The sequence below is a fragment of the Solanum stenotomum genome, chromosome 5 (genome assembly GCF_019186545.1).
Source record: "Solanum stenotomum isolate F172 chromosome 5, ASM1918654v1, whole genome shotgun sequence".
Lineage (NCBI taxonomy): Eukaryota > Viridiplantae > Streptophyta > Magnoliopsida > Solanales > Solanaceae > Solanum > Solanum stenotomum.
This window is the reverse complement of record NC_064286.1, coordinates 56225944-56298032: the sequence shown is the minus strand read 5'-3', so window position 1 is coordinate 56298032 and position 72089 is coordinate 56225944. Positions and strand designations below refer to the sequence as shown.

At 33.1% G+C, this 72089-nt stretch overlaps 4 protein-coding genes across 5 annotated transcripts in view; 3 read left to right on the top strand and 1 right to left on the bottom strand.

Moving 5' to 3' along the window:
- Positions 1-18423: 18423 nt before the first annotated feature.
- On the bottom strand, positions 18424-34282 carry LOC125866383 (uncharacterized). Its single transcript, XM_049546781.1, has 15 exons — positions 33886-34282; positions 32566-32693; positions 32190-32322; positions 29121-29277; positions 28957-29035; positions 28656-28696; positions 28405-28521; positions 28187-28267; positions 24638-24700; positions 24461-24512; positions 21368-21442; positions 19431-19478; positions 19196-19231; positions 19043-19117; positions 18424-18733 (listed from the first exon to the last, which is right to left on the bottom strand). The coding sequence occupies exons 1-15, from the start codon at positions 34043-34045 to the stop codon at positions 18659-18661; spliced, it is 1320 nt and encodes a 439-aa protein (XP_049402738.1). The 5' UTR covers positions 34046-34282; the 3' UTR covers positions 18424-18658.
- Positions 34283-42851: 8569 nt separating this feature from the next.
- On the top strand, positions 42852-61133 carry LOC125866386 (ethanolamine-phosphate cytidylyltransferase). Of its 2 annotated transcripts, XM_049546784.1 has the most exons (10): positions 42900-43519; positions 44323-44558; positions 44847-45028; positions 47341-47412; positions 48192-48259; positions 50245-50365; positions 57933-57998; positions 58085-58207; positions 60295-60385; positions 60716-61133. In XM_049546784.1, the coding sequence occupies exons 1-9, from the start codon at positions 43209-43211 to the stop codon at positions 60364-60366; spliced, it is 1251 nt and encodes a 416-aa protein (XP_049402741.1). In that variant the 5' UTR covers positions 42900-43208; the 3' UTR covers positions 60367-60385; positions 60716-61133. The 2 variants fall into 2 exon arrangements, with proteins under 2 accessions (XP_049402742.1, XP_049402741.1); XM_049546785.1 differs by lacking the exon at positions 60716-61133 and having other exon boundaries at positions 42852-43519; positions 60295-60659.
- Positions 61134-64940: 3807 nt separating this feature from the next.
- On the top strand, positions 64941-68479 carry LOC125866384 (probable serine/threonine-protein kinase PBL8). The gene is made up of 5 exons (XM_049546782.1): positions 64941-65248; positions 65559-66038; positions 67092-67228; positions 67344-67467; positions 67753-68479. Exons 1-5 carry the CDS (start codon positions 65191-65193, stop codon positions 68232-68234), a joined length of 1281 nt encoding a protein of 426 aa, XP_049402739.1. The 5' UTR covers positions 64941-65190; the 3' UTR covers positions 68235-68479.
- Positions 68480-70780: 2301 nt separating this feature from the next.
- LOC125866392 (cell division control protein 2 homolog C) overlaps positions 70781-72089 on the top strand; it is a 3755-nt gene continuing 2446 nt past the window's right edge. The window contains exons 1-4 of the mRNA XM_049546791.1: positions 70781-71242; positions 71324-71385; positions 71471-71582; positions 71693-71786. Coding sequence (XP_049402748.1) covers positions 70901-71242; positions 71324-71385; positions 71471-71582; positions 71693-71786 — 610 coding nt within the window. The 5' untranslated portion in view covers positions 70781-70900. The remainder of the gene's footprint in view (positions 71243-71323; positions 71386-71470; positions 71583-71692; positions 71787-72089) is intronic.

Genomic DNA, 72089 nt, shown 5'->3' with positions numbered 1-72089 from the left:
GATTATGACACGTGTATATCCGTTAGTATAAAGGGTATATATGCTCTAGTTTTTGGACGGTAGAGGCACCAATGTCTCAAAAGTATGACGGAGGGTATTTGCATAGCATTTACGATAGTTCGAAGATATATTTGTCCTTTTTTCCTAAAATATAAGATTATTTTATCGTACATTTGATTGAAAGTTTAAGTAATCTTTAGATTATTTATATTGTAGTGATGAAATAATTTAGTCCATATGTATAATAAAATAACTTGTATTGAAATAATTTATTTCGGGATAACTTCTTCACAATCAAACGATCCCTTAGATTTGATTTAAAATAAGTATGCGTTTCGACATAAAAAAAATGTAAAATTTGAAGAAAATAATTAAAAATATATTATTATTTTTGCAATATCGAAGTTGTGTTTAAATATAAATATAATTTTAAAAAATGTGAAAAAACCTAAGGAATTGTTTGGTTTGAATTCAAGCTATGATTGAATTAGTTTTGTTGAGTGTTTGATCTGTTGTATTCAAAATAATATGCAATGCATAATTTTTTGTTTACAAAAACTCCCTTCATGAATATGAAAAGTGATGTATAAAAAGGATTTAAAGGGATATTTTTATCATTTACTTAATTTTTGAGATAAATTATCCCGAGATTACTATACGAGGAATGATAACTTTTATTCCGATACTAATTATTCACACCAACACCAAACGACTAGATTTTTTGCGAGTAGGTGTAAATATGGTGGTTCCTATGATAGCTCACAGCTCGAGATAAGATAGCCAAAAAGGTCGTTGGGGATCGGATACTCTCAGCATTGCTTTCAATGGAATTGTCGACGGGACGATAAAACCAGTGGGTGAAGCTGTCTTATAATCTTTATACTAAAAATATATAGAATAATTTTGTTATATTAAATTTATCAGAAAAAATCAAAATAAAGGAGGTACACTCACTGTTTATTACATGTGACAGTTTCAATTTAAAAAGGAAAAAACCTATCTTATTTATTCATTTAATAACAAAATAAAAATAATATTCTCAAAAATAAAACTTAATTTACACCCAATTAGGACAAAAATATCGTAACTTGTGAAAAATAAAAACAAATCTTGAAAGAAGAAGCAAATACTATTTTTAAAATATATATAATAAACAAATTACAATAACATTCTCAAAAAGAAAGGAAAAAGACTAAACCTGAAATTTAAAGAATTCGCAGCTTCTGAAAAAATAAAAACAAAAAACCTGGAAATATTTTGAGGGGAAAACTACATATAATTAGGAATCCAGAGTCAAAAGATAATTAAATTGAGAAAAACTTTCAAAAGAGAGACAAAATTGAGTCAACGCTGACTTAAAAAAAATAATTCCTTCTTCATTATTTATTTAATCGTTGTTGTGTTTCTTATTTATTTATTTATTCTATTTTCACTATCTTTACATGTAAATAAAAATATAAAAGATACGATCAAGGTTAATAGTTTTTTTTTTTGTATAATTTGATAATATTAAGAACAAAATATATGAATATAAAAAAATAAAGAGGACATTTTTAATATATTTTTTATGTTAACAAAAAGAACACGCATTTATTATTAAAAAAAAGCAATCATTATAGAGGCATGCTATTGTCAACAAAGTAATTTTTATATTTTGCACGTTGTTGTCTACAAAATAGTTTACATTACACTTTAAATTATTTTTGTATGATAATAAATTATCATGTAATAGTTAAATTTAAATAATGAAAATAGGAAAAAAAATACGAAAACACAATAATAAAATGATTAAATAAATAATAAAAAAGGAATATTAATTTTTTTTAAAGTCAGTCCCCTTTTGTTTTAAAGAGAAGACTCATGTGTAAGGCTCATGTCAGAATGAACCTTTCAAGACTCTATACTCGATAAGTAGTAAGGCTCTAAACTCAATAAGTAGTAGATTAGTATGTAGTTCAACATTGTTGAATATATTCTCCTATATTAATAGTTGTAATATTACTTTTATCATTTTTCTTATCCTTTAATTTGTGTTATTATCCTTGTTTCTTATATTTGAATTATTATTTTGTGATAGTTCCATTTTTGTTAATGTTTCAATATACTACTAGTATTTTGTTAAAGCTTTTCAGTTTTCACTTCTATTATATGTTTTTCCAATTATTTAAAATTCAGGATCTATCAAAAATTAACTTTTCTGTTTTTTCAAATGAAAAAAATAATAAGAAAACTCGTCTAAAGGAAAATGTGGACTTGTAGGGAAAAAATTGAAAAACAAAGTACCATTAAAGAATGTGGATTGTGGTGCACTGAATTGGCTATTCCAAAAATCTGTAATAAAAAGCATTTTTTCGTCGAACGAATACTACATAACATAAATCCAAATAACCAAAAGTGTTTGTAGTGGAGTAATTAATACTCCTTCATTTTTAATTAAGAGGTCTCGAAATTGAATCTGTTGAATACAAAATCATTTTTATTAAAGAGCGTTTACCTTCAATGTGAAATTTTCTAACGCAAATCTAAATTTAATCAAATTTCAATATAAATATCAGATACTGAATAAGAAATCAAAAAAAATATAAATTTAAATATAATCAAAATCTCATAAAAATACCGAACTTCAAATAAAATAAATAAAAAAAATGAAGGTGTGTGAATAGAAGGATGAGATAGGTTCAAAGAGGGCAGGTAAGTGAGAGGACGTGTCAAAAGAGTTGCTAAGGTCGAGGCGGAGGGTGTCAGTCCCCAAAAGGCAAGCTAGTGTTTGACATTTTGCTTTCAACGGCATCATCATCTCTATGCTTTTTCCCCTCTTTGGATCTTCCTTTGCTTTTCTTCTTGTTTGACTCTTTGCCCCACTACTCTACCTATTGCAAAACTCATTTAATAATACATATATTATACATATACATACTAGTAATAAAGTACTACAACTACTACTCCTACTATATCTTTGAACATAATAATAGTAGTAGAAAAGAATTCATAAGTATGAATAAGGGGCCGTTTGATTGAAAACTAGTTATTTTAGGATTAATTATTTTGAGATTAGTTATTCTGGAATAACTTATCTCACCCTATATGTGAGATAACTTATTTTATCACTATGATATAAATGGTGGGATAAGTTATTCCAAATATATCAACCAAACAAGACATCAAACTTTTATCTCAATACTAATTTTTTATCTCAGGACTATATATTTTTATCTCTCACACCAAACAACCCCTAAGAGTTGTAATAGAGTGATAAGTACTTTTTAATCTTTAATCAAAAGATATTCGACATTGAACCTTGTTTTTTTGGTACATATACTTAGTTGTTTTTTTATTGATGATAAATATGTACCGAAATAAAGTTCATTAACAAATAACATTTCATTTTTCAATTTGATATTTTGGTAAGAGAAGCTAATTGCACAAATATAATGTTAGAAAAAGAAAAGAGCAAGAAAAATAAGTTCATAAATTTGTTACATTTAGATTTACCATACAAGTAAATAAACTTATATTTATTTAATAATACAACTTATTGTGTTTGATGCATTCACATGAATTATATAAATATTTTATCTCTTTTGTTCATTACTTTCATTCCTTTATAAATAATGTAATTGATAAAATTAATCACAATTTTATTTTTATTTTATGTATAATTCTTTTGTTTGGTACGTGGACTCAATTGGTGTACACTGTACACCAACAGGCAAATGCGAGAGCAACCCTATGAAGTTTTGATTTTAGAAAAAATCTTTTATTTAGTTCTAATAAATTATTTATATGCATTAAATGAATTTTTTAACACTAATATAAAGTATAAATTAAAACCAAAGAAAGTTATTGAATTGTAAGTAGAGTTATAACACCAAACAAATGTGCGTAACAAATTTTAACGGGAGATAGCGCTGTAAAAATGAGAATTAATATATAATACAATATATATTTTGATATTTGTTACCTCATACCGATAACAGGACCATATGACTCTATTCACAAGGCTAAAAGATTAGGGAAAAATAACAGATCTCATGATTTTCAATCCACTTTATTTGATCACTAGGTCACATCCTTAAATATTTTATTAATATATATTTTGATAATTGTGGTGTCCAAGTCAGTTTTATGTGTATCTTGATTAATTTCACGGAATATATGTTCCTTTATACAATAATAAGTACTAGATAACTCTATTCACAAGGCTAGAAGATGGGGAAAAATCATAAATAACGTGATTTTCAACCACTTTATTGATGATTAAGTCACACCCTTAAATATTATATATAAAATATTATAACTAAATAAAAATAAAATAACTTGTATGCTTTAATTAAGTGCGAGAAAGTTACTAATAATAATTGAAACATCCTATTAAGTAATTTGTATTATTAATAATTTTACTCGTATCTTTCACTAATATATTTAGTCATGGCTATAACTCATAGAGAATATAAATGTATGATATTTTCATAATATAAATGGTGTAAGTGTTTATATTTTAAAATATAAGAAATGTATTTAGAAATTAGATTATATTAGAGGAATATTTAATTTAATAAATCTTTAATCTCATGGGATACCTTTGTTGGAAAACTATATGAACAGCGGAAGTATACTAGAATCTTACTGCTTACATGAATAATAGATAATCAATACCGTTTATGCTAGAACACATAAACATACTGAAATTTAATTCGATAAATACCTCTTGAAGCATGAACAGATACCTTCAAGCGAATCCCCAAGTTAGACAGTCCTCCAAGTGAATCTACAAGATAGCCATGATCTTCTACAGTGATCCCAAGTTCACATCTGAACTCTCTCAATACTTGGGTGGGCAAGTATCGAATAGAAAACTAATCAATCTAGGGCTAGAATAATCTCTAATTATAGAGATTTCTTCAAAGTCCAAAGAGGAGAACCAAACATACGTTATTTTTCTTCAACCGAAAAATACACGCTAGTTTTCTTTTTATAAGAAAACTAACGCCTCTCCCCTTTTCCCTTTAGAATTAGGATTCCGAGTTCTAATTAAATATGGACACTGGAGGGACCACAGAATTAATTACTGAGGCTTCCTATTATGGAAATAATTCCAAATAATTGATTTGAATTATTCTCACCATAATAAATTACAAATCATTCCACTAGAAATTCGTAATTGCACTCCTCTATTTATATTTCGTAATTCCCCATTAAACACTTATGTAATTCCCCATGTTAAGATTTCAGATATTAATCAATAAATTAAATTACTGACGAATTTAACTTAATGATTAATTTCCTTTAGAGCACTACTTAACTTATTTCATGTGTCAGATTCATAAATCCACTTGCAAGGTTTGACACGATGAAAACTTATAAGTTTCTCAAAAAGGCATATCAATCAATCTCTATAACGAGACATGGATTTCATCAACTAACTTATTATTTCACCAATATATATTATTATCATCCAACTTACCAGGCATATTGACCCATCTCAGAATCTCACCTTTTAATAAATCAAAACGATAATTAATATATACAGATCATAATAGTTATATCAGGATTAAGAATATAAGTACATTTAATAGTTTAGAGAATATGTTTTGTCAGTCAGTCTAAAACAACTATCTCTACTCGGTCCCGTTCAATACATACAAAATGCACTAGCACAAGAAGTTGGAACTATACCGTTCCCATAATCAAGATAAATTACCTATAATCTTGTGCTACAATCGTACCGATGGCATGTCCAATTTCCATCCTAGATTGTGAACAAAAAAACTTTATACTTATAAGAACTGATGATTTAATCATCTGTATATAAGCTAAAACTCTACACACTAAATCATCTACTATATAAGTAAATAGACACCATAAACAAATATATGATCTATTAAAATTGAGCAAATATTTATTCTACAATAAATATTATTTCTTAACACATGGTTAATAGTATATATCCCAACAATCTCCCACTTAGACTTTTAACCATCACAATTGTTATAATGTACTATATCTAAATGCATGGTTAATAGTATATACCCTAACAATTTCCCACTTAGATATTTAATCTTGAAAATTGTTACACTACTATGTCTAAACACATGATTAAATAGTATATACCCTAACAATCTTTAATCAAAGATAAGTTGAGACTTTGATTTGGTTGCTATAAATAATGTTTGAAGGTTTTGATATTTTAACTAATGTTTCTTCCAATTACATTTTCATTTGCTAATCATAACCTAGTAATCCAAAAGTAAGAAGATTATATTTGGAAAAAATTTAGAAAAAAATTGGTAACTAGTGTTTGTCATATAATTGGTTATTCCAAGTTCCCAAGTTCTAGAAAAACATAGAATTTGAGCCAAATTTTAGTATTCGAGAATTTTTTTAATTTTTTTTTTTTATCCTAAACTTTTATATTTTATAAAACACCCAACATTTATAACTTAGACTAAATTTCATTCCTAGTTTGTTGTACAAAATTTATAGCGTTACATACATATTTTATATAATTTTTATCCGAGCTTACTCTCCAAAGTCACTTCCAATTATAAGTAGTAATAGTAGTTTTTCGTATACAAATACATGGTTTTTTCGTTTTGTTTTCTTCCCTTTTTTTTCGAATTCATATTAATTATGTTCGTTGTCATTGCTTTTCACGAAATATTTTCATTTTAAAATGACAATACAAACTTATGAGTATTTTTAATAAATTCTTAAAACTTATAGGTATAAATCATATATTTTTTTTAATAAAAGTCAAATATATCTCCCCAAAAAATCTATGACCAAACGCATGACAAAACTTCACCCAATAATGACTTGCCAAAAATATTTGTAAATTTGTAGCCAAACACAGGGCAAAACTTCACCCATAAATGACTTGCCAAAAAGATTTAGAAGTTTGTGGTCAAACACATGGCAAAATTTTACCCCCAAAATATTTGGAAATATATGGTCAATAATATTTTACCTATTTAAATTTAAAGTGCATATCTCATTACAAATATCATATCAATTTCATTTTGCTTCTATAATTTTTTCCATGAAAAAGAATTGATTTAACTACAGTATTAGATTAGAAAGTTAATGCTTCGTCGTAAAAAAAAATTGTGATACTTACAAATAATCGTGATATTTCATTTCTTATAAACATCTTAATATTGATCAATACTTTATATAAATGAAGGTGTTAATATGTCACATTTCAAAACTTGTTCATGCTTATACAAAAGGCTAGTGAATTTGATGTTTATGATGGAATAATGTTATTTTCATCAAATGGTATTATTTATAAGTAGTTATTGATCAATTTTTTGAATCTTGATATTATAGTAAGTGAAAGTACTCATTTTACTATCGCTTATTTCAAAATTCTTAAGGTTGTTGTTGATCTTGCTCACTTTGTTTCAAGTCAACAAGATGAGCACTTTTATTTAGCATTATATTACGTTTTGAAAATCAATCAATAATTTCAAATTGTTTGATGAAAATAATATTATTCAGATATTAACATTACATTCTAATTTACTAGCTTTTTTGTATAAGCCTGAATGATGTTTTGAAAATGTGACGTATTGATCATCTTCTATCAACGGGGTTGTTCGCGTCCTTTCATTTATATCCAGGTATGAATTTACTTCTTGTTAACAATAAAATTTCTTGAAATTTTGATAATACCCAATTAGTTTGATATGAGAACTTTCACTTTGTTGGTGAGGTATCTAGCTATTCTCCACCTTGTAATTATCCCCTCCCCAATTTCATCTTCCCCTATCCCCTATGTAATAAAAAAATTGATTGGGACAAAATAAATCATTAAAAAAAAGTATCTCATTAGTCACATGAATTAATCACCAAATTAGAACACCAATTGGGTGAGTTTAAGAGTGCGTATCTATGATTAGTTTAATTTGTTCAAGAAATTTCAAACGTTTAGTAATTTTTACAACAAACAACGAAATTAGCTCTTAGTATTGCATGAAAAACACAGACACACGCACGTACGCACCCACGCACCCCCTCCCCCCACACACACAATTTGTCCTAAAAAGGATAAGAGGCTGATGACAAGTCAATATTCAACAAAAATAGTTTTTGATGATTGACAAAGTAAATCAGATTCTAAAAATGAGCAGCAAAGTAAAGTTGCGTGAGAATAAATTAGAATTCGCGTAAGATTCTATAAAAGGAGTAGCTGACTTATTGAAAAACCACTTTCGGACTCAATTAGAGATTTCAGAACTCACAAAATAGGATGACTATAAAAGAAGAACGTTGCATAATGAGACTTTAGATTTGGCACACAATGAATATCGTTGTTTTCAACAGAAGGCAAGAAGCGGCAGAAGGAGCATACAACGACAAAAGAAAGAGGACTAGTTAGATTTTCTTTCTAAAGTATGTATTTTGTTAAAGTAACTTGGAATTATTATTATTATGTTGTAATAATTTTAAGTTTGAAAGCAAGTCTGTGAGAGTTGTAATAAGAATTTGTTGTGACTTCTTGGAGAGTAAAGATAATGGTTATAGTTAATCGTTTGAGTTAATGTTTTAGAGTTAGTCCCTTAAATTATAGAGTTGTAATCTAAAGTCACTCTTTGAAGTTAGTGAGACGTTTCTTAAAATCCTACACGATGTAGGCAGTGGCAGAGCCAGAATTTTTATGAAGGGGTGTCAAAATATAAAGTAAAAATGTATAAGTGTTGCTATCAAGGGTAGAACACACAATCTCAAGCAATTTTTGCACCCTTGATCACTACACTAAACCTTCAACTTGTGTCAAGAGGTGTAACACTTGTATATATATTTATTAAATTAAATTTTGACCTATATATACAATGTAATTTTCCGACGAAGGGGTGTCACACCCCTTACCCTAGGGTAGCTCCGCCCCTGGATGTAGGTCGTGATTTTTCTTCCCTTGAGCAAGGAGACTTTCCTCGATAAAACTTTGTGTTATTTTGTGTTACGAAGTTATGTTAAAGTACTACAAGGACCAGGTTCTTGTATCAAATAGGTGATGCATGTTTCTTCACTTTCATATCACCGAGAACATCAATTTAATCAACTTTTTTGAGTTATAGTATTTTTGTTTTGTAACTTAGATAATCAAATAATAAATAAATGGAGTAATAAAGTTATCACTTAAATAATATGAGGTTTTTTCAATAATAAAAGTTATAGGACAATGATTGCTTATTTATCCGAACAAATTCCTAATGTGTTAATTATAATCTTGTTAAGTTCTTTTCTATTGATCGTGAGTCTTAACTTACTAAAATTATCTCTCTATCAGTTGTTTTAATTTTCTAGAATTATCGCCTCGAACTTACCAAAGTTAGCAACTCAAACTACTCACAAGATCACATCAAAGCTTCATTATATCTAGTACAACTTTTAAATTTAAGTAGTTAATCTCTTAGTAACTTCTTTTTTTCTTATAAATGGGGGCAGGGAAAGGAAAAATGGAGAGGGGATTACAGTGTGGGGAATCAAATCCTCACCAATAAGGTAGGAGTTTAGGTTACCAATCAATTAAAGTACCCACGATCAAATGTATCTACATTCTCTTTAACTAATTTTTATTTTTCATTTTGAAGCTCTACTTTAGTCATGTTCTATTTTAATTTTTAAATATTTTTTGTACCAGTTAAACATAAAATACTAATTTTATGATTTTTAATTTTTTTTTTATATATGCTTTGATTATAATTTTGCATTTTAAAATTGTCTGTTAGTTTTTATAAAATAAAAAACAAAAAACAAAGATTATCAGACGAATAATAATTATTTTAAAATTTCGTCGATTACTTTTCACACAAAAATATGGAGAACCTCTCAAAAAAGAAATTGTTATTTAAAGAAATCAATATTCATTTATCAATTTTTTTTACGAAAACGAACGGGCGAACATCAATTTTTAAAATGTAAAATTGTAGTTGAAGAGTATATCTATAAAAATAAAGAAGTCATACAATAAGCATTTTGTATTTAAATAATACATAAAAAATAGAGTTAAAGAGTTAAAATGAAATTAGACTAAGATAGAGAACAAAATAAAAATATGAAGGCAAGTTAAAATGGGCTATGTATTTGGCTTTGGCGCATAAAATAGTGAGTCCTATTTGTATTATTTCCTAAATAAAAGTAATAAATAAGAAAGATAAAATATTCAAATAGTTCATGTGGATTCATAAAATACAATAAATTATATTAATAAATATAAATTTATTTATTAATATATTAAATTTATGAACTTATTTTTATAATCTTTTTTCTCATTCATTGTATTTGTGTAATTATCTTCTCTTGCAATAATTATATTCTCTTGCAAAGTATAAAATTGGAAACTAAAAGTCATAAAGCTTATTTTTGTACATATACTAGATAATGTTGCCCGTGCTATGCACGGGCCCAATAATATAAATGGTATATTTTGGGGCTAATAACCGAGTTTTTGAAGCGATTGTTTGCGTGGATAAAGGAATAAGTTTTTTTATCACAAATTTGTACTTTCTTTGACGCTATTTAAGGCATAATAAGACTACCCACATACAACATTTTTGAAATATTTTATGTTGTCAATTGTCATGATTTATAGTATTTTTACGATAGATTCACTTCAAGAATCAGTGGAATTTTTTGTATTTTTTTTCAAAACATATTTTATATTGTCAATTATCATGATTTATAGTATTTTTACGCAATTTTTAAAAATAAAAAAAAGAAGACAAATAAATTAAAATGGACCCAATATATGTTATTTTTGTTGTCTCAATTTATGTGACACAGATGAAATTTGGAGAGTCATCCAAATTTTCATATTTTTTTAAAAATGTTTGAAGTTATTAATTATTGTGATTTATAATATTTTTATGTAACTTTGAAATAATGTACATTACTGGTCACTTTGTCCTAATTTATGTGATATGGATAAAATTACAAAATTAACCCTTTTAAAATGTCTTTCAGATATTTTAAGTTGTTAATTATTATTATTTATAATACTTTTTTGGTAATATTAAAATGATATGTGTTATTTTTTCTATCCCAATATATGTGAGCCTGATAGAATTCTGAGAGTCAACCTATGTTATTATATAGCTTTTAAATTGGTAATTATTGTAATTTTTAATGTTTTTTAAGTCATTTGTAAATGATATATGTTGCTTCCTTGATTGGGACTTTTCCATTTGTGATATATATATATACACATATCGTGCTATTCACGGGCCCAATAATATAAATGGTATGTTTTGGGGCTAATAATCGAGTTTTTGAAGCGATTGTTTGCGTGGATAAAGGAATAAGTTTTTTTATCACAAACATGTACTTTCTTTGACGCTATTTAAGGCATAATAAGACTACCCACATACAACATTTTTGAAATATTTTATGTTGTCAATTATCATGATTTATAGTATTTTTACGATAGATTCACTTCAAGAATCAGTGGAATTTTTTGTATTTTTTTCAAAATATATTTTATGCTGTCAATTATCATGATTTATAGTATTTTTACGCAATTTTTAAATATAAAAAAAATAAGACAAATAAATTAAAATGGACCCAATAGATGTTATTTTTATTGTCTCAATTTATGTGACACAAATGAAATTTGGAGAGTCAGCCAAATTTTCATTTTTTTTAAAAAAAAATGTTTGAAGTTATTAATTATTGTGATTTATAATATTTATATGTAACTTTGAAATAATGTACATTACTGGTCACTTTGTCCTAATTTATGTGATATGGATAAAATTACAAAATTAACCCTTTTAAAATGTCTTTTAGATATTTTAAGTTGTTAATTATTATTATTTATAATAATTTTTTGGTAATATTAAAATGATATGTGTTATTTTTTCTGTCCCAATATATGTGAGCCTGATAGAATTCTGAGAGTCAACCTATTTTATTATATAGCTTTTAAATATTTTAAAGTTTTTTAAGTCATTTGTAAATGATAGATGTTGCTTCCTTGATTGGGATTTTTCCATTTGTGAGATATATATACATATATTATTTTAAAAGGGAGTTTATGCCCAAGTTCTACTATATAATAAATATAATATATAATATTCAAGAAAGTCCCAATCTTAAATATTATATATTATACTTGGGCCTAAACTCCCTTTTATAATATAGTAGAACATAGTTGTTTTTTAATTGTGATATATATATGTACCAAAATAAAGTTCATTAACAAATAACTTTTATTTTTCAATTTGAAATTTTGGGAAGATAATATAATTGTACGAATATCTATCTATATATAATAGGAGTGGAAAAAATGTCACATGTCAGTACCACAATTATTCTTGAATTTTTAGTTTTAAAAATGATATACTTAGTTAATTTAAATAATAAATTCAATTTTAAAAACAAGCAACAATATAAAACAGTTTTAGAAGAAAAACAGTTTTGAAACATAACGTTTAAATTCAATTTTGAAAACAAATAACAATATAAAACAGCTCTTTAAAAAGTAGTTTTGGAACTTAATTTTTAAATTCTGTTTTAAAAATAATAACAATATAGAACAATTTAAAAAAAAAATATTTTGAAACTTAACGTTTAAATAACTTTAAAGCATATTTAAGCAATATAAATAATAGTAATGAAAATATTATTATATAAACAGAAAAATATAAGAAATTATTATATCAAAACTGTCCAATACACATCTATTGCTACACAATTTTTAACGCTATCTAATTATTTATTGTTTTTAAAAAACATATTTTGTTTTTGAAAAATAAAAAGAAACTTCCAACTACAAATAATTATCCCTAAAATTCCTCACCCACTTGACTTCTTAACTTCCTACCCCAAAAAAACTCAATCGTATTAATTTAGTAAATTTAAATAGGACAGTCTTTTCTTTAGTTTTTCTGGGGGAAAAAGTGCATTTCAATAAAGAAAATTCAAAGCAATAATAATGCTTACCATTCATGAAAAGGTAATTTTTTATCATATTTCCTCTCTTATTCTTCTGTTTTATGTGGTATACATTATCAATAACTGTACTTTATTTTGGAAGTTCTAGATGTTGAAGATGATCAGTTGATGAAGTTAGGATCAAGCCAGTTCTGTGATGAATATATGTAGTTAAAGAAGGAGAAACACTTTTAAGACTATATCCGATAACTATGCCAAACATATAATATATTTTAATTATTTTCATCTTATGTTTTGTTTCAAAATCAAACTGTGTTGAACTTATTTACATATAATTTATGATTCTTTGTTTACTGCATATTTCATATTTATAATTTTTTAATCTTATTTTTTTAATTTGCAAATGAATGATGAAACTATGATGGAAATTTTGAATTAAAAGATTAGAAGTATTTAAATTTGAAGATATTATATTTTTAAATTATTAACTTAATTAAAACTAGAAACTCATGATTATGGAATTCTGAATAAACTCTTACTATTTCACAAATTTATCTTTTTCAGATGTTATAAATATATTTAACTACATTGAATTTACATATAAAGGAAGATAATAATACTATCTCTCTATGTAATATAAATGGAAATTGACCTATATCTGCTCGCAATTTATTTATTTATCCTTACTAACATTTATTAAAAAATAGTTTTTTTTTCAATTTAACAAACAAATAAAAGAGAATTAAAGAAAGAAACAAGGAAAAGAAGATAAAACGAATAAAAGGGACGAAATATAGGTAAAGGGTAAAATAGAAAGGATAAGGATAAGAATAACAAATTGATCATCTTTTATTAATTATTGTTAATTACAATTTTTTTTGTATTGATCTTCTTCATTTATTATTTTTCTCTCAACTCAAACATATATAAATTATAAGAAAAATAATGCATTGTATTTAAGAAAATTCAAGGGTAAAATATAACAACAAACTAATCTTCTTTAAACAAACTAATTCATATTAAATGACTTGAATTATACTTTTGTTCAAATTAACAGAGTAGAGTGATTCTAACTCATGTATTATTTTGATATTGTTTGTAATTGATTGATGACTTGCAATAAAATCTAATAACCTATAGGTGGACTTCTTAGAACAAAGGAGTATCAATCATATTTTAAATGCAATAAACAAGGAAATTATTTGCGAATAAAATGATTTGAGACAAGTTTTACATTTTCATAAGATTCTCTAAATAAAATTATAGTTGTGATATTAAATAGATACCCATTCGAGTACTTCTTTTGATAAAGTAGAGTTAATGGGTAATATTATAAAAAAAATAACTATAAATTGTAAAACATATACTTTATTAGATTAGTTTGTATTATATGTAAAGTGAGATTAATTTGTATTATATTAACTTATGTTGTACTTAAGTGGATTTTATCATAATTGAATATTACATTTAAAAAGTTCTATGCATATTTTCATCTATTATATACACTATTATTTTATGCATATTAAAAAAATGCTAAAATTATTATTAACAAATTCAAATTATGAAAGAATTTAATTAATAGAATGAAAGAGCATAAATAAATAAAATTTTAAAACAAAGAAAAATGTTGAAGAGCAACACGTGAAGCAACTAAAAAAACTCTAAAAACAAGCAAAAATTTTGCTGACATGAATCTATTGTCATTAATGGGATCAAACTATGTTATACATATTTATATATAAAAGTTGATTTACGTGTTAATAGTTAATACGTGTTAATAGTTAATACACTAATTTAAATGATTTTTTTCATGTATACAAGTGTATACTATATATTCAAGCATAAATATAACGTTATTATTTTTTTAATATTATCCGCGCATCGCGCGGGCAAGCATACTAGTAATGAATAAAAGGAGTAATAAAGTTATCAGGTAAAAAAAATAAAATTCTTTCGATAATAAAAGTTATAGGATAATGATTTGCTCATTTTTCAGATCAAATTCCTAATGTGTTAACTATAATCTTGTTGAGTTATTTTCTATCGACCGTGACTCTTAACTTATTACTAAAATTATCTCTCGATCAATTATTTTAATTTTCTAGAATTATCCTCTTGAACTAACCAAAGTTAGCTACTTAAATTACTCACAAGATTACATCAAAGCTTCATCATCTATAATACAACTTTCAAATTTAAGTAATTAAGCTCTTAATAACTTATAAGTGATTTTGTTCAAATAAAATTTAATCCTATAATGCTTCTCAAACAATACAAGGTATACTAACAATGTTAGTTGAGGACTTTCAATTAACAATAATAAATGCATAGTTGAACAAATAGAGAAGAAAAGCAGATCAGCTATAATTAACCACTATTAAAAACTAGGAAACGTATCTGCATTAATCAATTTAGAAAAGATTCTTAAAATACAAATTTTGTCAAACAAATTTGATAAAACTTTTCATGTTTATGCATAAAAAACAATTATAAATATTCATGAAATTCTTATCATATAATTTTGTTGTAAAACTTACAGTTAGATGAATATTATTCTTTTTATTATTATATCTTCTTTAAAAATTAAAATATATAAAAAGATTTTCATTTTTAAATATGAATTTGTGTATAGGATTTTAATAGTGGTAGGTTTCTTTCTTTCATTAGATAGTACAGAATATTTGTTTTCCAAAAAAATGTTCATTAAGAATAAAATCATAAAAAGAAACGAAACTAAACATATAAGGGAAAAAGTAATATAAGTAGTAGAAACATTATAATTCAATGGGATTGCTCCTCTTCAACTAGACAGTTAAAAGGTATCGACTACATATTCTTTTAATTATAAGATTAAAAACTTGAAAGGCTATTTTTTTCTAAAAAAATTAATCATAAGTATTTATAACCCTTTTCTTAGTTATTATCCTATGGCTAAAATTAAGCTAACTAACAATGTCTTTCTCTAAGCTTATTTATTATGGAGCAGAGATAAATTCTATAATATATTTGTTTTTTTCTTTACATGTGTGTCTCGTGAGGTGAGGACCTAGTCGTCCTTCATTTTGCGTTCCTTTGCTTCAAAAGAAGCCAAAATCACCTCTTTTTCGATCTTGTGCATTCGATACATTTTCTCCGCACAAAAAATTCATAATAAGCTCAAAACACTAAAAAAAAGTTGATGTAACAATATAATTATGTATAGAATATAAAGTAATAACTTAATATAAATATATACTTTCAAGTGAATATCACTCCACAATTTTGACATATATAATTAGAGTAAAAAAAAATTTAAAAAGGAAGAGAAATCACAGAGAGTAGGAAAGTTATTAATGATATAAAGAATGATTATGTAATTTCCAAGTCTTAAGGAATAACCTCTAGTTTTTCAAAGTAACAATAAGTAGAAGGAATTTAATTAGTTGTAGGGAAAATGTGCTTAGGAAAATATTAAGGATCAACAGAGTTTAAATAGCTATTAGAAATTAAATATAATTATCAATGTTGCAATTATAAAATAAAAAAATTGAACTGTCGCAATTAATGCTAACGTTAGTGTTACTGGTAATTTAATTTTAAATATATACTTGAATCCATTTATTTTGTAATATAATAGCAAATTAACGTTACTGTCATTTGTATGGAGTTAATGAATCAATGTCTTAATTCCAATACTATTCAACAATGATTTAATTGGAGAAATTATGTGTTATTAATAAGGAAATAGAGTAATTTTACTTAGTTGTTACATTTGGAAGGAAAAGTTATTTTAAATAAATGCAATAAATTCTATAATAAGGAAAGAGAGTATTTTTTTTGTAGGAATTTTTTAACAAAAAATGAAGGAAAATAAAATAAAATTTGAGAAAATAGATGAATAGTAATACTCCAATGAGCTATGCCACATCAGCGTGCTTATTTTCAGCTTTATATTGATTGATTAATTCATCCTATAAATGATTAGGAAAAAACACTTAAACCCAAAAAGGTAAACTATTTATAAATGGCTACCCTTTTACTTACATACACCCTACTTTTAACTACTTGATTCCATTAAAATATATATATACTCTGGTGGTATCAAAGAGGAAGAAATAGTGCTTTAGTGAAAACACTACTTAGATACTCCTTGATACCACTAGAGTATATATACTTTGATGGCATCAAGGAGAAAGAGACACAGACAGTGTTTCAGTGAAAAAATTGTTCAATTACTACTTGATACTATAAGAGTATATAGATATCATCAGATTATATAGATTCCATTAGAGTATATATACTCCGATGATATGAACATTGGTTTTGTGAATAGAACAAACTGCCCATCTTACCTTCTCTACATTTTTGATAGTGATCTTTGTCTCAATAGAGTTTTTTGGTGGCATTTGGTCCTCTTCCCTATTACTTAGAAAAAGTAGTCACGAACAAGACCTCCAACCCACTCTGTTTTGTGATCTGGAACTTCTTGCAAGTCATATTTACAATTTGGGACTTGTTTGAGGGATTCAAGTGAGATTTGGACTCAAAAATCCGTTAAGCGATATCAAATTTTATTTCTTTCTAGTATTAGAGCACGTTTGAATTGGCTTAAAAACAATAGCTTTTAAAATTACTTTTAAGCTAATATCTTTGGTCAAACTTAAATGATTTTTAAGTAGAAAAAAAGTAGAGAGAATCATACTTTTGACTTTTAACTTATTTTAAAATTTGTCAAACACTTCCAAAAGCTAAAAATAACTTGCTAGTTACAAGTGAGTTTGACCAACTTTTAAGTCAATCCAAACAGACTCTTAGTGCACCCTTTGTGTTAAGGCGGACAAGGGTCACATTTGTCCTTACTCAACTTCTCATTATGACCTTATTGTGGTCACTAACCTCTCATCTGGCACAACACTTTGACCAATTATGCTTGCTCATTAGTCTGTCATAGCCCATAGGTCAATCAACAATACTTCACTAAGGTGACATCTCTATTATTGTTCTATGTAAAGGACCACAAGAGCTTTTCTCTTCCTTTCTGAATGGTTTATTTATGTCTCTCCAAGTCCTAGACGTGGTACTTGGGCCTGTAAAGTTTAGTAAAATGGCTCTTATGCCATTCATGGAGTTCATCTTTTAGGCACATCAAGAACTGCAGTCAAAATCCCCTCAATTGGTAGTTACAACGATGCTCTACGATTCTGAACTGCAACATCTACAGCAACTCTCATCCGAAAAAATGAGTGATAAGCCACACATCTTTCTGTGATAGACTATCTACGACACCTATTGTGAGGAAGAGATCAAGTATATAGCTTTCCAGTTCAGGTCACTCTTCAATACACTCGAAGTTATCTAGGAACGTCGTTAGGAATCTTCTAGATTTTCTTCAAAATACAATCTATTTTCATGTAGTCAGGCATCAGATCTCTAGCTTTCAGGCTTTGATAAAGTTCCTCTGAACTGCAAATCCTTTTTCTTTCGAAATGCAACCAAACGATTAGAAAATCTTACTCGCTTAATCAGGAGGATAGCCTATTCATGGATCTCAATCTAAGATCAACATTAGAGGTCTGATGAGGATAAATAATGCTGAGATTTCATCAAAATCCGGGTACCAATCAATACAACAGGCGGTTACAGCATGACATCGGGACTAAGAGGCATAGGATGGATTTTTACAATTCAAACAAACAAAAAACTGCCGTGAATACAAACAAATGAGACGATGTATCTAAATAGACAATTAGCAGCAGTCACAAATCTGAACAAATACGTCTGTTCATTCATCTATTTGATCAGATGAAAGCTCTGGTTCTACAACTGGAGGTATACAGTCCACCTTGTATCGCAAGACCTGTTGCCAATCAAAGCAAAATAATGACCCTAAGATAGTTATGTTCCTTTTTCGATTAGACAAAACAGTAAAGCAATCAATTGTTCATGACAATGTAGATTAACAGGCACCTATTTCGTGAGCAAGGAAGAATACAACAGAATAGTTATATGAACTACTAATTTCACAAGACCAAGTTCTACTGAAACAAGAAAACCTATAGGCAGCGTAAAGCAACCATTGTTGGATATACCAACAGGAAATGGTGTAATACCTCAAAGGAGACAATTATAACCTCAATAAAATAAGGTTCGACAATGTATTACTCACCTTCTTGAAAAATGTAGAATAAGAATTATCCCATATGAGTTTGTAGTTTCCAGACAGGCACGTACAGAAGTTCCCCTGGAAGAAATGAGCATTAAGGAGGTGAGGTTGCAAATTTACTTACTAGAATAGTAAGGGAGCAAAGTAGTTACTCACTTGGTCAGCTCCATATCGTCGATAAGGTAAGATTTGCTGCGAGTCAGGCGTTTGATGGACAAGTCAAAAAAATTAAACCAGAGCAATGTGAGTGAGAGAAGAGAAGAGAAGAGGAGAAGTTATATCATAAGAGAAAGAAGATTAAATAAAGCATGTGGCGCTATCTTAAACCAAAAATTGCAGCAGACACTTTTATGAGAACATGACAAGAAGTCGACATGGCACACTTTCATACCGTCTTCTGTCCGGAAGGATCTGTATACTCCATGCTAAAGCCAATGTCCTGTCACAACAAAAGAAGCCCAGATGACTTGGTTACAGAAATCTACTAGTGTTATCTGACAGTTTACTGAAATAAAAAATGATTTTTTGATTAAGTGAAATGAAAAATGATTCATTCAGATTTTACCTCATATTTGATGACCTACCCATTAAAAGATCCAAAAAATGAACAAGAAAAGGAACGACAAAAAGAGGAATAAAAGAAGACAGGTGCTTCATGTAGTCTCTTGGGAAATTTGAGAGTTATTTTCTATCATTTTTTCCTGCCACCGGATAATTGCTTCACAGGTCATACGGATAGGTGCAAGTACAAACTAGATAATATGAAAGATGTTGACAGAAGATGACAAAATATATGTTAATATGCAAGGATTTATCAGCACATTCTCCAAATGTAAATGACAGAATAATTAGCATTATTCTCTCAACTGGTCCCACCCTTTCCAGGACCCGCGCATAGCAGGAGCTTAGTACACCGGGATGTCCTTTTTTCCTCTTAACTGGTGCCGCTTTTGTGCAGCTAAAGTTGCTAGGAACAAAGAGAAAAGAAATAACAAGACATAAAGGTAGTGAAGTGGAAAAGGAAATAGTTTCTTCATGCTCCACAAGAGAGAAATTTAACTATGCAGTTTTGCATTGGGAAAATCTGCAAGTCAATCGAGAAACAGTCTACTTTATACTTGAAAGAAGTTTGATGCTTCTTTTAATGCAATGGAAGTCAAAGATTTTAGGCCTATAAGTTTGGTAGGCATTGCTCATTGCCAAACAGCTGCCAGGGAGGTTGAAAAATGTTCTGCAAGTTGATTCCTGAATCCTAGAATACTTCGATAAAGAAGAGACAAATTACAAATGCAGTAGTCGCTGCCAAATAAATATCTAGTATGAGATGGAAGCAAGGTGGAGCAGGCGGTATGTGTAAGCCTGATGTGGAGAAAGAATACACATGATCATGTCTGCTGGAATTTTCACTCCTCTGACTAGAGAAACTACTGATATGTCTGAGTCGCATATTAGTTGGGTAAGAAGACCACCATAGAAAATCCTTTGGAAAAATTCAATACATGAATCCAGCCTGAATTATGTGGACTTTATAGAGGGGAGTGAAACATACAAAGATTATGGAGAGAGAGATCAGAGGTGCTTCAATGGAGTTTGTGAGTGTGCCCACAACTTGAGTTCAAGTGTTTATAGAATCTTGCCTTCTGGTGTAATTTGGAAAAGATAGGGAGTCTAATCGTTTTGATAGACTTTATTTGTGTATTGACTAAAAAAAATTGGGATTTTTGTTCTGCGTAAACAAGCATCTCTTTGCCTGTTTTGTTAATAATGAAAAACTACTTAATCAAAAAAATAGGCACTTTTTGTGTGTTTCCTCCAACAACATAAATAGGGAGGAGATCAATTTTTCGTTTTGGAAAAATAGAATATGTTTCTTGGATAGAAAGAAAGCCAATAGCCCATACACCACGAAGACATAGCCAAAAGAAGACCCTTCGGGGTGGCTCAGTGGTTTTGGCTTGGGACTTTCATATTGGTCTCAAGTTCGGAACTCCTTGCCAGCAAAAGCAAGGGGTTTGCCTTCTGGGTCGAGCTCGTCGCACTGGGCTTGCCTAGTGCGGATTACCTCTCTTTTGTGGTTTGCGAGCTATTGCAGCGGGTAAAGCACCCAAAGGGTAGCGGCTGCGGGTTTCTCTTGTCAAAAAAAAAAGACATAAGCCAATAGAAGCAGGACATAAGTTGGACATCAACTTCTGACAAATGGACACGAATCTAAAGCTGACAGTATAAAGCAAAAAAAATCAATCAAAACAAGAAGGGAAGCTGTTTCAAGAGAACATGCAAACCATATACCCAAATAGGCACATCTATAGGAAGATAAAAGGATATTACCATATCCACTCTGCCTTGAACCAAAGAGAAATCCCACGCAATGTATGAATTTATGGCATCGACTGTCAGTGATACCTAAAATAACATTGACATAACAGATATATCAATCAACTGTACACAGTTTTAACTACCCCAAATGAAGCTCTAAAGTACAAACTTTCAGGAACCAGGTCTTTCAGAGACGAATAGACAATGTATTTTGCTATGCAATTCCCCCATCCCCATCTCTAACCAAAACCTACGGGGAACAGGCATTGCAACATAAAATCTAAACATTGTTGAATTGAAACACCAACACCAATATATAGATCTTGTACTTGATTTATGAGAAGAAACAATCACTAAGATTTGGATACCAAGAGCTCCAAACACCCTTGAATTGTCATAGGTAGCTAGCTAATTTGCCAAAAAGAAGATCAAAAGGAGTTCCAATTGAAGTTTAGGAGTATGAATATTTAAAATATGATTACAGAGTGAAGAACTCCAACCCAAAATTTAGGAGGGAAGGAGTCTTGAAATAGTAGAGAACAAATAATATTAACAACACTATGAAGCAATCATATTGATGCATGTGTGGACACAAAATGCAAATAATCATTTAGAAAATCACAAAACCAAGCTTAACAAATTCAGCAGTTCCATGACAAAAGAATCCAAACTATTCATGGAAAAAAAAGAATACTAGCCATTGTTTACGAGATTTAGTCATTGATAATAATCTCAACTTCGGAAATGGGATAACAAAACTTTTGGTCCCTCAATTATTGGTAAATTCTTATTTTCGTTTTTTGATACATGATATTAAGCACATTTAACCTTCAATTAATTCAAATGTCTGTTTTTGTCCCTTTATAGTATTTTTCTCAAATCTAGAGCTAGAATTCATCATCACATAGGATTTAAAATTCGGGTACATCTTGCATTTTTGGAGGATACGACATCGGTGCAGCAGCATTTTTGGAGGATCCAAACTGCATAGCCTAAATGGAGTAAATATGTTATATTTAGACTATTTTAAAAGGGGAAAATACATAAGTTATGCCTCAATCTTGACCAAAAAAGTCATTTGCGCACCAAAACTTTGTGGGCAGAATCTTATCCCCTATTCTTATTCGCAGTGGAACTAATTACCTTTCAAGTGATGATTTGGCAGAGATCACTTTGTTGGAAGCACGTGAGAGGAAAAATTAACCTAAAAACTAAATTATTCAGGTGTCACTATCCAATTGGACATTATATAATTAATTACATTTAACATTAAAAATCTCTTTCTTTTTTTATGTTTTCTTTGCTTATTCCCTTTTCCTTTTTTATTTTTCTTCTTTCTCTTTCTCTTTCTCTTTCTCTTTCTCTCTCTTCATTTTCACCAAGCCCGCCCTCCACCACCCCACCTCCCCGTTCTCCTCCATCCCACCACTCTCTTTTCCATCATTTCCTCTGCCTTACTTATATTCTTTATTGATTTCCATTCCCGACATCTCCTTCAGCTTTCACTCATATATAATTCCTTTTTTAGCTTAAGTGTGCCAATTAACATTCAATTACTAGACCCCATAGCATCCCAAGACCTACAGATCCATTCACTAGCACTATGTAATTCCATGAATCTGCCTCCAATTTCCATTTTTGTCCTTGGTTAATCATCCAACTCTTTCCTACTACCTACACATGAAAATTTCACTTTCAGAACTGGAAGTCTATTTTTGAAAAGCAAATGCCGCCCCCTCCAATTCATCAAATTGAAGAATAAAGAGAAAAAAGGAAGAAGAAGAAAAGAAGGAAAACATTTGTTCTTAGTTACAGAACTTATTAACAGTCTTAGACAAACAAAGTAGTCCTTCAAGTTCCATCGTTTTTTCCAACCCACAACCATTTTTCTACGTAGCTTTCTAAACTAGCTCTTGGTTCTTGAAAAATCAAATGTTTGTGGAGAACCTCGTATTTCATGTGAGATATATAGATAAAGGAGGAGAAATGACGAAGCTAGTAATAGAGAAGAAAAGAAGGAAGAAGGTTCTAACAAGTTCAAAATAAATTAAAATAATTGGGTATTATATATGTGTCAGGTGCGTGTAAAATACCACCAAAGATAGCTATGGGACTCCTTCAACGAGGTGGTATTATTTCCAGTTCAGGCAAAAAATAAGGGAGTAAGGGGTCTTTCAAAGTTTAGGTGTGTAAATGACTTTTCACAAGTTTAGGTGCAACTTATGTAAATTCCCTTTTAAATGTTATATTACCCTTAGATTTAACATGACAAAAGGGTAATTAAATGATATGGCTGTTAATAATTCAGTAAATTGTGAAGATTCACAAGAAAACAAATCAGAAGTGTAAATTTCAATTAATTGAAGATTGAATGTGTTTAGGCAAATATCACAAGAACCATAGTCGGAAATTTCCGATATTTGAGGAACTACAAGTGCAAATTCCCTTTGAAAATTGACCAAGTCAACATCATTTTCAAAATTTTAGACAAGATTTGGAGTTCTGACCATATGACTACATAAACCAAAAAGGAAATATCCAAGAACAACATCACAAAGAATTATTAGGTGAGATACAAATACATACTCCCTCTATCCCAATTACTTTCCTTTTTAGTCCGTCCCAAAAAGAATCACAGTTCTATATTAAGTAACAATTTAACTTTAAAATATCCACCTTAATGAAATGATTTACAGCCACACAAACATCCATCGCTTATTTTAGATCACAAGTTTCAAAAGTCTTTCTTAAACTCTGTATCAAGTCAAACTTAACTCATATAAAATGGGATGGAGTGAGTACCATTTTTATACCTCATGAAACAGAAGTAACTAATTACAAAAATTATCTCACAAACTAATTTAGTCCCATTACAACTCAAAGTAAGTTATTTGAATATGTATTCAGTTAAATTTTTATCAGATTTGGTACAAAAATATCAACATAAAATACACGTGGAACAGATGTACTAAGCGACTATATAAATATATAAATATGCACACACCTACAGATACACGACTTGCTTAAGTGTTACAAAACTAGCAACACCAATATAAGAAGACACATGATATAAGAGAAAGCAATCCTCCCAAAGTAAAAACAAACCTCATGAGTTTTTCCTGCTGGAACACTCACTTCCTTGTACTCATCACTTTTTCTGCATTTGGAAACCAAAAGAAAGCTCTAGATCAAGTTGTGAAAATCATATCAATTATTGTCTTACATTTAGTCCAACAATAACAAAATGTACGTGAAGCCACCATAGAGAGGAATTCTGGATACCTGGCTTCTAATGTACCAGCTTCTTCTGCAGTAATAAAGAAAGGGGAATTTGCAAATACGTCTCTGCAAGAGTTTGGTAAATCCAGTTAAACAAGTACCAAATTATGTTACTTACTACACCCTCAAATTCAATAACAAATGGTCCTCTTGTGATGTGAGTCAATATCTACACATTTTGGCATACAAGTTTACCCTTGTTGCCTTTCCACACATAAAAAAAACCTTCCGAGTCTGTCAAGCTTCTTTGCCACACTGGAAGGCATAGAGAACAAGGACATCACATAGGTGGGCAGTGAGTCAAAGACAGTTGATTAGAGTAACTCTTCCCCCTAATGATAGATATTGTGTTTTCCACTGGGATAACCTCTTCATTGTCTTCTCTATAATACTGTTCCAGATCTCCACATCTTTGTGCCTGTTTCCTAGGGGCATACCTAAGTAGACAGTAGGTAATTTGTCCACCCTACACCCTAACATGCCAGCCAAGGTCTGAATACTACTCACTTCTTTTATGGGAGATATGTTACTCTTTCTCCAATTTACTTTCAAGCCAGAAACAGCTTCAAAGACCACTAGCATCACTCTGATGTACTGGAGGTCTGTCACCAGCTCCTCCCCATCATTCAACTTGAAACTCCTCAACCAGTTGTTTTGGAAAATTGTTCTCACCATGCTGCTCAGGCCTTCCATTGCAATAATGAATAGGAAGGGGGATAGTGGATCTCCTTGTATACTGCCCCTTTCAGAGGGAAAAACCAAACAGGTAGAATGGAAAACTTCGACACTGTTTCTGAGGTCGGGCAGTCGGGGGATGAATTACCTCGGGAATTGAGATTGTGTCTGCTGTGGGATGGATGATGTCGAATTGCATGGGAATTTTGACCGTCTCCCTGTGCTGATTTCGTTGATCAAAGCTTCGTGATCAGTGATTTCGACATAATTTATTGAGATCGCGTCTGTTGGGATTACTTTCCAGTTTTATTGCATTACAAGGGGGGGAACAGATCAGTGATTATAGCAGATTCATAGACATTTGAAATGGGGTTTTAAAGAAATGTGAAAAGAAACTTACCGGATGGAAGAGCCAGTATCTTTCTTTAGGTGGCAGGCTAATTCTCATAAACAGTGTCCTAGATGCTCTACCTACCTACATGATGTCCCTTTTCCCTTTTCCCCTTTAAGGTTGAAAAGAATGGATATGTTGAGAAGCAATTTTTTGTGGCAAGGAAACAAGGATAAAAGAGGAATCCATCTTGTCAAATGGAAAATGCTGGCACTCAACAAACAACAAGGGCGGCTTGGTATAAAGAATCTAAGGAAGCAGAATCAAAGTTTGCTCATGGAGTGGTTATGGAGATATTCAAATGAAAACAAATCACTCTCGAAGAGGGTGATTAAAGAGAAGTATGGAGAAGATCATGCATGGAAGATCAAAACAGTTAACACTGTATTTGGCGTCAGTGTCTGGAAAACTATTAGAAACCTATGGCAGATTTTCAGTAACAATATTGGATGGTCACAAAATTTCTCTTTGGGAAGACAACTGGTAAGGATCTGGCCCCCTCAGACTTCTATACCCAGATGTTTTCTTACTGAATCAACAACAAAGAGCTAATATTACTGAAGTCTGGAATAATCAAGGTTGGGACCTCAGTTTCAGAAGGCTCTTAAATAATTGGGAGATGGACAGATTCATACGACTCCTCAACACTCTCAATCTATTCAATGGAGTCTCACTAGAGCAAGATAGATAATGGCAATTGAGAGACAGTTCAGGAGCTTTTTTAGTCAAGACAACATATCATACGTGGAACCAAAATAATAATCTTAGTGTGCAATGGCCCTGGAAGCAATTATGGAAGGCCAAGATACCATACAAAGTGGCATGTTTTGTTTGGTTGGTAGTTAAGAAGGCTCGCTTGACGCAAGACAAGATTGAAGAGAAGGGGAATACACCTTTCCTCTAGCAGCCATCTATGTGGAAGAAATGCAGAAACAAATAGTCATCTTTTTTTGCGTTGTAAGGTGACTTCTCAACAGTGGGATACATTTCTAGCAATGATTGGTTTGAGCTGGACAATGCCAATGAATACACTAGATATGCTATCTAACTGGAGTAGGTAACAAGGAACAAAAGCTCAAAAAAGCAGTTGGAGTATGATCCCAGGCTGCAGATGGTGGACTATCCAAAAGGAAAGAAATTCAAGATGTTTTGAGATGAAAGGAATCCTATCCAGAAGATAAAGCTCAATTGTATTCTGCTTTTGCATTTGTGGTGTAAACAAGAGTATATAATTGGCAGAGACTCTCGTACAGTTCAAAGAGTCTATAGTTATCTAACAAATTTTTGTGTTGTAACTTTGGCCTGGTTTCATTACAAATATGTTATAATTTCAAAAGAAAAAAGTTCCTCTCTTAGACTAAATCAGTGTTATGAAAGGTGTGCGTGCTTAAGCCCTGAAGCAAGGCTCAAAACGTGTTGAGCGCTTCACCTCACTTAATGCCCGCTTCAGTGTCATCATCAAGGTTCTAAGACATACTTTTCCTTGCCAATGAACCTCTTTTGAAGATTGGACGCTAAACAATTGATATTTTACTTTATCGTAATTATTTTTCTATTTCTTTGTTCATATATTAGCCGTTCATGCTTATAAATTATCAAGTCTTGGACTAAACATATATATTTGTATTTTTTTCTCCCTTTGCGCCTTTTTTCACAAAACCCATGCTTTATTTGTGCTTAAAGCCCCAACAGACCTTAGAGTTTTTTTGTGCTTTTTGAGATAAGGGTAACTGTGTATTCACAAAAGTCTCATCATCAGAAAATGATGAGCATAGGTCACTTACAATCTCATCAAAGCATATCAACTACCCCTAGAGAGATTACAAATTGCATATGAAATCAACAAAAAGTCCCATATCCCCCCTCATAGCCTTTTTTTCTTATGAAGTAATTAGTTCTATTGCTGGCATCAAGTAGATGCATAATAGTTACAAAAGCTTAGTAGCAAAAGGTCAGCTTTCCTTTACATTGTTAATTAAGAGTCAGGGAGCTACCAAAAATACAAAAGGCTAAGGCTATTCATTCTGATCTTCTCCAGGTTGTTGCTCTTATCCTCAAAACATCTAGTATTTCTTTCTTTCCATAAGGCTAAGGCAATTCAAGCTAAGAGCTTTTGTGCGCTTTTTGCTTTTAATAACACTGGACTAAATTGTAAAACACAAAGGTAAGAAAGATTTCCCTCTTATATTTTCCTTCCACCACTTTAAAACAAAACAAAGAAAGAGGAGAACATTGTAAAAGATTCCCTTCATTTTTCTTCTGTCATAGCTTCAACACATGGTCTAAGTTGCCTACAATGACATGAATGCCATCCATGAAGCGACTTGAATGTTTTATCTTATTGACCGTGAGATAAAAATATCATATTATGAAATACATAATAGAGCAATAACTAAACACAGAGGAAATTAGGCTAATCTATATTGAATGACATGAGTAGGGACAAGAGAAAGATTAGAAATGACAGTTACAGAAGCATAAAGTACCGAATGAATGTGATGAATCTTTGGAACTCAGATGTGTAGATATCTACTGCTTCTTCCAAGACCGTAATTTGACTCCTTGACCTGCCCAAATTGAAACAACTAGAAGGTTCAGGTGAAAAAAATGCTATTACTGTGGAGCAAGGATGCAGACATTAAAAGAAATAACCAAATGCTTCTCAATTCAATCATTTGAAAGTACAATACGTCTAAAGTCTTACAGTTTTCCAGCTTCAAAGCGTCGCCAAAGCAGAGAAAGAAAAAGTCGAATGTTGAGCACCATTTTTGTGAGGCTGTACAAAGGTGGACCATAACGTTGTCGCTGCTCTTCCATTGGCCTAGAGGTAGACATTTATCAAAAAGCAGCTGACAGGATCACTATTGGGTAACCCAACCCTTGAAAAATGAGCAAAATAAAGAATGCAATCAAATAGAAAAAGAATAAATAAGATTAATGCAGCGAAAATAATACCCATCATCATCGTTTATTTTCTGAACAAAATCCAACAGAACCTGCAAGATAAATTGCACGTAAATAGTTTTACTGAAGACCAGAAAATCAATGTACTATCCCTGGCATGAATTTAGATTGAATTGAACTACTTAATTGAAGAATAGAGCTTCAAAATGGGTAATTTGGCATCCATGAGATGATTGCTCTATACAAAAGGTTAATGCAAAGAAACAAATAGGCCTAGTTTATAAACATTAACAAGTACTTGCTAGGCAAAGTTATAAACCCATTATTTTCTACTATATGCATTGTGACATACCTGTGGCACTCCAACTAAATACTTCACCAGTGTCTTATAGACACCGGTAGCAGAACCCAGTTGAGCCAGTTGCCGTCTCCTGTGTGAAAGTATCTTGGCATGAGTCAGAATCAAATTATATACTGGATGTACCATCACGAAGAGAATGATAAAACAATACTTGCCGTTCCATTTGTTGATTCCATAGCAGAGCATATTGATCACGAATACTTCCACCAGAATTGATTAGAGCATCAACTTCAGCCTGCTTATTTCTCTCAGAACGCTCCCTCTGTTGCCTTATTAGTGTACCACGAAAGTCTTGTGGCATGTAGGTCATCACTACAAAAGAATAAAAGAATCTAGATTATTATCTATGCCCTTAAACCATGTAAAGCAATAGTGATTTGCTGAGATATACTGCACAGCTCTTCAACTTGCCATTTAGCTGAGTGCATGCCTTTGTTGGAGATTCTAGTAAGCACATTCTCTAGTAGTTGATGATACATGCAAGGGCACCTAATTTAGGGTAGTATACTTTTCCTGATAACAACTACTACAACGCCTCAGTCCCAAATAGGTTGGGGTCGGCTATATGAATCTTCATTTCTTCATTTAAGCTCAAATCATATCATCATAATAAGTACACTTTTTTTCTGATAACATAAATATTTTGTCAACATGGGGGGAAATAGTCTGCACACGACATAAATACAAAGTAGAAAAAAATATCATACCAAAACACGTTCTTGTACTTAGAGCAACCCCTTTCTCTAAGAAATAAGTAAGAGCAATCAGTCACCATAGATGACCGCAATACTACATTTGCTCCAAAAATGTACAAAAAAAGTTCCCATAACTTGGGCAAAAGTACTTTTAGTTCCAAAATTTCCTCGATTTCTTCCCTTGCATGTTGGGTAGTGTATATGATGATATTTGAAGCCTGAAAACAAGGAGCTTAGATATAGCTTTCAAAGGTATAAGCTTGATGGGCAGACAACTCAATCAAGCGTATAGTAGTTTCATTTCAAACAAAGGAATAAACCTCTAATGGTGGATTGGATGAGAAACTGAAGATAATGGACTACGAAAAGTTGGAACTGCAGAAGATAATTGCAATAATGAGTTTTAAAGAATTTAAACATTATACCAGTTAAGAGTGAAAATAGTTGAAGAGGAAACAATTTGGTTGAAGAGAGTGCGAGTAGGACTGGCAGTACACATAGCAAGACTGAAACAGTTATTACTTTCAAGACATCTTAGGCATATTTTCTCTTTTCGTCCTTCCAGTTTATAGCCTATAGGCCCCCTAGAGGCAGGGATATATGGACTTCGTGGATCTTTTCAATCTATTAGAAGTATGAATAGTTGAATTTTGGTGTGTGGCAGCGAGCAGAAATACTGGGAAATGGCAAATATGAGTTGAGGGGCTATTTCTGAAGAGAAACAGTGGCAGCAATTGCGTCATGTTCAGTAGATAAGTCATCAGGGCCATCACAATTTGTAACAAAAATCACCATCTCCAATAATTAAATGCCAAAATCTTGCTACAACACTTGACATAAACTTCACTGTTGATGTGGTAGCTGAACTCATTGATATTCAAAATCAACCACATAAAACACCTATCTATTTTTTTTATGACATATAAAACACCTATCTGCTTGAAAAGATTCAGACACCAAAGGTGTTCGGATGCCGACTAAGTCCACTATGAAAATTCATCTTTCTTTTCAAACTTGTATATTCACAGTTTCACACTGACAGCCTACCAAATCCAGGAAAAAAGGGAATCCTTAACCCATCAATTACCCTGCTTAAAACTCGATAGGCCCCAAATTTGATTGACTGAATAAATTCAAAACATCACCTACTCTAGAACATTCAACCGAGCTATCATACATCATGCTCGGACAACCCATTTAACGTCATCTGCACGAACTAATCATCTATCGAATCTCCTAACAAATATATCTTCAAGAACACCATCTACTATCTGTTCCCCCTCTTGACACCCAGCGTAATACTTCATCTCCTACTAAACTCTAGAAACATTCATCTTTCAGACATAGTTTCGACCAAGCATATACAACTTTATACGACAAACATTATTCCATTCCCCACTAGTCTAAATTCATATCCGCTCTACTTTTCTCTTAGTAATAAGACTTACATTAGTGGGTATAATCGAATTAAACTAGTTTGTGAGACACACTTTGAATTACTTTTTTTCTTGGATAAGTAGTGTGAACTTTGAAATGATATACTGTATATCCAAATTCTATAGAGGGGGGACTAAGGAGAGTTTCTCTCTTTGCATGGTCTATGCCTCTATGGTACCACGTCAATTATCTTAATTTTTGCTCTCCCACTCTTCATCGCGATCTTCTTCTAACTTCACAAAGTTCTCATTTTTCAAAATTTGACGATATGCTCTGTATTAGCAGCCTTTGAACAACATAAGGTAGTGTTAATAGTTGTGACAATATCCTCATAAGCTCCTCTCATAAACTATTATTCATATTGACTTGGCTTAGTTTGTGTCTCCTGGCTTTGGGTTTTTGGACTCTTGGGTATTGTTTTTTTCAGTTATACCTTTGGGATTGGTTGCCAATTAGCATTAGGTGGCATAGGACTCTTGGTTTCTTTGATTTGATTTCAAATTGTATGGGGTTGGATGTGTCATTGTGGGCTTAGATTGGGCTTTGATTGTAGATGAGTGCCCCTTTTTTATGTAGTGGTGTTCAGGCCAGCTTGCATGCACCTCGCCTATTTCACGAGGTATATGCTACCTCCGACCAGCGTAGGTAGCAAATAACTCCGGGCACCAAGACTTATACAAACAGAACAAATCATCTAATGTTTTGTATAAATCCCTTTTACACTTAAAGCACTCCTAAGGTATAAATCCACCAACGTAAGACATACCAAATATTTCTTACCCTTTTCATCAGCGTACCTATTTTACTGAACCCTAGAAGTTGTGACCACTCATCCTACATTTGACTCCTCTTAATATAATGGACTAACGGAATTTGACTTTACAGCAAACAAGATCTGTCAGCTCAGTCCGGTTCTACAAAGAGCACTCAGGTGATGACACTCTTTTACTTAGTTATCATGAACATAGAGTGATGATGGGATATAAAGTTATAAACTAACATAATCAGAATAAAAGCAATTAAACTAAAAGATCTGAATATACTTCATAAACTGGCTACAGCTTAACAATTCAGAAGCATAGAAGGACCAACCAGTGTTGAATACAAACTCGGAATTCTTTGACTGGAAAGTTTGCAAAGTCTTCAATGTACTTTGGAATTTTTCTCCTAGCCGTCCAAGAACAGAAACAAGCTCAACATCTTCAGTGGTTGACTGCCATTGAAGCTGAAGAATAACAGAGAAGAAAAACAACTCTCTATTAATTTGAGACAATTCAGAAATTTTGTGATATTTGCTCAACCCTGTGTGAGGAATACTAGTGAGTACACCAAAAGCATTTCTGTTAAAATCAAGCAAGCCTGGAGACATAGAGGTTAGAACTAATCCAAAACCAAATGACATTACTGGAAGTCAACTGAGGTCTCAAAGAAAAGCTAAAACTTGAGCTCCGAAAATTGAGCTTCTCACCGCTGGTGGCCAATTGGAGCTTTCCAATAGGAAAAGTATTTCTTCAAGTTGTTCTCGGTTCTTCCACAAATTCTCGTCAACTTTGTGAGGAGGGTGACTCTCCGCTTCAAGGACTAATGAACTTTCTCCTATCAATTCAAAACAAATCAAATGTGAGTTGCCTCACAAGTGGAGCTCACCAACTGAAAACAAAATACAAGTCTGCTTGCATTAACGTAATCTCATAATAACTTCAGTATCTGCTGGATCAGAGAGCAGTCAACACTAATCAGGGGGGAAGATTCAAACGGATCCTCCATAACTAATTATTCGGAACACCAATGGAATTGTCGAGGTGCATGCAAGCTGGCCCAAACTCCACGGTTATCAAAAAAAGGTCATCCGGAACATACTAAGAAAATTACTGAGAGAATTAGTAAAAGCGAACTGAAACTTAAACAAACAAATATAGTATGTCATGTCCCAGGGGCCACTTTAACATTGCAGCATCCAGTCGGATTCTTAATTGACCATCCAATCCTTCCACCAACAGGGTCAGAACCACATATTCTTAGAACTAGGACAGCTGACCCACATGAATGAAGCTTGACATGCATCACTTTATGATTAGTAAATGCAATAAGCACAGTTCTCTTTATCTTTTAGGGGATAATATTCTTCAGAGTTAACTGCCTTGTAGAAATATTATCCAATCTTTTTTGAAAATTAGTACTATAGAAATATTATCCAATCCTAAATGGATAGCTCTGTGTTCTCTTGGGATTTCTTCTCTGAATCTTCCATTTCTCTCCTTTAGTTCATATTATAACATGTTCCAGCCACCCCAAACCGAGGAACAAATGGGTTCTATGACACAGTGTCGTCCTAAAAGTACGCTACATCCTTGGGCATTGAACTCTATCTATGCAATTCAATTAAGGGGACCACAAAACTGTCCCACCTGAGATGTATCCAAAACTTCCTTTTACCTATTGCATCAACACTTTTAGGCTATTTTCTTGTGAGGTTGATATTCATAGTTGTAAATAGTCTGCATAAACTCAAAAGCCATAGAACAACAACTTCAGGACTTTATAGTAACTCACCAGTTCTGGCTTAGATAATTTGTATAGTTAGCCAGAGAGATTTTTGTAAACTCAAAACAAGAAAACTACAAGGACCTAATACAAACCCACTTAAACAAAACCAAGTAATCAACAATAGTGAATGTGAGAAACCATAATCAGTAAAGCAAATTTCCGGAAAGATCAACTGAGTAAAGAAATGCGCAAGCAAGGAAAGCATAACCATAGTCTAAATTTGACGAACAAGTTTAATTACCTTCTGTTAAAGGAGCATCTTTCTGCAGATTCTTAGCCATGGAATGAATTTCATCAGTAAGGCGCGATACATCTTGAGAAAGAGGGGAAAATGGGTATTTATCATAATAAGAAGACAAGAAAGCTCTGGTTATCGGCATCAGCCCATCCGTTGACGCCATTTTCCGAAGGTTCAGTCAGTCAAAGACTCAAGGAGTAGTAGCTGAAAAACGGATCGCAACTCTACAGTGAAGTGTATGAGGAGAAGTAAAGGAAGTGGGGTAATCGGCGAAAAGGTATAATTCTTTTGGAATATTTCTTCTCAAATTGAAGGGGAAAATGGAGTTCTACCGTAAAAGGAACAGCGACAGGGGGGTTGCCGGTAAAGAGACGAATTTACAGAGGAGGACTACACAATATAATAATATCATATAATGACATGTGTCTTTTGCCTCTTTTGGTTACGAGTTTATAGTAAATGCCTTTTTAGGTTGGAAAGCCAACAATAGTCCCTTGAGTTTGGATATTGACTCTAAATAGTCCCTTATATATTTTGTGTATCGGTTGTTTCGGTTTGATTTTGGAGTTTATAGGTTATTGATTTGTAAACATAAAAATTATTATAGAACCATTAAGATAACGGTTATTGATTGTTATCGATTTGGTTATCTAGTTACCCGTCAAGATTTTGTATAAATAAATCACTTGAAAACGAGGAGACAAATTAAACAAGTCTTGCACATTAATTGACATGTTGCAGCTTCCTCAAAAATAAATACTGACATCTTGTAAAATAATCGAGAATTTGAGACAATCAGAAATGAAAGTATGAAACTAAAAATGTTAAAGAATCTATATATTGAATGGTATAGCTATAATTTATTAATTTACCCTTGGTTTATTAGTTAATCCATTTAGAAAAAACATCAAACTATTAAGAACCAATATCTCAATATAAAATAAAAATAAAATTATTATCGAAATTGCTGAATCAATAATCCATTATCGATAAATTAATAACTCTTTTCTGATTTGGGTTATTGATTTCCTAATAACTTGTGTGAAGAGATCACTACTATTTTCTTGGATTTTTGGTGGGGACAAAATGAGGAAAAAGGAAAATACATTATGAAAAATGACAAAAGCTTCGTGAGGCAAAATCTAAAGGAGGTCCTAGCTTTCGAGATTTACAATTTTTAAGTCAAGAAGATTCCTTTACTTCACAAGATGCTAAAAAATAAATACTTTCAAAATACTTCTTTCCTTAATATTGGATGTCCTTCCTCGAGTTCTTGAATTTGGAAAGAGATTTATTAATACAAATAGTTAGATGGTGAGTTGGAAATGAAAAATATGTTAAGATTTTAACTGATTCATGAATTCCTAATTCAAAGGTCAATATTTTTTATAGATCAACATAATCATATATGAAGTATTCAAAAGATTTATAAATACTTTGATTCTAGTGATATCAATTCGATTTTATCCATCTCAATTTCTATTATTAGAACTTAAGATAAAAAAAATTGGCATTATACTAATTCGAATAAGTATGAGGTCCGACCTGATTATCATCTGGCAAATGATTTTGCTAATTGTATTGACACTACTATTCATAGGCCTAAAGCCAATTGAATGTTCAAAAAATAATTGGAAGTTTTTGTGGTCAATGAAAATAAAAATAAATATAAATATTTCCTCGAAAAATGTATTTTTAATGTCTTACCTGTTAATGTGAATATTTCTAAGGGATTGAGTCATATGTGTGATGTTTGCAAGGTGTGTAGTTTAGCAACATAATTGATTGAGCATATCTTTTTTAGTTGTCTAAAAGCTCAATTAGTTACGTTGACTCCTAGCAAATGACCGAATTTATATAAAAATATTGATTTTGCAATATGGTGGAATGATTTATTTCGCAATACATGTCAATATCTCAATTATTAAACTAATGAGGTTAAGTGTTTTTTATATGGCAAATGGGTAAAGCTAAAATTTTGTTAAATCTTAGCGGTGATATGTATGAACCTAATGCCATAGTTAATAAGGTTTTATTTGATTTACATGAATATGATGATGTTTTACCGACTACGTCAATCTTGACTTGTATTATTGTATGTACACATGAAGAAGGAAATCGTAATCATTGAAATGACGGCTATGGATAATTATGGACATTTGCTTTATGCATTTGACACTCTTATTCAATTGGTAAGGAATGTCATAATCATTGAAGCGTTAGCAAATCGTAAATCTTTGGAACGAGCTTTACATAATGATTGGTCAAGAATTCATATCTTATCATATGCAAAGAATACGGTGTAAATATTACAAAAGAAGATAACGATATCCTCGAAAATAGCTATCACTTGTGAGGATATATGAAAACTGATAAGTTCTTTTGAATATAAACAATATTTTACATATTCCTCGAACACAAAATATGGTAACTCATAATATATTCCTCCTACATAAATTTTTTTGGAAATCGTCTTTCTCAAATTGAATTGTAAATTATGTAATGGCATCCATCATATGAACTTGAAACAAATTATGAAATAATATAATGAAGTTGTTTACTGGAAAAAAAAAACTTTAAGCTATGCAAAATTAATAACTTATCTACATTATATAATTTTTAAACAACGATGAACTCCCTGACACCATCTTCTGTTGTCTGGCTTTTACTACTTTAAGAAAAAAATTACGAGCAACTTTCACATATAACAAACACAAAATTCATATTTGTATGCTATAGCAAAGTTTGCATAATTGCGCTCCATAGCAAACATAAATATGTATATTTCGCTATACATATACAAAAGAAAGCAGTTGTATAATCTACTTTGGTATACATATACAAAAAGATCAATTGCATAAAGTGAGAGAGGCGAGTGAGCGAGCGAGATCTGGGAGAGTGGCGAGCGAGATCTGGGAGACGGGAGAGAGGGGAACGAAAATATATGTATTTATACAATTTTCACGCCTTTTATACATTTGCGTTTTTGTATAAAGTGAGAGAGGCGAGTGAGAGAGCGAGATCTGGGAGAGTGGCGAGCGAGATCTGGGAGAGGGGAGAGAGGGGAACGAAAATATATGTATATATACAATTTTCTCTCGCTTTATACAAACACAAACGCACTTTATACACTTGCATTTGTATAAAAAACGAGAGAGGCGAGGGAGAGAACAAGAGTGGCGAGCGAGATTCACCAGGAGAGAGGTGAAATAGCAACAGTTTGCTATGAGGTACAATTAAATCAAACTATATTTATAGCATTTGATTTGAATTAATAGTTTGCTATTATATACAATTTTCCCATAAATTATCAAGTATTAATTAATTATTTTATCTAAGAAAAATGATTTAAAGCTCTTATTGAAAACTTCGTCATTAAATATTAAGGAACCTATTAGACCAATTGCTTTGACATTTTCTTCATCAATGAAGTCATTTACTATTTACAAGAAAAAAATATTATTTGTATCTCTTGATTTTGAAAATTCAAGCTAGTATATATGCTTCAAAGATCCTCTTTTCCATTAATATCAATAAGGTTGTAGTGCTATGGTCAAAGTAATAGTCTAACCATGACATCTAAAATCAAATGATATTGCTCTGTATTCCTAAAAATACATTCCTCATGTAATGGCGTTAAGTCGTTAACAATAACATGCCTTGTGATAACCCACCACATCTCACGCCACATAGGCACCACGTGGCATAAAGTTGCCTATGTGGATGCTTACATAAGAAATAAGATTAGACTTGGTGGAATATTCAAGAGAAATGTGGGAATTTTCCATGTTAAATCCTAGAATTTCATAGATTTACATAGAAAGTCCTTGAAATATTTTAGAGTTGTAGAATATTCTAGAAAAGAGACGTATTTATAAATATGTAGGAACTTGTTTTACAATTATTATTTACATATCAGCCCCTAGTAAGTAGTATAAATAGAGAGACATCTATTTGTAAAAACCATTAAGCAAAAATCAATACAAATCTTCATAACAATCCTCTTGTGCTCTTTCTTCCATTCTCTTAGCCGTTCTTAGAGTTTTAGGCTGACTTGACATAGCAAGATCGTGAGCAAGTGGTTCAAGATCGTGAGCAAATTGTCAAGTGTCACATGTGCACTTAGTAAAAGACTAAGAACGAGCTAGAAGTCTCAAAAGTGGAATCTGTAGAGGGTAGAGGGTATGCGAACCTTACATTACCTTGCGAAGATAGAGAAACTATTTTTGAATATTTGAATTTGAGTGTGTTGCAGAGAATAAGTGCCTCTTCTTCATATTAAAGGCTCTTCAAGTCTTTATTCAAGTCTTTTTTATACAACTATTGTCTTGCATTTTAATTTTAATATATACATACATATTTACATATAAACTAAACTTACTTTAGAATACTTAATTTAAAAATTGAAATTTGAAATTTCAAGTTTAAATTACTTTAAAATATTTAAAATACAAATTTGAACTTTCAAGTTTGAAATTTGAAAGTTGAAATTTGAAAACTTAAGCATTTTTTATTAGCTAAAAATGTTATTGAAAACCAAATAAATTAAAAAATGTTATTCAATAACATATAATTTCAATATAAATAAATAAACATATAAAAAAATAAAAAATCCCACGTCCCGTCCCGCCAAACACTGTCCCATCCCGTATATATAGTGGGACGGGATGGGACGTATTTTTGTCCCGCCAATCTCGATCCCGGCCGAATCCTGGCCAAGGGCGTCCCCCTCCCGTCCCATCCCCCTTCGTTCCGTCCCACAGTCCCCGTCCCCGTCCCCTTGCCAGCCCTACGCATACCGCCTACACCTAACAAATACAAACAAGTAATTATCGACATACCTTAGAAGACAAGATCACAACAGAGAATCCTACAATAACAATTATTCATCTAACCCACTAGTTCAGAATAAATATATAATAACCGTCATGCAAATCGTCGAGACCATCATGATACAAAATCGTTATGCGAATCATCGAGGCAATTATGATATATATACACACACTAGTTTCACAATATGTATGTTGCACGTGTATATCAATTTTTGTGATATATCTAAGGTCAATCAACAGTCGCGTCAATATGTTATTCACAACAAAAAGAATAATTGAAAAATAATTTGTAAAAGTCTCTCACAAAGATCTCCTAAAAAATTGATGCACAATCAAATTTAATCATGAACAAAAAAAAACATACCTCAAATTCCATTGAACTCTAAACCACTTAACTGTTTCAAATCGCACTTGAGTTTTTTTAAAAAGAAGAAAAGTAGAAAACTTAGAAAAATCGTAGTTTAAAACTGAGATAACATCCTCTGTTTATAGATAACAAAGGGTAGTATGAACGTGTGTTTATTATGCCTCAGTAGAAAAGTCACAATCCCTTAGAAAAGTCACAAATCACTGAAAAAGTCACAACCCTTCAATATGAAAAAGATGTTTACTTTTAATATAATATTAATATTAATAAACAAACAAATATAAATATAAAATATAAAATATAAAAGATATACTAAAATGAATATTTTTAATTAGATACGTTATAGTAATTTAACATTCTAGAGAGTTTGTGCTTTTAAGGTAGTATAGGTAGATAAAAAGAAAATGGACAAATGACCCCCTAACCTATTAGCCAATTCTCAACTACACACTAATACTTCACGGGGGTCACATTACCCCCTGAACCTTTTATTTTTGATATTTTATAACCCTTAAACGCTGATCTTTTGTCATTAACCAGATATATACACATGTTTGTATACACGCGTGGGACCTACTCCTATCACTTTTATTTTTCTTCATATTTCAGATCCAATGCCTAAACTCCTCCATCTTTATGATGGATTTCTTGACAAAAAAAAAAAATCCAATGAGCCCACTTCCTTTACTTTTCTCTTTAGTTAGAATGAAATTTCTAATTTCAAACAAACCAATAATATGTATGATTCAATCGTGTATCAATCTTTCTTCTACAACTCCAATGGCAAGTAATTTTTGTACATCCAAAGATTATTTTTCTTAGTACCTCACTTTTTACCATTTAAAGAATTAATTTTGAAACATTCAGTTTTGCTTAGCTTATTCTATTAGCAAAAAAAGACATAGTTATGGTAACCCAAGTGAGTAAAAATTGACAATTTTTTTAATCTTGAGGGGCAGATCTAGTGATGGAGAGGAGAAATGTATGTTCATGATTCTTCTTCTTAGAGGGAGGAGGAAAATAATGTGTGTACGTTTTCTGTGATTTTATATTTATGAGGCGAAGAGGGAAATAACTTATATTATGGACATCGACTAGGAGAAGAAATTTCAAACCTTATCGATGAATCTCGGCACCCAAAATTTTTATAATTTTGATAGGGGAGAAAATTTTAAAACACTAAATTTGAAATCGGAGAGCATTAGAAAGGATTACGAACCTCCACTACATCAAACTTTCAAATGGAAGATACCATTGGAAGCTTTGAAATGGAGATTATAAAACTCAAGCTTTGAAAATGGAGGAAAAGAGGAAGAAGAAAGAAGATTTTTTCGAGAAAATGGCCAAAAAATGCAAGCTACAGCTGACAACCTTAATTTTAGGCTGGTTTCATCTTACACGTGGATTTAAAACGCAAATTATATGTTGTAGATGAGTTCTTACGCGCCTAAGGAAAATGTATTCACCTTCTTGGACATGTCAGCGTTTAAGGGCTACAAAATATCAAAAATAAAAGGTTCAGTGGGGTAATAGGACCCCCGTGAAGTATTGGTGTGTAGTTGGAAATTGGCTAATAGGTTAGGGGGTCATTTGGCCATTTAAGTCAATAAGGTTACAACAACAACAACAACATACCCAGTGAAATCCCACTAGGTGGGGTCTGGGGAGGGTAGAGTGTACGCAGACCGTGCCACTACCTCGTGCGAGGTAGAGAGGCTGTTTCCGGAAGACCCTCAGCTCAGGTACATCAAATCCAAGTAAAAGGCGAGGAAGACAGTGTAAATACATACCATCAAATACGAAAGATAATATACAATCAACAAAAAGACAATGACATCAANTTGAACACTAAATTTGAAATCGGAGAGCATTAGAAAGGATTACGAACCTCCACAACATCAAACTTTCAAATGGAAGATACCATTGGAAGCTTTGAAATGGGAGATTATAAAACTCAAGCTTTGAAAATGGAGGAAAAGAGGAAGAAGAAAGAAGATTTTTTCGAGAAAATGGCCAAAAAATGCAAGCTACAGCTGGCAGCCTTAATTTTAGGCTGGTTTCATCTTACATGTAGATTTAAAATGCAAATTATATGTTGTAGATAAGTTCTTACGCGCCTAAGGAAAGTGTATTCACCTTTTTGGACATGTCAGCGTTTAAGGGCTACAAAATATCAAAAATAAAAGGTTCAGGGGGGTAATAGGACCCCCGTGAAGTATTGGTGTGTAGTTGGAAATTGGCTAATAGGTTAGGGGGTCATTTGGCCATTTAAAGTCAATAAGGTTATCATGCTAATAGCACAAAAGTAATAAGGCCAACATCGCTGACAAAAGTTTGTCTATTTGTCTATCAAAACATGCAAGTATGAGTGCAACACTTCCAGATTCGGAGTGTTAGTACAAAATATTGTATAAGGTGAATTATAAGTGATCGAGTATCATAAGCTATTGAGTGACATAAATTTGTAGATTTATTTTCATGTCTTGTTTAAACATGATGCTTCGTTGATATGACATAATTTTGTGGATTGAGTCTAATATGACGAACACATATGGTGATAAATCATGCTGAAATGTTAGAAATATGTGGTTAATTTAACCAACTAGAAATGTTTAAATGTGAAATCATGTAACTAGAGTTGTCAAAATGGGCTTATCCCATGGGGCCAGCCCAACCCTACATGTTATTGGGGTAGGGTTGGGATATGATTTTTCAAGCCCATTTAAAACTAGGGCTTATAAGCCCAACCCATATAAGCCCTTAACCCTTGAGGCTTGATTGGGGCCAGACCGGAGTAGGCCCATGGTCCAGAACTATTTATTTAAGGGTAACTTACAATAATCTCACTAGTCTATGAGCTAATTACTTAAATGCACGCTATGTTGAAATTTACGAATCTTACCAGATTTTGGAATGTCTAGATACATGTATTTGGGATACATGGACTCAAAATGAGGTTAATTTGTTCTAGATACACTCTATCCATGCGGATTCACATGTATATAGAATACTTAGACAAATCTCGAGCCTTCGCCTCCCTCCCATATCGTTCGTCACTCTCATATCTCGCTCGCGTATCTGAGATGCATCACAGCATATACATGTATCTCGCGTATCTAGTATCCTAGATACATGTTAACCACACTAGTTTTTTTTCNTTAAGGGTAATTTACAATAATCTCACTAGTCTATGAGCTAATTACTTAAATGCACGCTATGTTGTAATTTACAAATCTTACCAGATTTTGGAATGTCTAGATACATGTATTCAGGATACATGAACTCAAAATGAAGGTAATTTGTTCTAGATACACTCTATCCATGTGGATTCACATGTATATAGAATACTTAGACAAATCTCGAGCCTTCGCCTCCCTCCCATATCGTTCGTCACTCTCATATCTCGCTCGCGTATCTGAGATGCATCACAACATATACATGTATCTCGCGTATCTAGTATCCTAGATACATGTTAACCACACTAGTTTTTTTTCTACTATTATTGAAACAACACCATTGTTTGCAATATTTGATTTGAAAATCTTATCATTTTCTTGATGTTATAGAATTTTAAGTTTGAAAAGAAAAAACAAAATGCTAGCCCGCCCAAGCCCCCGACCCTTCTAGGGTTGAGTTGGATTGACCATTTTCAGGCCCTTTCAAATGAAGGGCCAGCCCACCCTAGGCCATCAAATTCGTTGGCCCGTGAGACTTGGGTCTGGTGGGGCTGAGCCAACCCTTTTTGACAACTCTACATGTAACTAGTTAAACGTGTGCAAGTAAAGATGTCAATATATGCATTAAGCCAAAGTTGATGGACCTCTTCTTAATTTCAATGACTTGTAAGGTTGGCTTTGCAATAACCAACGATTGATACTCTACCTGTTACGCTACGTTTGTTTCACTGTTGTACAAGTGTTCGGTCAAGTCTCATAATAAACCATTAGAAAGGAGATGAAAACGGCGTTATATATGAAAAAAGTGAGGACGTTTTGAGCTTTTGCGCTTTCGTCTAGAATGGAACTCATAGATTCTGGAGAAAACTGACTGATTCATTAGCGTTATTAGAGGATGTTGGTAGGATTTTTGTTAGATTAGGGACTAATAATTTAGGAATTTTTGGAATAATGGGTTCAGAAGGAGGAGGAGGAGGAGGACGATCGGAGAATGTGCAACAGAGTTCGCGGTTCGTTGCGACATGGATTGTAGGGGGTGTGGTGTTAGGGTTGTCTGTGCTTGGGTTGAGATTTGCTTTGCCGAAGAAGAAGAAGAGACCTATAAGGGTATATATGGATGGTTGTTTTGATATGATGCATTATGGTCATTGTAATGCTCTTCGACAAGCTAGGGCTCTTGGTGACCAATTGGTTGTTGGAGTTGTTAGCGATGCGGAAATTATAGCGAATAAAGGCCCTCCTGTCACTCCTCTTCATGAGAGGTTTTTTGCGCTCTTACTTGTTCTGACATTTCGGATTTATACCTTTTTTAAAAAAATTCATATCGGTTTGGCTTTGTATCCACTTGAAAGATCTAATCTTTATGTGAACTCAGTAGTGTGCTTTAGTTTTGTTGTTGCTTCGGTTCAAAAGAAAAAGTGTTACTCTCTGTTTTATCTTGTTTGATTGATTGGTTCTAGTAGGGGAGGAATCTTTCTTCCAAAACCTTAAAGCATATACTTTTCCTGGGAAATCTTCTCTACAGTTGGGAACTGGCGAAGATTGTTTGTTTGGGTTACAGAAACAAGGGTTATAAGAGTGTATTTTGGGTGAGGATGGCTTTTTTGGGTTACTGAAAGAAGGTTTTATAGAGTGTTCAACTGTATAGAGTGTATTTTGGGTGAGGATGGTTTTTTTGGGTTACTGAAAGAAGGTTTTATAGAGTGTTCAACTGCCTAAAGAGGAGACCTCAGATCAGGGTGAAGTTTGGCTTGTTAGGATATCACGATTTGATTATCATGGCAAGGGTTTGGTTAAAAGAACGGAATTCCTCGGCTCAGAACACCACCATTTGCACCCGAATTTTCCTAATCAACTGATGGCTTCATTTCATCATTTTGCTTGTTGTCTGATACCATTGCCCTTGAAAGAATCAAAGGAATTTAACAAATAAAATCATGGCAACTACCATTAGAGCTCTTTTGCTGTACTTGACTGTGATGATTATTATTGTTTTGTCTGTTGCTTGGGATAGATTTTCGATCAAAAGAATTGACTCAGTATCTTGCTTGTTGATTTGTCCTAGGATGATTATGGTTGGTGCTGTGAAGTGGGTGGATGAAGTCATCTCTGATGCCCCCTATGCCATTACTGAAGAATTTATGAGGAAACTATTTGATGAGTATAACATAGACTATATTATTCATGGGGATGACCCTTGTCTTCTTCCTGATGGAACTGATGCTTATGCCCTTGCTAAGAAGGTTGGTCGCTATAAGCAGATCAAGCGCACAGAAGGAGTTTCAAGCACTGATATTGTTGGTATGTATTGTTCTCTTGATTCTTTGGCAATGTAAATCTCCTCTTTCAAAACGAAGTTGGGCATTGGTTTGTGTTGGAATGGCTAGTTCTTTCTTTTCTTGGAGCTGCTGGGCAGCATCTTATCAGTGCCTTGCCTTGCTATTTATGCAAGTTAGATTACTGATGTGAAGATGTTTTGGCATTTGTTAATATTCAAAAGCTAAAATTTTCAATAATTAAATTGCTAGAGCGTATAGGTGCTAATACTGTTTGTGTAAATAGTATTTGTTTTATAAATTTGCCATGTAGGTCGAATGCTTCTTTGTGTGAGAGAGAGGACCACTGTTGACTCCCCCAGTCATGCCTCCTTGCAGAGACAATTTAGCCATGGTCACAGCCAAAAATCTGACGACGGTGGTGCTGGGAGCGATACACGCGTATCTCATTTTCTTCCTACGTCTCGTAGAATTGTACAATTTTCGAATTCGAAGGTCAGCCTCTTTCATATAATCTTTTTCTGTGGTAAATTCATTCCTCACAAAGCATGAAGCAAAACTTTTAAGGTTTTCTTGTTACCTGATAAATTCGTCATAAAGTGATTGTTTTCATTAGTGTGTCGCCTCTTTTAAGTTTCCTTACAAAAAAAGAAAAGAAAAGGAGGAGTTTTGAGTTAACTATTTAGGAAAAGCAGGAGATTCTCAGATTCTGAAGACTAAACTGGCCCAAATTTTAGAACTCATCTTGTCTCGTGGTGATTTGGGACAAGGAGCAGATCACTAGAAAATTAAGCAGTGAGAGAATAATCATATTTTCTGATTTTCTTATGTTAAATTTCTAAAAGATGTGCAAAACTGGGAGGCTTTGAAGTATTTTATATGTGGCTGCTGAATAGGTTAAGCGAAGGAAAACAAAAGGGAGAATCCATGGGGTTCTGACGTGATAAGCATCTGAGAGTATTACAACTTAGGGTTTTAGCCCCCCNAAAAAAAAAAAAAAAAAAAGAAGAAGAAGAAAAAGAATCAAGAAAAATGGATAATAAAGTTGGAATTATCTCTGGGAAATCAGGGTTCAATTTTTCCAGGGATATAGGATCCTTGCGAGGAGACTGAATCACTAGTTGATGTGATAAGATCCTTGTGAAGCAGTAGCATAAGCTTGGTTGGGTTTTCGATAGTGCTTTTGCACTGTTATGGTGCAACTTTAATATATCGTTACCAGTTTCAGAAAAAAAAGGAATGGAAGCCGATTTCTTTACATCTGTCTAGATATTGGTCGTGGGAGAAACTTAAGTGTAGTTCTCAGAGAATGAAAATCCGTATAGTAGGTACCTAACACTGAAAGAAAAATGCAAGATACAAAAACAGGAAATAACTAAGTGAAAGATATACTGATTCATTGAGTTTATATACGGGATGCTAAGCTTCAAATATCGTGGAACTTTTTTTCTTTTGATAATTGAACTGTAATTTTTATATGAAAACCATCAAATGGGAAATGATGGCAATCTGTTACAACCAAAATGTGGTAACATCACAAGTTGTGTAATGTGCTTAGTAAATTAACGGTGGCATCAGTATCATTTACATTTACAGCAGGAGATGTTGCATCAAAACCTAAGCAGAAAAAGAAAGAAGCACCTGTTCTTAAGATTGATTACTTTGTCATTCTTGCTCTCAAAATTCCTAGCTTTTTCCATCTCAAAAAAAATTCCTAGCTTTTTTTCCTTCCAAATAACCACAAACTGCAGAAGGAAGAGTAAACCCGAGGTCAGAAGAAGTCCACTAATCAAGCCCCTACTGCCTAGATGCATAAGTTTGCACTTTTCAATTATAAGTAACTCCATCACTTTTTCAAGTTCAATTAGGATCTGTAAGTAGAGTTCAATTGGTGATCATCCAATCAAACAAATAAATTCCGCTGTAGCACTGGCAATTCCCATCTCAAGATCAAACCCAGGAAACTCCTTATCAAAAAAAATAAAATAAAAATTAAGCACAAGATTGAATAAATAACCCATGAAGCAAAAGCAGTTCATTGAAATAAATAAGATTCAGACCACTATATTCATGTCAATTTCCCCGTGACCTAGAACAAGGAGTTGAATGACTCATAGCATAAAAACAACACAAGTTTATCAAAATAAAAATTACAAAATCAAGAAGAAAGAAAAAGGAGAAAAACCCTGAAAACCTCTAGCTGTCCATTGAATATCCTCCAAAATTCTCAAACGTTTGATATAAACCTACCAATGAGCCCACTGTTTATAATTTTGCATCAAACGAATTTTTTTTTACTGAAACTACCCTAAATAAAAAATCTTTCAGACAGCCTAGGGTGTGTCACGCCCCATCCAGTGTGCTGCACTGTAGTATTAGTTTTGCGTGTTTGTTTTTCTTGCTTCATTTTGGCATCTTAGCTTATTTCTTTGCTCCTTTTCCATATTTAACTTTATCTTTGGGCTTCATTTTGCACTAATTTGCTGCCGGAGCTTGCATATTCATCACACTTCACAATTATTAGCTTCCAACACCAGAGATTCACAAAATTAAGCCTTTAAATATTACAATCGACACATAATTAAGTCGAATGTGAGCAAATATGATAATTTTTTTTGAATATATTCAATTTATCATTTAAGCATCAATGCCTGATCTGTCTTACATTAAGCTTATGATCTTTTTTGGGAAATCAGTTGATATTTTAAAACATCGCCTCGATTGTTTTCATCTTTTATTTCCATGTTGCTGCTAGGAAGTACATTTGTTGCTTATAAGTTATAATGTTTTCGAGCGTGTTTGTGTAGGGAGCTGGACCTGATGCTCGCATAGTCTATATTGATGGTGCCTTTGATCTTTTCCATGCTGGACATGTAGAGGTAAGCAATCTAGCTTTAGGACATTACAAAGATAAGGATGCTTGTATATCAAAGAATCATATAAAAAGGTAAACAAGTGTAGTCTCCTTTAGTAACTTTAGTTTATGGTTGAAGTGATCCACAACATTCAACATGGTACCATTGTTAATAGTCGTTGCAATTTTCATGTTTTTAGCGAAAAATGAAATTGGGTGGGTGCAAAGAAATTCTCTTGAAGACCCAACCAAAGGAATAAATGTGTTCTTACATAATAGCTTTATCTTTTAGATATCCATTTTGAGTCATCTAATATGTACAAGACCATTGCTACAATAACATGTGGGAAATTCCAACCTTTTGCCTAATATTTTAAACTCACTTTCTTCGAGCTGTTTGAACAACTTTTGGAACTTTTTTCGGAACAACTTTTTGGGGGAAAAAGTTTATGCAAAAGAAATTTGCTTGGATAGTTTTATGCAAAAAGAAATGTGTTTGAACTATTGTAGTTTTTTTGAAGATTCGCAAGTGTTATGTGGGTAAAAGTAGAATAACTTTTCTTCGACAAATTGCTGATACCCATTCTTTGGACCACCTCTTTGAAGAACTCTTAGGAGATTTTCGCAAAACTTCAACATCTTTGAATAAGTTTTTTTGTGATCCCCAAAAGACTTTCTACAGAAAAATGTTATCTCTTTTCCCTGCTGTATTTCTTCTCAGTGCTTATTAGTCTCTTTTTATGTTATATCTAATACTTGCTCAGAGTGCAGCTTCATTTTCTCACTTCTCTGTTAATATTTTAGATACTAAGGCTTGCTCGAGGACTTGGAGACTTTCTACTAGTAGGCATTCATACTGATCAAACTGTTAGGTAATATGGTGTGCTTCTGCGCTCTCAATCTGGTTATCCACAACCCTCACGTACTAAAATATTTTGTATTTGGAGGTTCCGTTGTCCTGATAAAACCCTAACATAATAGTTGTAAAAACTCATCCTTTGTCTGAAATTAACATACTAATTTATTTACATGTGATTTTCTTGAAGGTTCTAGTATATGCCTAATAATTTTCTCTAACATGATAAACAAATATCGTAGCAATCTTGTTGGGAACTAAGAATGTCAAGTAGAGTACTAATATGATATTTGTTTATCATGTTAGAGAAAATTATGGATGACGATGAGACTAAAACAGCCTGCTATGATACATTGTCCAATTGTCACACATATTCCTTGAGAAGTGTTAGTAGGTAGAAAAGGAACACTTCCTTCTCAAAAAAAGGTAGAAAAGGAACACTTTACGTTCTCTTTTTGACAACTTAATAATTTTATGAAAAAATATTTGGTCACAAAATCACCGGTACAGAAGTACTCCAAAAACTAGAAAACTTCATGAGTGCACCAAAAGGAAATAAGGGATAAGAGGTTATTCTTCAATTCTGCAAACTTATCTCTACATTTTCAAAAGCTCTCCTATCTTTGTTTCTTCAAATGACTCACATAAGGGCTAGTTGAGCAACACTCCATGCTCTGCATCTTCCCCTCCGCCTACCACAATTCCAGCTGAACAATTAGCTCTTTCACTGTGTTTGGCATCACTCGAGTTACTCCAAAATAAGACATAATTTTGAGGCTACTCGGCAACAAAGAGGAGATGGTAAACGTCTTCACCCGAACATTTACACATGAAGCACCAACTAATGTATGTAACCTTCTCTTCCTAGGTTTTTTCGGCCGTCAATACACCTCTCTTGTTGCTAGCCAGAAGCACTCTTTTGTTGGTACCTTAGGGTGCTGAATCGTTTTATGTGGAAATGCAACCTTCTCCAAGTCAGGAGCTTCTCGTAATATGACTTGACTGAAAAAACTCCATTGTTCCCTGCCCCCCACCTCATACATCATGGTTGTCCTGTGATGTTCCTTGTTTGTGAAGCAAATCGACTAACTGGCGTGGGTTAGTTGCATATCGACTGTCGAGTTAAAAAAAGAGTTCTTCGGAAATATGCTACAGTGCCATATTAGTTGTTTTCATTGTGGTTAAGAGTAAGGGAATATTATTCCAAGAATCCTGAAACCTTGAATAATAAATGCTCATTGTCTATTTTCTTGAGAATACATTTACTTTCTAATATTATGTTACCTTCTCAATTTTTTTTTAAAAAACATGTACTTTCTATATGATGGACTATGGTTTTAGAGCTGATCTCTCGAGGAAATAGAGACGTGTGCTTTATGTTACTATCTTTTGTGTTTATTTCTATCTTGTTGAAATTCATTTAGTCTAAAAGAATAAGGAGATGGGAGGAATATAACTGCATATAGCTAATAGAAGAGGAAAAGAAGACAAGCTTGGGGATGTGGGGGGTGGGTGTGGTGGAGAGAGAGACCCAACAGTGAAGATTAATTGATTTTTTAAATTTTTTTTTGAAATAGGCAACTTTGTATTATATCACAAAACAGTACATGGGTTGTACTGAAACCATACATACAGATGTCTCCTTTTCCACTGTTTTCAGTCTATATTGAGCCTAAAGCATCGATTACTGATACAGTGTCATTGGAGTATAATTGATTTTTTTATTTTTATTTTTGCATTTTTATGAAAACTCTAAGATTGTACTTTCAAATAGGGACTCTGGATACTTTGATAGCTAGAAAATGCTGAATTAATTGTGCTTATCTACAGTCAGTAGTTGAGGTTTTTGTGGAGAAAATAGCTTGTTACCTGTCTGTTTCTTCTCCTCTTAGCATGTTTACTGTCTGGGAGCTCAATTTATCTTTGTCACAACGAAGTATGGTTAGTTAGTTGCAAGTTTAGTCAAAGATCTCATCTTCCATTCTGTATTGTCTTTTACAGTGCCAATAGAGGTGGACACCGTCCAATTATGAATCTTCATGAAAGGAGCCTAAGTGTTTTGGCTTGTCGCTATGCTGATGAAGTGATTATTGGTGCTCCAGGGGAGGTGTCAAAAGATATGGTAATCTCTACTCATATGAACACTTTTCTGAAAATCATTTGTAACATTCTTATTGCTATTAGTACTCGTCCACTCCAGTGATTTCCTACGATCTCTTTATTGATGGTGGTCCAAGCGCAAGGATGCTAAAAGCAGAGAGAAAAATTCACAACATTTTTATTATTACGTCTCTAATCTTTTTTTGAAGAGACGTTATCCAAAGATTACGTCTCTAATCTTTGGAGCTAAACAGTAATGACATTAATGAAATTATCATTAACACTTGCATGAACCTTCTGCATGTTATTTATGAATCCAAGATCACTTATGACTTCTCTTAGTTTTCATGGAAATCAGATTGATGATATCTGCTATATTAGTTATCTTTTTCCAGATTATGGCTTAATGACTGATGGTGATATGACATGTTCTCTACGACTCTACGTAGTGGCGGTGTTTCTCTTGTAGTGTCTTACTTAGTGTTTTCTGACAGATATCAGATTAAACTCAGGTCGTATCTTTATTTCTGCATATAACAGCACTATGAACCCAAAATTATCGGCCTTAAGCTTTTCAGTTTTGACTTTCAGAAATATCCTCGCGTGGACCGAATCAGGCTCACACCAAGCGCAGGCATGTTGAAGACGTGATTGAATTTCAAAAAATGTGTCCTTTCTAACAACTTAAGCTTTTAGATTATATGGTCACACAATTGAACGTTAGCATTAGAGATGAACCTATCATTGTTGTGTTTCCTAATGTTGGGACCCTATGTTATTATCCACTCTCCAAATGTCCAGTCCTGAGCGTGAGGTAGAGAGTGTTATGAGTGTCCCACATTCGTTGAGAAAATGAGGAGTTGTCACCTTGATAGTCTTTGGCAAAAATATGAAGTGAAAAAAAGTAATGATATCCAAAAAGAAAAAGCTCCCAGGCACAATTCCCAAGTAATGACCTAGACCCATCCTAATCTCCCCCTTGCGGTGGTCCTTCTGATCACTGGGAATCACCATCCTCACCCCTTTCCTTCTCTTAAACTTTTCTCCACTCCAATGGAGGACTGTATTTACTTTGTGATAGGAGTAACTCTTTCGATCTCAAGAAAATCAAAGGAGCGAGCTGGTGAATGGTACGAATGGACTGAAAGAAGCAAAAACACCATCACAAGAACTTCTTTCAACAAGAAATCTATGATCTGGATCACTCAGGTCATGCGAGAAGCTTCAAAGATGAAAGGAAATGTGGTTAGGAGGTGGAAGAAAATAGAGCCTCTCTCAGAAATCTACTGTGCAAGAAACTTCAACAAATACGATAGATACATTAGTTTGACAAACATAAGGGGTAGGAGAGGCCCGTTATCATCATTTTGGAGATGACTTTTAACTCAGGATGGGACAATATAGCGGACGAAATGGGGAGATTCCTTTCTAGTCATAGAATGGAGGAAAACAGAATAAAGCAGAGGCTAGTGGATAGTAATAACCCTTTTGCAGAGGCTGTGAGGAGCTTTAAATAGTCAAACAGGAAATGGGTTGGAGATAATGACCAACATTAATGAAGGAGGAAATCATTAGCATTAATGATACCTTAAATATCCAAAATGAAGTCCTACAAAGAAGCTTAGTTGGAAATTTCGAAGAAATGAATATGTTGATGCCAACCCCGTCGGAGGTGAGGAGATGGGCAAGTAAGATTTGGAGGCAAAATCATGGTCTGAATATTTATGAGACGGGGTCTGGAAAGTTCTTGTTCAAGTTTGCGACAAGAATCACAGCGGAACAGGTGATTGGAGGCAATTGGGTCTGGAACAACTCAAAAATCTGTCTGGATTGGTGGACTCCAACGATAGTGGCCACAAATTGGAAGACTAGACCAAGCTCGACCTGGACTTGGGCCGTAGGTCTTCCACTAAATCTCTGGTTGCAAACGACTTTCAAAGACATCGGAGACTTCTGTGGGAGTTGGATCATAACAGAGGAAGAGACACAACTAAGAAACCACCTTAAATGGGCGAGAAGCAGAGTTGAAGGCGGCAGGTTTTTCCTCTTATTTTCCATGTTTAACCTATGGAAAATAATTTTTGTTAGTATTTTCCTCCTCCAACCAGAGAGCCCTCAATTTTTGTCTCAGATTATTTCCTGGCTATTGCCATCATTGTTATTCCCCTTTTTCCTCTTTTTTCATTTTTACCTGTTTCAACTCCTTCTCCAATCTACACCTTTTAAAGCCCTTAGTTTGTTCATCAACTCTCTTGTTTCCATATCTGTCTGCCCACATTCATCTTTGTTCTATACATCAAAATCTCCTTTCAATGACTTCATATTTTCTGCCAGACAAAATGTTCGCTTTCCATCTCCCTGAGATCTAATAGTTAATAGCTGCTCGACTCTGTCATCATATCCTTGAAGTCTGCAACTTTGAACCATATTGTCGAACCCAAAAGGGTTTCTTGTGCAATCCTACATAATAAGACTATGATCTAACGTTCTTCATAAAATAAATAAAACTATGATATTAAGTTCGGAAAGTGGGATTTAATTCAAGTTAGAAATTATTTCCTCTTATTGGGTGTAATCAAGAACTTGTTCGGCCTCAACTTTGATTTGATTCCTCTTTAGTTCACCTGCACTTTGCACCTCTCAAAGAAAGGCCAAGAAGATGGTTATTTTTGAGCTCCGAGAACTCCTCGTAACTGTCGACACAATTCTGCACCTATTCTTTCCTGAAAATCTTATGGTGTTAAAATTCTCTCCTCCATACCCGTGGTATGTGCCACCATTGCACTTGACAACTCTTCCAGAAACCTCATTTGATTCTCCCCATTGGCTCTTACACTTCCTAACCCCAAATCTACTCCACCTGTATTTCCCTTAAATCTTGGCACTTTTAAGTGCTTGCCTTTTCCCACATCCTCTTTTTCCAATTCATCTCATCCTACTGTAGTTAAGACCCTTCCAATATTCTCCCTTGCCAGAAGTATCTCATATCTTACTCATCTCTCTATTTACTCCTCACTATTTTATTTTTCCTCCGTTTCTTTTATGTGTCTTGAAAGCATATCAAGTCCGTTCCATATTCTATGAGACTTACCTATTTGATTGTCGTTCTATTTGGTCATTCATCCGCTGAATATTCGTCGATGAATTTCTGGCATATTCTTCTTCTCCTTGCCTCTCTTCTACTCTCTTCCCTGGACTAATTTTCTTTTTTTGAGAAGGTAACGATTTGTGTTATAAACCAGTACTTATGTAGTACTGAAAACCCCTTTACAAAAAAGTATGAAAATCTAGGAACAGAAACAGCAAGCCTAGCATGATTCTAATACTTCTAGGATTGCTTCTGCATCTATAGGGAACTCTTTGTACACCAAAAACATAATAACACAATACAATCTGTCTTGATCATTTGTAGGGATCTGCATTTGCTTTCATCTTTTTCTCTCTTTCCTTTCTTTCCTCCCTTTCTATGCATTTGCTTCTTTTGCTCTTTTTTCCAATAGCAATAAGAATGTCTGTCACCTTGTCTTTGTTCCCCTTATATTAGAGACCCTGACAAATCTTCCAAAACTCCAATGGAATTTCCCCCTATCCATTCAGTTATCCTTCTTTCCTTATCAGTGTTGGCTTGAGGTTATAATTACATTCCTTCCTTCATTAGTTCTCTCACACTATGTGTCCTCCCCCTCACCCCTTCTCTTCTTCCTTGCACTAAATTCATCATTGACTCCTTTCCCCTATATTCCATGATTTCTGCTTCTTTTGGCATGGTCGGGGACTAATTTATAGGATTCCTTCTGTTGTACTGAGGTTCGCCCCCCCAAAGTTTGGTGCCACATTTTGAGCCAAAATGATTCTAAATCTGGGTCGAAGGCTATGTTGCTCAGAACTTTCAAAATTTTCCTGTTTTTGAAATTGGTAAGTTTGTATTCCTTTGCATTAAGAGCAAAGTCTTTTTTTAGTTTTTATGTTGTGTTCTGGGAACAAGGAAAACTCTCTCTCTCTCTTCTCTCTCTCTCTCTTCTCTCTCTCTCTCTCTGGTCTTCTCGGACGGAATCGAAGGCTGCGCCGGCCAGAAGCAACGCGAGGACCAGCTCCGACCGGCGAGCCTCTTTCTCTCTCTTCTCCTAGCTCCAGCGAGGACGATAACAACGAGCAACGAGCAGCAGCTCCAGCTGCTCAGACCAACGAGCGGCGCAATCCCGGCGAAGGCAAGAACATTTTCNGCGTGTGTCTTCCCTTGAGAGGGTTTGGGTTGTTAGCGTTTGGAGTAGTCCTTACCTTATGCTGTTTACTGCGTTTCACTCCCTTTATCTTTCTTGATGTTATTGTCTCATTTGTTGATTATACGCTATCTTTTGTATTGGCTGTTTTGTTTTATATATATCTCTCCTGTCACTTTGAGTTGTTGTTCTTGAGCTGAGGGTCTCCTGGAAAGAGCCTCTCTACCTCCACGAGGTAGTGGCAAGGTCTGCGTACTATTTACCCTCCCCAGACCCCACCTAGTGGGATTCCACTGGGTTGTTGTTGTTGTTGTTGTTGTATTCCTTTGCATTAACGGCATGCTGGCTACCTCCAAAAATTTACACATAATAGAAACTAATTGCAGTAATCCTATGAAGTCAAACTAACTGAACTTCCTCTTTTATACAATGTTCTTTACTCCAAAAACATAAAGGAGCGATGACCTTCCACTAATCTTCTGTATGGTGCTCTTTGCCTTCAAAAATCTTTTCATTTCTTTCCTTCCAAATGTTCCACCAAATACTTACATGCAGGTACTGTTTTTCACCAAATCTTCTGGCTCTTGCTACCTCCCTCCTAATCCAACAACTTAAAAGACAGCAGTATTCTCTGGCACAGACCAGTTCACTTTAACCAAATTGATGAATAACACCTACACTTGTGCTTTAACTGTACAATGTAGGAAAAAGGTGGTTGATTGTCTCCAAAGCCTCCTTACATAATGAGAACCTTGAAGCAATGTAGATTCCCCTTTTTCTGTAGTGCTTTCAGACAAGCTCTTCTGACTACTAGCCAGATGAAGCTTTCACCTTAGTTGATGCCACTCTTTCATACAAGATTTCCAGGTTCCTGTTAACCTCCGTATTACTTCACTTAGCCCCCTATGTACACCCTATTTACTGAGAGCAGTCCATCCCGGTGGTGTTTCCATATTGAATCCTAGGAAACCACTGATTATTGTCAACAGATCTGCTACCCTTGCTATTTCCCAATCATTTAACAACCTTCTGAAAGCTAAATTCCAGCCCTGAGGGGACCAAATCTCCCCTACTTTGACTTCAGGATTGGTGCATATTGAAAATAGTCCAGGAGATAAAGCCTGCAATGCCCCCTGTCCACTCCAGTTCTCCTTCCAAAATAAGATCTTGTCACCCCTGCCCACCTTGTAATTTGAATTTACCTTCAAAGGTCAAGGCTGACCAGAAAGCTCTAATGGTCCTCCATACCCCCACGCCAAAAGTATCTGTAACAATATTTGTGCACCATTGTTTAGCTTTGCCCTGTTTATGTTGGATTAATTCTTTCCACAAAGTCTCGTTATTTCTCCATAACCATTTCATAAGTAGACTTTTATTCTTTAACTTTCAGTTTTTGACCCCCAAACCTCCATACACTCTGCTTTGCTGAATTGATTCCCATTTCACCAAGTTAAATCCTTTGCGCACTTCATTTCCTTGCCACAGTAAATTCCTACTCAAACTGTCCAAACTCCAAAGTCTTGACCACCTTGCTAGGAATAGGAAATAAAGACATCACATATGTAAGCAAAGTGTCTAGCATTGAGTTGATCATCTCTCTTCCTTTTTCTCTTTATGGTCATCTCTTTATACTTTGATTTCTTTAAAAGGCCCAATTCAAAATTCTTCTTGTGCACACATTTTGGTCCAGCATGATTTGGGTGTGGGATCCACACTGGATTTGGCGACTTTTCAATCTAACTTTGGTCCTTTGACTACACCCATAAACAAGAAGTATAGGTCGATTGGATATTTGATTTGATTTTGGGATTAAGTCATATAAATATTCACATAAAGCACCAGAACTTGTGCTAGTATACGAGATAACTAATGAATAAAATATTAAGTGCTGACAAAAAAATTAATATTTACCTGTTATAATTTAACAACTTCAATTAATTGTCGAAATATATACTTATGTATATTGTCATAGACCTTTATTAGTTGTATCTTAACACCAGTACCCGTATTCATACTCCTATATTTCTGTTCTTTATATATAGGTGATGATGAACACGGTTTTTATATCCGTACCTGTGTTGGATGCCCACACCCATATCTGAGAACATAGGTCGAAGGTCATTGTTGTAGGTCACTGGTGGAAAAATTTTCTGGCCTTTCTCTAGTTTTCCAGCTATCGAAGGCTTTCACCTCACGTTAGTCTGGTTTTCCAGGCGTTGATGCATGCCGTTGGAAGTTCTTTTCCGGCCAAAATCCTTTTTCCGACAACTGAAGATCTTCCCTTGTCACTTGAGATTGTTGGTTCTGGATATTCACACCTTAACGCCTGAATTTTGGTCTGTTGATGTCACCGCTCACCATTAGCTTTGCCATCGACTATCTGCCTGTCCCAGTCTTGGTCAATCCTTTCCGGTGTTGGTAGGGCCTCGAAAGGTCTGTGTGGGACTGATTTTTTTGTCTTGTGAAAATATAAGCTGGATGAAATGAAAAAATGAAAGCTGAATAATTCCGTAGTTTTAAGATCTCTTTCTTGTTATGTGGATATGTCATAGTCTTAGAGGTCCTTTCATGTATATGTTTCGTTTGATCAAAAGGTTGGTTTTGTATATGTTAGGAAACAAAGATCTTTCAAACATATGTCATTGAGATTCTTTTCTTTTCATTGCCTTTGAAAGTGTAGTAGAATTAGTTTTGTCCTTAATGCTGAGGAATACACATTTACCAGTTTCAAAAAAAAAAAAGAATTAGTTTTGTCCTTGATAGATACTGGTCCTCTGTAGCAAAAAGTCAAGACTCTTAATATTCTTTGCCTATTTGGTTGGCTTAAATGGTATGGGAGGCCCTCAGATCCCACAGTTTTCAGTTCTCCCCTTGCTTGGGTAATTTAGTATTTTGTCTTTCTCCTCTTATAAGTAACTTCGTTTGTAATTTGCTTTGCTCAAAAGAGTTCAGATTCTAGTTGTTGTAATTATCCTAGTAATGGGCTAACTTGCTTCACCTTGTTGGAAAACATATATAAAAGTTAGGTTCATCTTACTTCATCTCTTCTCCCCGAAAGGAAAATTATTACATTGTTGTCTGTTGACTGTCATACATATATTTTTTTCCTAATTCATATTTGATTAGAGGAAATTTCACTACTTAGTGGTTTTGACTGGAAATCTTCATTTTGCATTGTTTCCATAGGATCTCTATTGATCAGAAAATTTCCTTTCGGAGATTAAGAAATTTAATGTTTTTACTTTTTACCTAAACTGTAATTAGAAACCAAATGATTTCCTCTCATTCTTGAGTTGATCTCATAGAGTATATCATGTTACTCCTCATTTATCGTGTACTGACTTTTTCTACAATTGGACACTTGTGCAGATAACAACATTTAATATCTCTTTAGTTGTTCATGGAACAGTAGCCGAGGACAACGATTTTCAGAAGGTACTCTATGGTTACATGTGGTCTTTTACGAGAATAGTAGGCTACAATGTCCTTTTGTTTGTTGACCATGATACTTTATATTGCAGGAGACGGGTAACCCATATGCTGTACCAATTAGCATGGGCATTTTTCAAGTATTGGATAGTCCTTTAGATATTACAACAAGCACAATAATAAGGAGAATTGTGTCAAATCATGAGGCTTACCAGGTTACTTCACCTCCAATATGTACTTGTTTAGTTTCTTTTACATTCATTTGAACAAGGATTTCTGAACATCATCTTTGGAAATTTTTGTAACAAGTACTAAATAGTGACACAAAGCAAAGGTGCAGCCTATGCGATAAAGCCGATAATGTAGAGCTAGACTGTAACTCAACTGCAAAATAATAAAAATCACTCAAGAATTCAATATAAGTATAATATTAAGCAAATCTTTCAATTATTAGATTAAAATTACAGCAGCAGAACAACAATGAAGCTAAAGAACAGAGAAAAAGTTGCAGCAGCAGAATGGGGAAAAAGACATAGCAGAACATACAAAATAATTGCAGTGCGTCTAAGAATTGAAGAAAATAGAAAAGTAGAAGAGAAGAGTAACCCAGCCCCGGTAGTACAATAGAGTACGTAGCAGTAGAGGTAAAAGAGAAAAGAAGAAGCAAAGAACTTACCTTCAAGAGTTGAAGCATATGAAGAAGTCACAAGAACAACAATGAAATCATAATTCACAGCAGTTGCATACTTCTACAATATTTTTAATAAACCCTAATATCGCTTAAGTTCACGCATCTCACTTTTATTGCTCAAGTCGCTTCTCGCTTTTCAACTAAAAGTGTATATCTTTCCCCATGGTCAAATGAAAAGCGAAAGGCCTGTGCTGCGTCTCGCTTCTAGTTGAAAGGCGATGAAGTGCATGCCTTTGACTCAGCCCCATACAATATAGCTTGTCTAACAACCTTAGTTGCTCAAACTCGGGTGCATGTGTCTGATATGGGTGTGGATCTAGAGGTCGATTCTTCATGATTTAAATTTTAAGATTTCGGGGGTATGAATCTAGATACGGGTGCGGGGATTGGCTAAAAATAATTCAAATATCTAAAATAGAGTTATTATGTCTGAATTATGAGACATTATACAAGCTATTTCAAGGAGAAATATCGATCAAGAAGGAAATCCAAGAAGAAGATAAAAAGAAAAGGACTAATAGAGAAATTTCTACGTACAAGCTATTCCATTTTCTTCCATTTCACCTTAGTTTTTGTTTTTATTACAGAAATCATAATGATCTGTCTTGAATTTCTGTCAATTTTGGTTGAAGTACCCAAAATCAATTGATCCAATCTGGTACGAATCCCACACCCACACCCATGTCACGTTGACATGGGTGCGACACCGAAATGAAGAGTCAGAGCAACTTAGCTGACAATCACTTTATAAAACTTTCCTTTAAGTCTTGGTGGCACATTATTATCACACAAGGCAATGGATGCGAGCCTCCATTTCATCCACCCTGCGCCAATGTGATGAGTAACATCATCGTCAAATCTCTCCATATACTTGGATTATAGACCAAAGATTCTTAAAACCGTCTTGGGGATGACTTGTGCATCAACCTTCACCCATCGTAGACCCAACAAACACCAAAAATGTTGTCATTGCTGTTATGAAGCCTTCCAATGTAGGAATAGATAATCAATAGTTTCATTCTGCATGCCACAAAGTAAGCATCTGATACGTAATTGGTAACCTCTCTTTTGTAGAACATATTGTGTGAGACAAGCCCTTTTAGGGACAAGCAAGGTGAAGCATGCTACCTTGTAGGATGCAAGAGTTTTCCAAATTTGACTCCAAGGCCATTGAGTACTCTGGTTTTTATTGCTTAACAGTGCATAGTAGAAGGATCTAGAAAAGTCCTCTAGTTTGCATTTTCCAATTAAGGCAGTCGTCCTCGTTGGACTAGCCTTGAAAGGAATTAAGTATCTTGATTCTTGAGGAAATCAACGATTATTTTCAACTCCCAGTCATTGAAGTTTCTTCTTAATGTCAAGTTCCGTGTTTTTTTTTGTCTGACATTATATGATGGTGTCATCCTTCTGTAACTAGCTGTTTAGATGCTTGATGAAATTTAAAATCCTGCGAAATTCAAGTTTGGTGCTGAATAGTTTGATAATATCCTCCCTCAGCCATTATGCAATTCTGTCCATTTGTTTGAATGCTTATTTTGAGGCACTGGCCCTGTTTGCTTGGTTGAATCGGAACATGTATGTGATGGATCTAACTATGACTTATATCTGCAGAAACGAAATGAGAAGAAAGCAGCTAGTGAGAAGAGGTACTACGAGGGAAAAAGTTATGTCTCTGGTGATTAGTTGACATTACAGAATCAAGGTAGCAGTCTGTTTATGACGTTGTCAATTCTTCTTAACGGCAGAAGATCCTTAGGTTGTGTGTTTGGAGTTGATTTGGAGATAAAATAAAGAATTGATAATATCTGATCTTATTATCTACAATATATGCATGTCTTTACTCATGTCACTACAGTTTGTTTTGGCATTGTAATGAATTTCATTAAGGGGTTCCCTCCCTCCCCTCTGTTCCATCACTCTTGGCCAAAAACACTACTTCTGTTCAATCTTGAAATTACTTTAATTCCTCGAATCTTTGTGTTTTTCCGTCAATACTATGAAAATGAATTGTCATTATGTTGTGTATTTGCAGATGATAAATTGGTGTGAGACAAGAAGCTGCTTCAGAAGATGCAACTTGTACACTCCCCACCCTCTTTATTTATTATTTTTATTTTTATGCCTTTTGTTCTTCAACCTTTTTAGGAGGCCCCCGCGTCAAACTGCACGTTAGTGCACATGACGTTCTCTAGTTAAACATAAGTAATTCTTTGACCAAAAACGTAAGAAGTAGATAGTGAGAAATAATGTATCATCATGACACATTTGAGGCTCCCGTACAGCAAGTGGACTACTTTCTCCATTATTATTATTATTACTAGTACTAGCATTTTTCTTTCGTCGTTTTTGTATGAACCATATGTATGTCATGCTAATGAAATGCGGAATTTGTACTTGTGAAGTTGTATATGCATCCGTCCACAATACATCTGGTATTCTGGTTGTGCAAAGGGAGGGGCCCTTCAGAGTTGTACTATGAAAAATTTATGTTATGCCCTTATATCGATGAAGGTTCGTTTTTTTTTGGTGAAGCTTGTTGGAACTGATTGCAGATGCCCCCTACCCAGTTTGAAAACTCTGAGATGAAAAACCAACAAGGAGAAGTTGGGTTGGTAGCTTCTTTTACTAATACATTGGCTACCATGTGAGCAAGGAATTTTTTTATGATAATTAAACGTAAGTTTTAAGAGAGAATTACATATAAATACAGTCCATACATATACATTGGAACCAAGTGGTCTATATATAACTTTGTAAAGTTGTAAAAATAATAGATTAAGATTCTAACATCCAACTCCAAATAGGCTCTTCAACTTGGTATTCAGTTTCTTTTTAAAAATAATTCAAGCTTCTAATCTTAATCAGTAATTGTGACTCAAACATTAGTTCAATTAACTAAATATATTTGGATGGTGGAAAATAGATTTTTAAGGTAATCCATCATTGTTGAACAAACCTAAATAAGTGTGTTTAAATTTATATTATGATTATGTGAGAAATTTGGAGCGAGTGTTATTTAGACTTGTTGGAATAGTACAAGGAGATTGCTTACAAAATTTAAAGTTATTTGACGGAGATTTGGATTGGTACTTTTGATATATTTATCCTTACTATCCTACTTGGGCACATATTTGTTCATGAATTGTTGAGTCCCGTGTTCCAACTTATCATCCCACTTGACATGTTGGGTTAAAAGGGAAGTGAGTTAGGTTCAATTCTGGGTCGAGTCAAATTTTATTGTGATGAGTTAAAATAAAGTGGGACAAATTAGATGATGTGGACCATTGAATGGATGACACATCTCCAAACCTACTTTTTAAACATCACCTATTTTGAGCCGTTAATGAAGAGTGGCACCAATGGGCACTTTGATTCACGATGATGGCATAAATGAGTTCGATTATTAATGGATGACATAGATAAGTCTTTTTTAATAGCTCAATGACATATTTAAGCCTTTTTCCTTCTTTTTATGATATTTTGTTTAAACTTTAAAGATGAAAAAGAATCCCTTAATTTAAGGTAAAATAATAATTTGTTATATCATTAAATTTGGAATTATAATTATCTCTTCTAGTTCTTAAATGTTGTTATATATGGAAGAAAATAACTATTTTGCAATATTGAATAAATACAGTATTATTTATGTAGTTAAGTTTTAAGAACAGTCTTACCACATAATATATATAGATATGGAATTTCAAATTCTATAGTTAAAAGTCTAGATATTTCACATGTGAAATTTAAATCCCATAAAGATGATTTTTTTTAAAAAAAAATAAATCAAAAAGTTATCAATAAACATTATTTCAAACTTTAAATTTTGTATTCAATAAAAAGGGTCAACAAAGTGAAAATACTTAAGCATATGGTACAAATTTAAAGAGGTTAAAAGAGAGGACAAATAGGAGGGGACAAGAGAAATAAATTTTCATGTTGTTAATTGTCTGGCAAAGAGGGCCACACCACGGTTAGTCGTTAAATTGTGAAACCACCAACGGTTTTGGTGAGAGAAAATGACAAAAATACCCCTCTTACGTACTAGGATAGATTTAAAATAGTTTCTTAAATATGCATGGTACAGTTTTGATATTTTGAATTTGTTAAAAGTTAATACTATTGGTTAGATTGGAGGGAAATATTAAGGAGTAATTAAAAAGATATTACAAAAAAACAGAAGTTACACTTTATTAAGATCTATTAGACGCTAGAAATAAATAAATAAATAAATAATACTGCAAAAACTATAAAAATTAGACTTTTAAATGTAAAGTTCCCACCTTTATTTCTATTATTGTTCACACCAAATCTAACTGATTAAGTTCGGTAAATAGTTGATGGAGATTAAAAATATTTTATTTTGACGAGATTAAAAGATCAAGATTATTCATTACACACTTAAAAGACTATTTTAAATCTATCATCGAACATAAGAGCTACTTGATTATTGATGCAATGATATTTATATTTTATGTTATTATGTTATAATGATTTTTCCTAAAATAATATAAATAAATAAAGAAACTTTCATAGAAAATGACATTATTATAGATAGCTTTTATTAGCAGATTATCCCTGAAATTCTGTTTTTTAACTTTTTCAAGAATTTTCATAAATTTAGTTGTTTTCATTTTAAATTACTCACAAATTCAAAAATATCTAGGCCAAACACAACTCTTTCCAAATATCATTTCACTTTAAAAATAAAAGCTATTTTTTTAATCATAATGAAATATGATCAAACACTTGCTATATTTTTACATGCGAATTTCAAAGCCCCATAAAATATTATTCATCAAAAATAAAATCAAAAAGTAATAGATAAACATTATTTCTATTTTAAATTTTGTATTCAATTAAAAGGGCAATTAAGAGCATAAAGTGAGAATGCTTAAATAAGGGTAGGCATATGGTGCAAGTTTGAATAGGAAATTTTTCTTTAAAGAGAATATAAATTTTCTTGTTGTTAATTATCTGGCAAACTGGAAGGACATAGTTTAAAGTGGGCGTTTGATTGTAAAAATAGTTTTATTTTATTTTATTTTATTTGGAATGGTTGAAGTTATAGTTGAAGTTGAAGTTGTTTTTGAAATATACAACTAATTTGTTCTAAAATGTCATAAGGTTACCTTCAATATACGAGATATTTCAAGTTAATAGAGTACCTCAATGTCTCAAATAATATTTGTGGTAACAAATCACTTATAAAAAATGTTATTGATGATAATGTTTTATGATCTGTTAAATTTGACCGTTTTTAGTTTTTCTCGTTGAATTTTATAAATAAAATAATGTCTAATAAGTTACTGTGATTTACATTTATTCTAGTTTGGAAAATTTTCAAAAAAACATACTACTTTTAGTGAATTGGTTTAAATAATATTCTCTCTAGTTTATAATGATTGTATATTTTTTTAGGCATTTTTTCATATTCAAAATAAGTTAATTGTTCCATATTCAAGAGATATTGCTCATATGATTTTACTTCAAATTATGTGTATACTCAAGTATTAGAACAAATCTCATTAAATTTTTCATGGGGGCCCAAATCCCCGTAAATCCCATACTGCTCTGGCTTGAACTAGAACTCGAAAATCCTAACACAACTATAAGAGAGTAGCTTTCAAAACAAGCTCCCTAAGGTCACACATAAGATCCCAAGGAATCACTTAGCTTCGTGAAAACCTTGTATTTCCCATGAAATTCTACCATGTGAAAAGACTTAGCTAATTATGACTAAGAAACCACTTTCACTTTTTTTAAAATAACTAAAAAGCCAACATAAAAATAATGTTTAAATTAATGTAAACGTGACTATAGCACACAAAAAAGGGTAAAATATGATTTTTCTCGCTTTGGAGCTCATTTGTACCTGAAAATGTGTTCGTTTGCTCTTCGGGACCAACTCAGGCCATTAATAAAATCGTATCGGACGTCCATGAAAAATTTCGGCCTTAAAACAAGCCGAAATTCTGTATCACCAAAAATTTATGAACTATAGCACACAAAAAACAGTAAAATCTAATTTTTTTCAGCTTGAAACTTGTTTATACTTGAAAATGCGTTTATTTTCCCCTCGGAACCAACTCTCATAAATCTCCACGATATCGCATGTTAGAACGTTGGATTTTACGGTGGGTGTTAGTAAATATTTTAGAGTGGGCATGGTTCGGTTTAGCACGCGCATACAGCTTTATTGAATTTTTTAGTATATGGAGAGACTGGCCCCTGACTGAGCGAGTATGTGTTGCACACTGCACCACTGTTTCTTTGGCCTTTGTATCCCTTTTACAGCAGCACAAATACCCATCAAAGTTAGTATCACTATCTACTTCTCCTGCTAATTGCAAATACAGAGAGAGAGAAAGAAACTCCCCAACGTGCGCTGTAAAGAGCTCTTTTTGACTCTCTGTTTTAGTGTAGAAAAGGATAAAGTGTTGAGTTTGGGAGGGAGAGGGGTGCTAATGTGAAGAATGAGACTAGACCTAAGAACAGACAAAGAAGCAGATGGGCAATTGTGGTACTAGGGAGGAATCTGCTGTTGTCTCCAATGCTCATCATCAAGGTTTCTTTCTTTTTTTCTCAGATCTGTTTCATTTTTACTAGTTATTTGACTAATTGGAGAAATACCCATATGCTACTTTTTGTGTTATGATCCTCTTTAGTGATTTTGTACTGAAAAGGTTCAATCTTGAACTGTAATTTGAACAACAATGTTTGAACTCAAATGGGGTTTTGATACTTTTTGTGTTATGATCCTCTTTAGTGATTTTGTGCTGAAAAGGTTCAATCTTGAACTGTAATTTGAACAACAATGTTTGAACTCAAATGGGGTTTTGATTATCTTTTGATTTTTGTGTTTTTTTGATGGGCAGTCCAGCAGCAGCAGGGGTTATCGTTGGGAAGCAGGATAGGTATTGATTCGAAGAAACATAGTCATAGTCGTTCTACATCAGATCTGAGTGATCCTTCGACTCCAAGAAACTTAGAGGATTTTAGAAAGAATGCTGTACTGTATACACATATAATTGCGTTTACTCTTTTTGAGCTGGAGACAATTACTAAAAGCTTCCGATCCGATTATATACTTGGTGAGGGTGGTTTTGGAACTGTTTACAAGGGCTACATTGATGAGAATGTTCGTGTTGGACTTAAGTCTTTACCGGTTGCTGTGAAAGTACTTAACAAAGAGGGGCTTCAAGGTCACCGTGAGTGGCTTACTGAGGTCAACTTTCTTGGCCAGCTTAGGCATCCTAATCTTGTCAAGTTGATTGGGTATTGCTGTGAGGATGACCATCGTTTGCTCGTTTATGAGTTCATGTTTAGAGGAAGCCTTGAAAATCATCTCTTCCGAAGTATGTGTCCTCTTGTTGTTCCTCTTGTTTTGTTGCATCATGCTGGGGTTAACTTGATGTTTTTTGATTTCTGCTATGCTTATCAAATAAGATGCCACATTTTTTAAATATTACTACGATAGCTTTAGGTGAGTGAGAGAGTGAGAATCTCAAGTACATGTTATATTTGCTTAGCCTGCTGCATATTGGCTTCTGCTGACTGACTGCAATGCTGACATAGTTGTTGTCTCATATGTACCTTCGCCTGTAATGTCATTGCTTTTGTCACCTTAGAATAAATTGCTTATAAATGGTTATATCGTGTCATAAGAAACTCCACGGATTATCAGATCAAAACTGGGATGAGATTTTCAACTCAAGGAACAACTTTTAGCGAATTACCTCCCTCCCTCAAAATAAAAATAAAAATAATAATGGGTATGCTCATCTTCATCAGTCCATGTGTAAAGCTGTCAAGTTTGAGCTCCATGATGCAGCAGGCCTAATTCACTAAAATTCATGCTGGAATGACAAAAGTGGAAACTTGTGTCCTTGTAGAGGTACATTTGAGTCTGCCTGATTTTTTAGAGTTGTACCAATAGTTTCACCTGTTGTTAGTTGAGCTTTTTACCACTCAGAAAATGATGTAGCTCCTAAGAGATATTGGTAGTAGATGAACTTTGTAAACTTTGAGATCTTCATCTAAATTTTCAGGCATAGTTGTTTATTATTGGAATCATATTACTAGCTTTACTAGTCTTCTATTTAATGTTACAGAAATGCTAGATACATCCATGCACCTAGGTGGAAAATCTTGTGTTTCTGCAAGAGAACGATATTTAGCTCTATGAATAATACTGTAAAATAGGATAAGTGGTGCTAATGATTGTATATGCTCCTTTGGTTGGAGAACATACTTGTCTTTTGTGATTGGTGCTTCGAATCACTGATACTTCAGCCTTAGTAACTAATCTTCTTGGCTTCAAGCTGATGAATCATGATATCAAATCCTTACTGTGTAAAAAGAAATAAGTGTTGGGTTTGCTAAGTTGTGGTATTTCTTGAGGCTTTCAGGGGCTACTGTGTCATTATCTTGGGCCACAAGAATGATGATTGCTCTTGGAGCAGCTAAAGGGCTTGCATTCCTTCATAATGCAGAAAGACCAGTTATCTATCGTGATTTCAAGACCTCGAATATATTATTGGATTCTGTAAGTCATGTTTCCAGGACATGTACTATGTAATTCACTTGATTTCCTCTGGTTTTACCTTTTCTTGTTTGACTTTGTCTTGATTGTAATAACATGAGATTGGTGTGAATTGCAGGATTATACGGCCAAACTATCTGATTTCGGGCTTGCAAAAGCAGGGCCACAAGGTGATGAGACCCATGTATCAACTCGTGTGATGGGTACCTATGGTTATGCAGCTCCGGAATATGTTATGACTGGTATGTACCCTGCTCCCTCTCTCCCCCTCTCCCCCTCTCCCCCAAAAAAGGTCTTGACTGGTCTGTTATCATGCATTTGTTTGATTCTTTAATTCCAATTTAAAACTACAATACTCTAAACAATCCAAAGTCGGGAAAAAGAAAAAAGTAAGAGTTGATACAATACTCAATCTGTCTCCTGTATAGTTTTAAGCCAACTTTGGAGGCAAAATTGAGGATCATTGTAGAAGTATCTGTTTGATGTTTGGCGTACCTGATACAAGTTGTAATATGTTTTGGACACAGGACACCTTACTGCAAGAAGCGACGTGTACAGTTTTGGTGTAGTACTCCTAGAACTATTGACGGGAAGGAAGTCTGTTGACAAGACCAGACCAAGCAAGGAACAGAATCTAGTTGACTGGGCTCGGCCAAAACTTAACGATAAGAGAAAAATGCTGCAGATTATAGACCCTAGATTAGATAACCAATACTCAGTGAGGGCAGCTCAAAAGGCTTGCAGTTTGGCATACTATTGCCTGAGCCAAAACCCCAAAGCAAGACCCTTGATGAGTGACGTGGTTGAAACTTTAGAGCCACTACAATCCAGCGGTGGCAGTACAAATGAAGCCTCATCAACTGGAACTGCTGTTCGATTTGCCATAGGAAGGGTCCCAGATTACAGAACACATCACCGTTATGGTAGCTCTCTTGGTACTGCAGCTGGTTGTCGGTCTCCCAACCCAAACTGTTCCCCAGGTGGCCCTGCAGCATGCCGTGTTAGATAAGGAACACGACATAACTGAATGTAGCTTTGGGTGTACTGCTGTTCTATACTTTTGGATGTAAATTGCAGGAGAAAGTATAGTCTTTTAAGCTTGTTGTGGTTCTTAAATGGGCAAATCTGTACCAGGTGAAGAGCAATTTGCTGACACAGCTTTTGCTTCTTCCCTTTTTTTTCCCTCCATTGTTGCCTCATCGAAGAATTGAATGTGTTTGGGTAAGTAATAGTACTAGTTTGATTTTGCGTTTATCTATACATATAAATCATTCCACGATGAAAGTAGAGGTGGACGCGTAAATCCACATTTGTGAAAACTGACTAAGCAGGTGTGGTATAAACACCTCGTTCGACATTGTTCCTCTGTAAGTTTCCCAGTTCTAAGTTTTGGCTCAAAATATCAATGACTGGTTCAACAACTTAAAGTTAGTTTCATGCGAGTACCATATCATTTTTCCATTTTTACTACCCCAGAAATTCCCGAGGGCCTGATGTACAGTTAAAGATAATTTGTTTTCTCTTCGTTTCCTTGAGTGCATATATGAATGAGTGTGAACTTGTTAAATTCAAATTTCAAATGAAGGGGAGTCTTCGAGTAATTGATAAAGTTGCTACCATGTGATTGGGGGAGGTCATGGGTTTAGGCCCCTTTCCCAAATGTTGTATTTTGAAATCAAACACTTCTTTTGTATTTATGAGAATCCTACATATAAATAGGGGAAAACTATGGATCTATTAGGCAAAATATTTATCCAAATTAGATTCAATCCAATATATTTATCCTGATTGAACTCACGATCCAAATTATTTACTTGATTGCCTTCTTATTTTATTCACTGAACAATTATCTTTTTTATCTTTGATACCATCGGAGTATATATATATATACTCTAATAGTATCCATATACTCTTATGGTATCATTACACTCTGATAGTGTCCAGTAGTAAACACACAAATAATTAAAAACAGGGTACGAAAGTAAAGAACTAGCCCCTTGTAAACATTTTCCCTTTTTAGCTAATAGTAGCTCTACTTTTGTTTCTTTTAATTTTATCATTTTGATTGGTTTTTTGTGACATTACGTAATATAATCTATCCAAATGTTATATTCATTAAAACAATATAATATAATAAAATATAATACAAATATACCATACATTATGAAATACACCCTCTCGTTCTTATTTACTTGTTAAATATTTCCTAATTTGATTTCTTTTTTACTTGTCATTTTTGGCAAATCAAGAAAGGATAATTTTTTTTTCTTCCTATTATACTCTCAATTTATTAACATTGAGTTAATGTCTTTAAAAAATGTAGTGGAAAAATATGTTAAGAGTCTGTTTGGTATTACTGCTAAAAACTGCTTATTTTTAGAATCATTTTAAAAAAATAGTTTTCTAGAAAGGTTCTTTTCAAAAAAAAGCATGTGTGTTTGACAAATTTATTTGAAAAGTGCTTTTGATAAACAATTCGTGTTTGACTAATTTTTCTTTAAAAAATGCTTTTGAGAGTCAAATTATGAAAAAGGCAAATATCAATGTGCTTTTAATATTAAGATTATTTTACAGAGAGAAACTATTTCAAACATCTAATATATAAACTTTAATTATTTAAAATGTACATATTCAAATTTTCAATCAGTATTAGTGAAAAAATTTGAAAAGAGGAATCTTTTTGTTATTTGTTACCTATTTTTTTTGGATTCAATCTTAGCTATTATCCTTTTTTTTTTGTTATAATAACTCTAAAGTTTTTTAAAAAAATTCAAATTAAAATAAAATAATATGTAAATTAAGAAAAGAAAATTTGTTATTTGTTATTTTTTTTGGGAGAGTCTAAATCTTTAATTGTTTTTTTTTCTCTTTTTTTAATCCTACAAAAATATCATTGTTAATTTTATTTCTAATTATGTAAAATAATATATAAAATATAATATATAAATATTAATATAAAACATAAATAAATAAAAAATTTTATACAAAAATAAACAATAAAATTCTTGAATAAAAATCAACCAAACTTATGAGATATGTTAATTAATTAATAAAGGATATATTGATAAATATGTACATATGTAAGAGATATTTTAGTTTTGAAAAAATAATTTTTTATTTCTACTTCGCTTTTGAAAAAACAAAAATTTTTAGATGGTTTCCAACCACATAAAAACTGCTTCTGCTTCCATTTAAAATTAGTTTTAAGAATTTGCCAAATACTTAATTTCTCGAAATAAGTATTTTTTTTTTCTTAAAAGAACACTTATGGCCTCCCAATAGCATCGCCAAACAGACTCTAAGACTCTATCAATTAATAGAGATACAATGATAAACTCTTGTGCCCTAGGTTGGTGACCTTCATTGCACTTTGGAGGGGTGCCCGCCTAAGGTAGCCCCAAGTGGTCAAGCCTACGTCATAAATAAAAAAATAATATTAATTATTATTTTCTTAACAGGTGTATCAAATAAAAATTTGACGGAATGGACAATGAGTACTACGTAACAATGATAAATAGAGTGAACTAGTCAACATTATTTATAGGAGGCGGTGGCATTTGTAGCAATTTGAAATTCAAAACAAAGAGGGGGAAACCTTCTCTGTCTGCTTTACGCTCCCCTTTCTCTTTCACTTTCCTTAAGATCTGCCAAATCAATCAACAAGATTCATCATCAATGGAGAAATACGAGAAGTTGGAGAAGGTAGGTGAAGGAACCTATGGAAAAGTGTACAAAGCAAAGGACAAGGCTACCGGACAACTGGTGGCTTTGAAGAAGACTCGACTGGAAATGGATGAAGAAGGGATACCGCCTACTGCTCTCAGAGAGATCTCACTTCTTCAGATGCTGTCTCATTCTCTCTACATCGTCCGTTTGCTTTGTGTTGAGCACATTGACAAAAATGGGAAACCGATTCTTTATCTTGTTTTTGAGTATTTGGATACTGATCTTAAGAAATTCATTGATTCTCATCGGAAAGGACCTAATGCTAGGGCTCTTCCTACTGCCCTCATCCAGGTTTATGGAAAACCCCTCTTTCTTTTTCTGTGTTTGTGCTCACCCATGTGTTTGATATTGATGTTTGCGTATTTGTGGCAGAGTTTCTTGTATCAGTTGTGCAAAGGGGTTGCTCACTGCCATAGCCATGGAGTTCTCCACAGGTCTAACTTAGCCATGATTAGTTTAGTGTAAATTCTGGTCAATTTACTCAGTGTTAATCGACCCTTTTATTTATGTTATGCTCAGAGATTTGAAGCCGCAGAATCTTCTAGTGGATAAAGAGAAGGGAATACTTAAGATTGCTGATCTGGGTCTTGGAAGGGCGTTTACTGTTCCTATGAAGAGCTACACCCATGAGGTTGATTGTTTTTTTAATTTCTTCATACTGGAATTGCCATATAAAATCATCAGAATGATATAGAAAGTTAAGATTGTTGCTTGTGGAGTAACTCATTTGCGTTTGTTCAGATTGTTACTCTATGGTACAGAGCTCCTGAAGTTTTGTTGGGATCTACTCATTACTCAACTGCTGTTGATATGTGGTCTGTGGGATGTATTTTTGGTAAGTTTGTTTGAGTTGATCATGTTGTTTAGGCTGCTAGGCCAAATTACTGGTTTGATTCTTTTTGGTTCCTTAAGTTAGAAATGTTTGCTAATTCTTTACAGTATTCATGTTGTCTGTTGCTTTGAATTATACCAAAGTTTTAGCCTTTTCTTCCATTCACTAGTTATAGCACACATTGTTTGATATGTTTATGATCTGATAATTTGACAATACTGTTTGTAGTTGATTTGAAATTCAGTTGAGACATAATTTTGTTCTAATATTAAGTAGAACATATTAGTTCTGTAGGATGATGGTGTA

What these genes read in the sequence shown, in the direction of transcription:
- LOC125866383 (XM_049546781.1), bottom strand. Translation starts at nt 34,045, where the DNA reads ATGGCGTCAACGGATGGGCTGATGCCGATAACCAGAGCTTTCTTGTCT. An exon ending in CGAGTTTGTATTCAACACTG is followed by an intron (nt 29,278 to 32,189) that starts GTTGGTCCTTCT and finishes ATTCTTTTGTAG; the next exon opens with TGATGACCTACATGCCACAA. An exon ending in TTCAAGGCAGAGTGGATATG is followed by an intron (nt 19,479 to 21,367) that starts GTAATATCCTTT and finishes TTGTTGTGACAG; the next exon opens with GACATTGGCTTTAGCATGGA.
- LOC125866386 (XM_049546784.1), top strand. Translation starts at nt 43,209, where the DNA reads ATGGGTTCAGAAGGAGGAGGAGGAGGAGGACGATCGGAGAATGTGCAA. An exon ending in CATACTGATCAAACTGTTAG is followed by an intron (nt 48,260 to 50,244) that starts GTAATATGGTGT and finishes TGTCTTTTACAG; the next exon opens with TGCCAATAGAGGTGGACACC. An exon ending in CAAATCATGAGGCTTACCAG is followed by an intron (nt 58,208 to 60,294) that starts GTTACTTCACCT and finishes TTATATCTGCAG; the next exon opens with AAACGAAATGAGAAGAAAGC.
- LOC125866384 (XM_049546782.1), top strand. Translation starts at nt 65,191, where the DNA reads ATGGGCAATTGTGGTACTAGGGAGGAATCTGCTGTTGTCTCCAATGCT. An exon ending in CTCCAATGCTCATCATCAAG is followed by an intron (nt 65,249 to 65,558) that starts GTTTCTTTCTTT and finishes TTTGATGGGCAG; the next exon opens with TCCAGCAGCAGCAGGGGTTA. An exon ending in TCCGGAATATGTTATGACTG is followed by an intron (nt 67,468 to 67,752) that starts GTATGTACCCTG and finishes TTTTGGACACAG; the next exon opens with GACACCTTACTGCAAGAAGC.